At 51.8% G+C, this 72089-nt stretch overlaps 1 protein-coding gene across 3 annotated transcripts; it reads right to left on the reverse strand.

Annotated features, from left to right (window-relative positions):
- Positions 1-24192: 24192 nt before the first annotated feature.
- On the reverse strand, positions 24193-53014 carry SRF (serum response factor). 3 transcript variants are annotated; one of them, XM_077281889.1, is made up of 7 exons: positions 52339-53014; positions 48024-48290; positions 26046-26274; positions 25858-25974; positions 25197-25379; positions 25035-25111; positions 24193-24952 (listed from the first exon to the last, which is right to left on the reverse strand). In XM_077281889.1, exons 1-7 carry the CDS (start codon positions 52777-52779, stop codon positions 24857-24859), a joined length of 1410 nt encoding a protein of 469 aa, XP_077138004.1. In that variant the 5' UTR covers positions 52780-53014; the 3' UTR covers positions 24193-24856. The 3 variants fall into 3 exon arrangements, with proteins under 3 accessions (XP_077138004.1, XP_077138003.1, XP_077138005.1); XM_077281888.1 differs by having other exon boundaries at positions 24194-24952; positions 25858-25977; positions 52339-53013; XM_077281890.1 differs by lacking the exon at positions 52339-53014 and adding an exon at positions 50788-50808 and having other exon boundaries at positions 24194-24952; positions 25858-25977.
- Between the last annotated feature and the right edge of the window lie 19075 nt (positions 53015-72089).

Below are 72089 nucleotides of genomic sequence, written 5' to 3' on the forward strand. Positions count from 1 at the left end.
TAACATAACAGCGCAGGCTACGGGACAGAATCAAACAACGCTGAGGAGGCAGCGCACGGCACCAAGGGGGTAGTAATGACAGCTGTGCTGCGTCCCATTACGAAGGAAAGTCCCACCTCCGGGACGGTCTCACGGTATCAGGGGACACATTTTATAAGTGTTTAGTTCTGTGTTTGCAAGGAGCATAATGAAAAGAGGCACCTTTTCCTTTTGCATCCTTTGTGCTGCACAAGCTGGCTCTTTCAGCTACAAACACCTTGGGGGGGGGGTTAAAGGTTCCTTTTCAACTTGCTCCAATCAGGCTTCGGCCTACACTGTGTTCCTCTGCTCCTCCTGCTGTCCCTGGGCTCTAACACCGCTAGTTGGTGCCTGGAAGTGCTGGCTGCACAGTTAACACTTGCTGCCGTGTTATTGGGTTTCAGTAACGTCAGCTGATTCCCAGCTGTGTATCTGGCAAAACAAATCTGCTCCTTCTGCTGTCCCTGGGCTCTAACACCGCTAGTTGGTGCCTGGAAGTGCTGTCCGCATAGTCAACAGTCGCTCCTCTGTTATTGGGGTTCAGTAACGTCAGCTGTTCCCCAGCTGTGTGTGCGGCAATACCTCCAATCTGCTCCTCCTGCTGTCCCTGGGCTCTAACACCGCTAGTTGGTGCCTAGAAGTGCTGTCCGCACAGTCAACAGTCGCTCCTCTGTTATTGGGGTTCAGTAACGTCTGCTGTTCCCCAGCTGTGTGTGCGGCAATACCTCCAATCTGCTCCTCCTGCTGTCCCTGGGCTCTAACACCGCCAGTTGGTGCCTGGAAGTGCTGTCCGCACACTCAACAGTCGCTCCTCTGTTATTGGGGTTCAGTAACGTCAGCTGCTCCCCAGCTGTGTATCCGGCAACGTGTCATGCGACCGCCACGCTGGCACAACTAAAATTTAAGGGAACCTGAAAGGCGTTTGATACTGAAAGAGCCACCTTGTGCAGCAGTAATGCTGCACAAGGAAAAGGTGCCTCTTTTCGTTGTGCTCCTTGCACACGCTGAACCTAACACTTATGAAATGTGTCTCCTCACACCGTAAAACCGTCCCGGAGGTGGGACTTTCCTTTGTAATGTGACGCTGCACAGCCGTCATTCCTACCCCCTTGGTGCCCTGCGCCGCCTCCTCAGCGTTGTTTGATTCTGTCACGGAGCCTGCGCTGCAATGTTATCCCTTGGCCAGGCGCACTTAGCGCTGCCCGTCTTCTGACATCATTTGTTGTCAGGCTGGCTGCGCCTGTGCGGACGCGCTGCCCGAGATCCCGCCTCGCAGTGTCTTCTGATTTAATCACACTGCGGGCCTGGGATCCATGGGCATGCGCAGTGCATATCTTCACCTCCGCCTCTCACTCACCTCCCTTCGCCTTCTTCAGACTTTGCACCGTCAACTGATCCCTAATAGCATGCCACGGCCGTGACGCCGCACAGTCTGAAGAAGACGGAGGGAGGGGAGTGAGAAGCGAGGATATGCACTGCGCATGCCCATGGATCCCAGGCCCGCAGTGGGATTACATTAGACGACACTGCGAGGCGGGATCTCGGGCAGCGCGGCCGCACAGGCGCAGCCAGTCTGACACCAAATGATGTCAGAAGACGGGCAGCACAAAATGCGCCTGGCCAAGGGATAACATAACAGCGCAGGCTCCGGGACAGAATCAAACAACGCTGAGGAGGCGGCGCACGGCGCCAAGGGGGTAAGAATGACGGCTGTGCTGCGTCACATTACGAAGGAAAGTCCCACCTCCGGGACGGTTTTACGGTGTGAGGGGACACATTGCAGAAGTGTCTAGTTCAGCGTTTGCAAGGAGCATAATTAAAAGAGCCAGCTTTTCCTTTTGCAGCATTAGTGCTGTACAAGATGGCTCTTTCAGCAACAAACGCCTGGGGGGGGGGTTAAAGGTTCCCTTTCAACTTGCTCCAGTGCAGGCTTCGGCCTACACTCTGCTCCTCCTGCTGACCCTGGGCTCTAACACCGCCAGTTGGTGCCCAGAAGTGCTGGCTGCACAGAGAAAAACACCCGCCAATGTGTCAGTGGGGTTCAGCAACGTCAGCTGTTCCCCTGCTGTGTAGCCGGCAACGTTTCCTGCAAACACCACGCAGACACAACAGACCTAAAACTGCCTCCAGTGCAGGCTTCGGCCTACACTCTGCTCCTCCTGCTGACCCCGGGGTCTAACACCGCCAGTTGGGGCCCAGAAGTGCTGGCTGCACAGAGAAAAACACCCGCCAATGTGTCAGTGGGGTTCAGCAACGCCAGCTGTTCCCCTGCTGTGTAGCCGGCATCGTGTCATGCTAACTCCACGCAGACACAACTGAAATTGAAGGGAACCTGTCCCCCCCCCCCAGGCGTTTGTATGTATAACAGCCACCTTGTACAGCAGTAATGCTGCATTTGTACAAGGTGGCTCATTAAGTTAAACAGCTTTAAGATCAAACAAGCGTCTAAATAATTATCAATAAATAACCTACAATTTCTTATTCCAGATACCAGAGGATAAAATACAGTATTTATTTATATAACTCTAAAAGCCATGAAACAGCCACAAACAGATATACACAAAAATACCACACAACCGTGCACTCTAAAGTACCCCTAAATCTAGATGTCCTATAATGATTTCTACCTGTCAGTGGAGGTTGGCACCCTACACATTGATACGAGAATGGCGCCCCCACTCACCGTCGGCTTGCCCTGTGGCTCCTCAAGTCAGCCCTAATTATAGTGTTTCAGACAGGCCGGCATCTATACATGACAGGAAATTGTATAGGACAAAAAAAGGATTCAGACCTTAGTTGAAGGGCCAAATTAAGGGTGCTGTACACGGACATAAACAATGGTGCAATAAAACCATGCATAAAAGTGCATATGAAAAAAACTAAATGTGACAATGCTAATGCTGTCCACTGCTGATAATCACCTGCCGGCTTTTAGAGTTATATAAATAAATACTGTATTTTATCCTCTGGTATCTGGAATAAGAAATTGTAGGTTATTTATTGATAATTATTTAGTCCCCTGAGACCATTAAAACGTCCCTGAGGTGTGACTTTCCTTTGTAATGACACGCAGCAACCCCCTTGGTAGCGCTGCCCGTCTTCTCACATCATTGTTTGGCTGGCTGCGCCTCTACGGCCGCCCTGCCCGACAACGCCCCTCGGTGTCTTATTTATGTAGACTGCGAGGGTGTGATTGACGGGCATGAGCAGTGCATATCTTCGCCTGTCACTCATCTCCTTCCGCCTTCTTCAGACTGTGCGGCTTCATGGCCGTGGCATGCCATAAGGGATCAGCTGACGCCGCACAGTCTGCAGCAGGTGTAAGGACACGAGTGAGAGGCGAACATATGTACTGCGCCAGGCCATGAATCCCAGCGCCGCAGTGTGAAACACTGTAAAGACACTGCGGGACTGGGATTCATGGTCATCGCGAACCGCACCGGCCGACATGAAATGATGTCGGAAGACGGGCAGCGCTAACAGCGCATGGCCAAGGGATAACACGACAGCGCAGACTCCTGTACAGCAAAATGCGACACTCAGGAGGCCGCTCCAAGCACCAAGGTGGTTTTTTTCACAGCTGTGCTGCGTCTCATTAAGTAGGAAACTCCCGCCTCCAAGACAGTTTGACTGTATAAAGGGCTAAATGTTATACGTGTTTCATTCAGCGTGTGCAAGGTGCAAAATTAAAAGAGCAACCTTTGACTTGTGCAGCATTACTGCTGCACAACGTGGCTCTTCTAGTTTGTAACACCTGAGGGGGGAGGGGTTAAAGGTTACCTTTAAAATTGGTTCAATTAGGCTTCAGCCTACACTCTGCTCCTCCTGCAGACCCTGGGCTCTAACACCGCCAGTTGGTGCCCGGAAGTGCTAGCTGCACAGAGAAAAACACCCGCCAATGTTTCAGTGGGGTTCAGCAACGCCAGCTGTTCCCCTGCTGTGTAGCCGGCATCGTGTCCTGCAAAAGCCACGCAGACACAAAGCTGCCGCCAGTGCAGGCTTCGGCCTACACTCTGCTCCTCTGCTCCTCCTGCTGACCCTGGGCTCTAACACCGCCAGTTGGTGCCCGGAAGTGCTGGCTGCACAGGGAAAAACACCCGCCAATGTGTCAGTGGGGTTCAGCTATGCCAGCTGTTCCCCCGCTGTGTAGCCGGCAACGTGTCCTGCAAACGCCACGCAGACACAAAGCTGCCGCCAGTGCAGGCTTCGGCCTACACTCTGCTCTTCTGCTCCTCCTGTTGACCCTGGGCTCTAACACCACCAGTTGGTGCCCGGAGGTGCTGGCTGCACAGAGAAAAACACCCGCCAATGTGTCAGTGGGGTTCAGCAACGCCAGCTGTTCCCCTGCTGTGTAGCCGGCATCGTGTCCTGCAAACGCCACGCAGACACAACTGACCTCCAAATGCCTCCAGTGCAGGCTTCGGCCTACACTCTTCTCCCCCTGCTGACCCTTTGCTCCAACACCGCTAGTTGGGGCTCTAGGAAGACAATCTTGAATAGGTCCCCATCCTGGTTCCAGTACCATCAGCTGGTTCCTGGTACAGCCTTTGGCTAAGGTGCCTCCTTCTGGGTATCCGAGTTCCACCAACGTCAGGTGGTCCTTGGTAGTGCTTTCAGGCACGGGTACCTCCTGCTTAGTAACCGGGTTCCAGTAACGTCAGCTGGTCCTCGGTAGTTCCATTGGCTCTTGGACCTTCGGCTACCCATCCGGGTTCCAGTACCGTCAGCTGGTTCTCGGCAGTGTCTTTTGCTCTTGTACCTTCTGCTCCCCATCCTGGTTCCAGTACCGTTAGCTGGTTCCAGGTAGAGCCTTTGGCTAAGGTGCCTCCTTCTGGTTATCTGAGTTCCACCAACGTCAGGTGGTCCTTGGTAGTGCTTTCAGGCACGGGTACCTCCTGCTTAGTAACCGGGTTCCAGTAACGTCAGCTGGTCCTCGGTAGTTCCATTGGCTCTTGGACATTCGGCTACCCATCCGGGTTCCAGTACCGTCAGCTGGTTCTCGGCAGTGTCTTTTGCTCTTGTACCTTCTGCTCCCCATCCTGGTTCCAGTACCGTTAGCTGGTTCCGGGTAGAGCCTTTGGCTAAGGTGCCTCCTTCTGGGTATCCGAGTTCCACCAACGTCAGGTGGTCCTTGGTAGTGCTTTCTGGCACGGGTACCTCCTGCTTAGTTACCGGGTTCCAGTAACGTCAGCTGGTCCTCGTAGTTCCATTGGCTCTTGGACCTTCAGGTAGCCATCCGAGTTCCAGTTCCATCAGCTGGTTCTCGGCATTTTCTCAGCCTTCTTGTACCTTCTGCTACATTTCCAAGTTCAAGACCCTAAAGACGACGACCCGGAAGACCACCCCTAAGATGACGACGACACCAGAGACTACAACCACTGAGATGACGACGACCCCGGAGACGACGACATGGAAGACCGAGAAGCAGAAGAACAAGAGGCTGCAGAACAAAGAGCAGAAGAACATTAAGCATAACACTAAATATCAGAGCAAAAGATATTATCTAAATTATAAGTAGAAGAAGACTAAGCAGTGTATGGGGGTGAGTCCGTTCCTCCTCGTGGTGCCCCTGGATAAAGCCTGATGCTGCTAGCCAAACTGAACACGGACAAATGTAACTGTTTTGTGACAGGCAGAACGGAAGGTGTAATCTTCAAACTTTTATAGATAACAACTACGGGAATGCCTGTCACAAATAAGAATATGATGAAGAAGTAGAATATGAAGAAGATAATAGTTGAATAAAAAGAATATGAAGAATGTAACAAAAAAAAAATAGGTAGAAGATGAAGAAGATGATGAATAAGGTGAAGAAGAAGTTGATGTCAAAGATGCTGATGATGATGAAGACGAAAGTGTGGGAGAAGTAAAAAAAAAGGTGAAGGGCGTGGAAGTAGTGACACATCAATATCTGACAAAATAAAAAAATTCTTAACATAGTCAATATCTTGGTAACTCCGAACATCTTAAAAAAAAATAAAATTCCTGCTATTCTATTTGATTGGGCTAAACCTCTATGCCTTTAATGTCTCTGCCACCTCCCCCAATACATCCTACATTATTCTTAGTTGTTTTCCTTCATGTAGAATGAACCTACAAGGAAAGAAAGGGTTTATTTTAATTCCGATATTTTCGTCCCATTGACTTGCATTGGTATCGGGTATCGGTATCGGCGAGATCCGATATTTTGCCGGTATCGGCCGATACTTTCCGATACCGATACTTTTCGATATCAGAAGGTATCGCTCAACACTAGTTAGGTTGTATTTCCTGATCAGGGCCTCTTTTATGGCCTCATTGTTCCCATCTAGCTCTGGTGGGAGGCTAGCAAAAACTTCCAGGGCTTTGCCTCTCAACCCTGGGGTTATATCCTGTGCCCACTGCTCACGAGGTAGATGGTACTGCCTGCAGGTTTTTTCAAACCCCGAAGGAAAGTATGCAAGTCCGTATCCTTCTCCATCACAGGGAAGTTTTCCAGACGTGGTCTCCTTGGTTTTATGTCCTGGGAGGGAGTTATCTGAGGACTGACACCCCGCTCTATTTGAGCCATCAGAACCTGGAAAGCTCTGTCCTCCCAGCGTTCTGCAGCCTCTCTCCTCCAGGTCCTGGCGTTCTGCAGCCTCTCTCTCAGCCCGGTTCCGGCGTTCTGCAGCCTCTCTCTCAGTCTGTCGGTCCTGTAGAATAAGCCGCATGTGCAGATTCGGATCACTTGTTCCCAGCCATTGTAAGTCCATTTGTAAAGTACAGTCCATAGGCTCCTCAGCACTGGCATTTCCATCAGTCATCTCCGGTGCAAGAGCTGGCATTGCTGGGTCTCTCTGAGGTGAACTATCTCCTTGCCCAGATGCTCCAGCACTTTGCTCTATGTCCTGCTCGACCAAGGCGCGTATCAGCAGCTCCCTGGATCTGTCGGCCGTCTCTATTCCTCTCTGCTCACAGAAGCCGGTCAGAGACTCTTTGCTTTGATTCTTGTACTGGGCTGCCATATCGATGAACAGCCTTTGCCAAATAAAATATAGAAAAACGGGGAGGGGAAACTTTGCAAGTATGTCTAAGTAAGCACTGAGTTGAACCTTGTAGAACTGGTGCACTCCTCGCAAGGATACCAAGTTGAACCTTGTAGAACTGGTGCACTCCTCGCAAGGATACCAATTCTTTAGTACAGGGAATAATTGCTTAAACCATGCACTAATGCCCTAATAGAAATAATTCTATCCCATCGCTCTGCCAATTGTCACGGATCCCTCCTCCGTGGTGTAACTAATTCGTCACGTAACCACTCTCAGCACGTGACTTGGGTTGTGCCTGCTAGGGTTAATCTATCTCCCCACTCTCAGTCCAGCATTCAGCCTCTGTCCTATGCTGTAATGGGAGCATAAATCACACACCGACCCAGGCCACACACCCGCTCATACACGCTGCCACCACTCACCGAATACACGGGCGATGAGTCCCGGAAATATTAATACTAATAATGTCTACCACTCATACGGCTCACATACCTTAGGCTATGGATTCTTTTAGAACATTCAAGGTTCAACATGTTAAACTTTTATGCTTTAATACAAGAAAGGTTCAGTGCTTACAGTAAGAAAAAGTTATAAAAATATGATAATAAAAAGAGATACAACTTATGCAAAACAGTATAAAATAAAGAGGAGAAACTTACAGAAATTATCTAACTGGTAGGTTCTTTCTGCTCCCTGAGGGTAGGATGAATGTAGATTGGATCACACCAGCTCGGCTGCCATTATGTGAACACGTTTCTCTGTATACAGGTCTAATTTATAGTTTTGGTCTGGAGGTCAGGTTTCTAGACCAGCCCCTCAGGTTAATATAATTGCTTGGTTTTTTGATTGGACCACAGCCGCACCCCCAATGAATATATTATTTTCTCTTGAGATCCTTTGTGTAAAAGCTCCCACAGAGATACTATCAGGCCGTAATTAACGTCTCTCTTCTAAGAGCTAGGAGGTGACAAATGTTAACTTTCTTCTAGGCTTCCAGCAGGACCCCCAGGCGAGATTGTTGACAGAAATTTTACTTGTCCCAGGAAAATACATATTAACACCTGGGTGCGAACCTTGTTGTGAATTCCGTTCTCGGCCTCCCTCCTGTGGTCATGAGTGGTACTTTGTGAGTTCTGTTCTTGGGCTCCCTCTGGTGGCTTTGAGTGCTACGGCTGGTCTGTAGCTGGACTCCAGCTGCCTCGTTTCCTGCTAGGCTTGCTGCCTATTTAACTCCACTTGGACCTTTACTTGTTGCCTGCTGTCGTTGTATTCAGTACTGGTTCAGATCTCTCTGGGACTTCCCTTGTGACCTGTCTCCTCGTGGAGAAGCTAAGTTCATGCTAGTCTATTTTTGCTCATTGCTATTTGAAAATGTTTCTCAGTATATGATGAGTTCAGTCCAGCTTGCTTATATGCTATTCGATTGCTAGCTGGAAGCTCTGGGGTGCGGAGTTGTGCCCCTCACATCGTGAGTCGGTGTGGGGGTCTTTTTGTATTCTCTGCATGGATAATTTTTGTAGTATTTTATACTGACCGCACAGATTCCTTGCTATCTTCTGACTATTTAGTTATTAACGGGCCTCATTTGCTAAAACCTGTTTTCATTTCTATGTTTGTGTTTTCCTCTTAACTCACCGTTATTATTTGTGGGGGCTGCTCTCACTTTGGGGAAAATTTATCTGAGGCAAGTGAGGCTTTGTTTCTCTCTAGGAGTAGCTAGTTTCTCAGGCTGTGCAGAGGCGTCTAGGCCGAGTTAGGAATGCTCCACGGCTGCCTATAGTGTGTTTTGATAGAATCCCCAGAGCTTGTCCTATGTTTTGGTTTACCTATCAGGTCAGTTCATGTGTTCCTACCACCAGGACCATAACAGTACAGCAGGCCCGTAAAGTGTTAATGCATCGCAAAAGAGGGATAAGAGAAGCTCTGAGTTTTTTTTTTTTCCTCTGCAGTGTGTTTAGCCTCTCTCCTCCCCTTAATCTCTGGGTGGTTCAGGACTCAGCTGCAGATATGGACATTCAAGGTCTGTCCTCTTGTGTGGATCAGCTCGCTACAAGGATACAAAGCATTCAGGATTATGTAATTCACAGTCCTATGTCAGAACCTAAAATACCAATTCCTGAGCTGTTCTCTGGAGATAGGTCTAGGTTTTTGAATTTTAAAAATAATTGCAAATTGTTTCTTTCTCTGAGACCTCGTTCCTCTGGTGACCCTGCTCAGCAAGTTAAAATTATTATTTCTTTGTTACGTGGTGACCCTCAGGATTGGGCATTCTCCCTGGCGCCAGGAGATCCTGCATTGCTAAATGTGGATGCGTTTTTTCTGGCGCTTGGATTGCTTTATGAGGAACCTAATCTAGTGGACCAGGCAGAAAAGATTTTGCTGGCTCTCTCTCAGGGTCAGGATGAAGCAGAGGTTTACTGTCAGAAGTTTAGGAAGCGGTCTGTGCTCACTCAGTGGAATGAGTGTGCCCTGGCAGCGATTTTCAGAAAGGGTCTTTCTGAAGTCCTTAAGGATGTTATGGTGGGGTTCCCCATGCCTGCGGGTCTGAATAAGTCAATGTCTATGGCCATTCAGATTGATCGGCGTTTGCGGGAGCGCAAACCTGTGCACCATCTGGCGGTGTTTTCTGAACAGAAGCCTGAGTCTATGCAATGTGACAGGATTCTGACCAGAATTGAATGGCAAAATCACAGACGTCAGAATGGGTTGTGCTTTTACTGTGGTGACTCCACTCATGTTATCTCTGACTGTTCTAAGCACACAAAAAGGTTCGCTAAGTCTGTCACCATTGGTACTGTACAGCCTAAATTCATTTTGTCTGTTACTTTGATTTGCTCTCTATCATCCTACTCTGTTATGGCTTTTGTGGATTCAGGCGCTGCCCTGAATTTGATGGATTTGTCATTTGCCAGGCGCTGTGGTTTTATCTTGGAGCCATTGCAATTCCCTATTCCACTAAATGAATTGATGCTACGCCATTGGCCAAGAATAAGCCTCAGTACTGGACTCAAGTGACTATGTGCATGACTCCTGCACATCAGGAGGTTATTCGCTTTCTGGTGTTACATAATTTGCATGATGTTGTCGTGTTGGGTCTGCCATGGCTGTAGGTTCATAATCCAGTCCTGGATTGGAAAGCAATGTCTGTGTCAAGTTGGGGTTGTCAAGGGGTACATGGCGATGTTCCTTTGGTGTCAATTGCTTCATCCACTCCTTCTGAAGTCCCTGAATTTTTGTCGGATTACCAGGATGTATTTGTGAGCCCAAATCCAGTGCCCTACCTCCTCATAGGGATTGTGATTGTGCTATAAATTTGATTCCTGGTAGTAAGTTCCCTAAGGGTCGACTTTTTAATTTATCTGTACCAGAACATACCGCTATGCGGACTTATATAAAGGAGTCTTTGGAGAAAGGGCATATTCGTCCGTCCTCGTCACCTTTGGGTGCAGGGTTCTTTTTTGTGGCCAAGAAGGATGGTTCTCTGAGACCCTGTATAGATTATCGCCTTCTAAATAAAATCACGGTCAAATTTCAGTACCCTTTGCCTCTGCTGTCCGATCTGTTTGCTCAGATTAGGGGGGCTAGTTGGTTCACCAAGATAGATCTTCGAGGAGCTTATAATCTTGTGCGTATAAAGCAGGGCGATGAATGGAAAACAGCATTTAATACGCCCGAAGGTCATTTTGAGTACTTGGTGATGCCTTTTGGGCTTTCTAATGCCCCTTCCGTGTTTCAGTCCTTCATGCACGACATCTTCCGAGAGTATCTGGATAGATTTATGATTGTGTACCTGGATGATATTTTGGTCTTTTCTGATGATTGGGAGTCTCATGTGAAGCAGGTCAGGATGGTGTTTCAGGTCCTGCGTGCCAATGCCTTGTTTGTGAAGGGCTCTAAATGTCTTTTTGGAGTCCAGAAGGTTTCCTTTTTGGGCTTTATTTTTTCCCCTTCTACTATCGAGATGGATCCAGTTAAAGTCCAGTCCATCTATGACTGGACTCAACCTACATCGGTGAAGAGTCTTCAGAAGTTCTTGGGCTTTGCTAATTTTTACCGTCGCTTCATCACTAATTTTTCTAGTGTGGTTAAACCTTTGACGGATTTGACTAGAAAGGGTGCTGATGTGACGAATTGGTCTTCTGCGGCCGTTGAGGCCTTTCAGGAGCTGAAACGTCGGTTTTCTTCGGCTCCTGTCTTGCGTCAGCCTGATGTCTCTCTTCCCTTTCAGGTCGAGGTTAATGCTTCTGAGATTGGAGCAGGGGCTGTCTTGTCACAGAGAAGCTCTGATGGCTCGGTGATGAGACCATGTGCTTTCTTTTCTAGAAAGTTTTCGCCTGCCGAGCGGAATTATGATGTTGGTAATCGGGAGTTGTTGGCAATGAAGTGGGCATTCGAGGAGTGGCGACATTGGCTTGAGGGAGCCAAGCATCGCGTGGTGGTCTTGACGGATCACAAGAATTTGATTTATCTCGAGTCTGCCAAGCGGTTAAAACCTAGACAAGCTCGTTGGTCGCTGTTTTTCTCCCGTTTTGATTTCGTGGTTTCGTACCTTCCGGGCTCAAAGAATGTGAAGGCTGATGCCCTTTCTAGGAGTTTTGTGCCTGACTCTCCGGGAGTTTCTGAGCCGGCTGGTATCCTCAGAGAGGGGGTGATTTTGTCTGCCATCTCCCCTGATTTGCGGCAGGTGCTGCAGGAATTTCAGGCCGATAGACCTGACCGTTGTCCACCGGAGAGACTGTTTGTCCCGGATAGATGGACCAGTAGAGTTATTTCCGAGGTTCATTCTTCTGTGTTGGCGGGTCATCCTGGGATTTTTGGTACCAGGGATCTGGTGGCCAGGTCCTTTTGGTGGCCTTCCTTGTCGCGGGATGTGCGTTCCTTTGTGCAGTCCCGTGGGATTTGTGCTCGGGCCAAGCCTTGCTGTTCTCGTGCCAGTGGATTGCTTTTGCCTTTGCCTGTCCCGAAGAGGCCTTGGACGCATATTTCCATGGATTTTATTTCGGATCTTCCAGTCTCTCAGAGGATGTCTGTCATCTGGGTGGTTTGTGATCGTTTTTCTAAAATGGTCCATTTGGTGCCCTTGCCTAAGTTGCCCTCCTCCTCTGATTTGGTTCCGCTGTTTTTTTTCAGAATGTGGTTCGTTTGCATGGTATTCCGGAGAACATTGTGTCTGACAGAGGATCCCAGTTTGTGTCCAGATTTTGGCGGTCCTTTTGTGCTAAGATGGGCATTGATTTGTCTTTTTCTTCGGCCTTCCATCCTCAGACAAATGGCCAAACCGAACGAACTAATCAGACCTTGGAAGCTTATCTGAGATGTTTTGTTTCTGCTGATCAGGATGATTGGGTGACTTTTTTGCCATTGGCTGAGTTCGCCATCAATAATCGGGCTAGTTCTGCTACTTTGGTTTCGCCTTTTTTTTGTAATTCTGGTTTTCATCCCCGTTTTTCCTCGGGTCAGGTTGAGCCTTCTGACTGTCCTGGGGTGGATTCTGTGGTGGATACGTTGCAGCAGATTTGGAACCACGTAGTGGACAATTTGACGTTGTCACAGGAGAAGGCTCAGCGCTTTGCTAATCGCCGTCGCTGTGTGGGTCACCGACTTCGTGTGGGGGATTTGGTATGGTTGTCATCTCGTTACGTTCCTATGAAGGTTTCCTCTCCTAAGTTTAAACCTCGTTTCATCGGTCCTTATAAGATTTCAGAAATCCTCAATCCTGTGTCATTTCGTTTGGACCTCCCAGCATCTTTTGCCATTCATAATGTGCTCCATAGGTCATTGTTGCGGAGGTATGTGGTGCCTGTGGTTCCTTCTGTTGATCCTCCTGCTCCGGTGTTGGTCGAGGGAGAATTGGAGTATGTGGTGGAGAAGATCTTGGATTCTCGTATTTCGAGACGGAAGCTTCAGTACTTGGTTAAATGGAAGGGCTATGGTCAGGAGGATAATTCCTGGGTTGTTGCCTCTGATGTCCATGCTGCCGATTTGGTTCGTGCCTTTCATTTGGCTCATCCTGATCGGCCTGGGGGCTCTGGTGAGGGTTCGGTGACCCCTCCTCAAGGGGGGGGGGTACTGTTGTGAATTCCGTTCTCGGGCTCCCTCCTGTGGTCATGAGTGGTACTTTGTGAGTTCTGTTCTTGGGCTCCCTCTGGTGGCTTTGAGTGCTATGGCTGGTCTGTAGCTGGACTCCAGCTGCCTCGTTTCCTGCTAGGCTTGCTGCCTATTTAACTCCACTTGGACCTTTACTTGTTGCCTGCTGTCGTTGTATTCAGTACTGGTTCAGATCTCTCTGGGACTTCCCTTGTGACCTGTCTCCTCGTGGAGAAGCTAAGTTCATGCTAGTCTATTTTTGCTCATTGCTATTTGAAAATGTTTCTCAGTATATGATGAGTTCAGTCCAGCTTGCTTATATGCTATTCGATTGCTAGCTGGAAGCTCTGGGGTGCGGAGTTGCGCCCCTCACATTGTGAGTCGGTGTGGGGGTCTTTTTGTATTCTCTGCGTGGATAATTTTTGTAGTATTTTATACTGACCGCACAGATTCCTTGCTATCTTCTGACTATTTAGTTATTAGCGGGCCTCATTTGCTAAAACCTGTTTTCATTTCTATGTTTGTGTTTTCCTCTTAACTCACCGTTATTATTTGTGGGGGCTGCTCTCACTTTGGGGAAAATTTCTCTGAGGCAAGTGAGGCTTTGTTTCTCTCTAGGGGTAGCTAGTTTCTCAGGCTGTGCAGAGGCGTCTAGGCCGAGTTAGGAACGCTCCACGGCTGCCTATAGTGTGTTTTGATAGAATCAGGATTGCGGTCAGTAAAGTTCCCACATCCCCAGAGCTTGTCCTATGTTTTGGTTTACCTATCAGGTCAGTTCATGTGTTCCTACCACCAGGACCATAACAGAACCTGCAGCCTTCAGGACAGATGTTCCTAGCCACACAATACCTATACATAAGGTCACTGCACACACATATATATATATATATATATATACGTATTTCACCACATCGTGCGAGGGAGTGTCCCAATGCACAGTACATATAGGATGCGCCCCCACTCCCTGTACAGAGACCGACACACCACCAATTCCTATAGAGCCTATAGAGACCGACGCGCCCCCACTCTATACAGAGGCCGACACGCCCCCATTTTCTATAGACCCCTCTTCATAGAGATCGATACGCCCTACTCTCTAGAGACTGATGTACCCCCCTCTTCAGAGACTGATGTGCCCCCACTCTCTCTAGAGACCGATGTTCCCCCAACTCTTCATAGACTCTTCCTATAGAGATTGCTGCGCCCAAACTCTTCAGAGACTGATGTGCCCCCACTTCCTAGAGATTGAGGCGCCCCCACTTCAGCAGAGTAATCATCCTGCTGAGCCCTATAATCTCATCCTGCGTGATACCCTCTCATCTGTGAAGGGTCATATACGAGGGCCGGTATGTGCCCAGCAGGATGCGCATAGAGCCAGACTGAACCCTCTGGAGAGCGCAGTGATGACAGCTGCGGTTATATTGCAGAATTAAAGAGAGTGTGGACTAGGTTAAACTTTTTGACCAAGTCAGATTTTAGGAAACCAGACATGGACTCTTATTTTTGGAGCCCTATAGGATTGGTAGTGGGGCGGATCTCACCCTCCACTCCGGGTTTTGTGAGTCTCATGTCCACGATTCTCACGTGAACTGTTTAGGTTTGGGTAGGTCAGGATTTTATTTGAAAGCATCGGAGCAGGATCTCTGAGCAGGACATGTCTGAACACCGGCCAGAGAAGGCCACACCGTTGATGCACCCACGAGTGATATGGTGGGGCAGTCGTCCACAGGTTTGATACGGGCTGTTATGGACGGACCCGGCTGTGGAGGATGTTTGCCTTTATATTGTGAATTTTGAAAATAAAGATGTTTAAGTTGTTCTTGGGTCAGTACGTCATGGACACGGAATCCCTGCCTTACACATCGCAGAGAGAGATACAGTCCACATCTCTAATCCTATCATGTGACTCTGTGCTGCCGTCCGTCCTCGGTGCCAGCATCTCCGCATCTCTCTGCACTCACTAATGTTGGTTCTGCTCTGCGATCCGACACATAATCCAAATGCCCAGAAGGGGAGGAGCCATAAAACTCCAAGGATCCCACCCAGATTTACTGCAGTTGTAAGGCGAGCTGGCAGGTATTTCTGGCAAATGTCAGCAGCTGCTCCCCCTGTTGTTTACAAGTGGAAAATGGCAAAAGTTTTTAACCGACTTTACACATTTTAACCCCTTCCCGACCTGTGACACAGCGTATGCATCATGAAAGTCGGTGCCAATCCGACCTGTGACGCATATGCTGTCACAGAATGATTGCGACCCTGCAGATCGGGTGAATGGGTTAACTCCAATTTCACCCGACCTGCAGGGACAGGGGGAGTGGTACTACAGCCCAGGGGGGGTGGCTTCGCCCCCCCCGTGGCTATGATCGCTCTGATTGGCTGTTGAAAGTGAAACAGCCAATCAGAGCAATCTGTAATATTTCACCTATGAAAATTGGTGAAATATTACAATCCAGCCATGGCCGATGCTGCAATAGCATCGGCCATGGCTGGAGACCCCGATCTGGTCCCCCCACCGACTGACGGCAGCGATCTGCAGCCGTCATCATTGTTCCCTACCCCTCCATCCTGTCCTAAGCGCCTTCCTCTCCCCTCCGACCCTCCCCCGTCCTCCCCTCCGCCCCCCCCACTGTCCGATCGCACCCCCCATACTTACCTAGTCCCGGTGTCCTCGGTCTTCTCGCATGGGCGCCGCCATCTTGGAAAATGGCGGGCGCATGCGCAGTGCGCCTGCCGAATCTGCCAGCCGGCAGATTCATTCCCTGTACATTTGGATCGCTGTGATAGGTTCTATCACAGCGATCAAAATAAAAAAAATAGTAAATAAACCCCCCCCTTTTTCACCCCCATAGGTAGGGATAATAATAAAATACAGAAAATATATTTATTTTTGTTTTTCCGTTAGGGTTAGGGTTAGGGTTGCATTTAGGGTTAGGGTTGCACTTAGGGTTAGGGTTGCACTTAGGGTTAGGGTTGCCCTTAGGGTTGCATTTAGGGTTAGGGTTGCACTTAGGGATAGGGTTGCACTTAGGGATAGGGTTGCACTTAGGGATAGGGCTAGAATTAGGGTTAGGGTTAGAATTAGGGTTAGGGTTAGCATTAGGGCTAGGGTTGGAATTAGGGTTAGAATTAGGCTATGTGCACACGTTGTGGATTTGGCTGCGGATCCGCAGTGAATAGGTCGCTGCGGATTTATAGCAGTTTTCCATCACGTTTACAGTACCACGTAAACCTATGGAAAACCAAATCCGCTGTGCCCATGGTGCAGAAAATACAGCACGGAAACGCTGCGTTGTATTTTCCGCAGCATGTCAATTCTTTGTGCGGATTCCGCAGCGTTTTACACCTGCTCCATAATAGGAATCCGCAGGTGAAATCCACACAAAAAACACTGGAAATCCGCTGTAAATCCACAGGTAAAGCGCAGTGCGTTTTACCTGCAGAATTTTCAAAAACGGTGCGGAAAAATCCGCACAGAAATCCGCAACGTGGGCACATAACCCTAATTCCAACCCTAACCCTAAGGCTATGTGCCCACGTTGCGGATTTCTGTGCAGATTTTTGCACACCGAATAGGTTGCTGCGGATCCGCAGCCTAATCCGCAACGTGTGCACATAGCCTAATTCTAACCCTAATTCCAACCCTAGCCCTAATTCTAACCCTAACCCTAATTCTAACCCTAATTGCAACCCTAACCCTAATTCTAACCCTAACCCTAATTCCAACCCTAACCCTAAGGCTAAGACTAGGGTTAGGGGTGTGTTGCGGTTAGGGTTGGGATTAGGGTTAGGGGTGTGTTGGGGTTAGTGTTGGAGTTAGAATTGAGGGGTTTCCACTGTTTAGGCACATCAGGGGGTCTCCAAACGCGACATGGCGCCACCATTGATTCCAGCCAATCTTGCGTTGAAAATGTCAAATGGTGCTCTCTCCCTTCCGAGCCCCGACGTGTGCCCAAACAGTGGTTTACCCCCACATATGGGGTACGAGAGTACTCAGGAGAAACTGGACAACAACTTTTGGGGTTAAATTTCTCCTGTTACCCTTGGGAAAATAACAAATTCTGGGCTAAAAAATTATTTTTGAGGAAAGAAAACGTATTTTTTTGTTTTCACGGCTCTGCGTTATAAACTTCTGTGAAGCACTTGGGGGTTCAAAGTGCTCACCACACATCTAGATAAGTTCCTTGGGGGGTCTAGTTTCCAAAATGGGGTCACTTGTGGGGGGTTTCTACTGTTTAGGCATATTAGGGGCTCTGCAAACGCAATGTGACGCCCGCAGAGCATTCCATCAAAGTCTGCATTTCAAAACGTCACTACTTTACTTCCGAGCCCCGGCATGTGCCCAAACAGTGGTTTACCCCCACATATGGGGTATCAGCGTACTCAGGAGAAACTGGATAACAACTTTTGGGGTCAAATTTCTCCTGTTACCATTGGGAAAATAAAAAATTCTGGGCTAAAAAATTATTGTTGAGGAAAGAAAACGTATTATTTTCATGGCTCTGCGTTATAAACTTCTGTGAAGCACTTGGGGGTTCAAAGTGCTCACCACACATCTAGATTAGTTCCTTGGGAGGTCTAGTTTCCAAAATGGGGTCACTTGTGGGGGAGCTCCAATGTTTAGGCACACAGGGGCTCTCCAAACGCGACATAGTGTCCGCTAATGATTGGAGCTAATTTTCTATTCAAAAAGCCAAATGGCGTGCCTTCCCTTCCGAGCCCTGCTGTGCACCCAAACAGTGGTTTACCCCCACATATGGGGTATCAGCGTACTCAGGACAAACTGGACAACATTTGGGGTCCAATTTCTCCTGTTACCCTTGGGAAAATAAAAAATTCCGGGCTAAAAAATTATTTTTGAGGAAAGAAAAATTATTATCCACTAATGATTGGAGCTAATTTACCATTCACAAAGTAAAATGGCACGCCTTCCCTTCCGAGCCTTACCATGTGCCCAAACAGTGGTTTACCCCCACATATGAGGTATCGGTGTACTCAGGAGAAATTTCTCAACAAATTTTAGGATCCATTTTATCCTGTTGCCCATGTGAAAATGAAAAAATTGAGGCCAAAAGAATTTTTTTGTGAAAAAAAGTACTTTTTCATTTTTACGGATCAATTTGTGAAGCATCTGGATAAGTTCCTTGGGGCGTCTAGTTTCCAAAATGGGGTCACTTGTGGGGGAGCTCCAATGTTTAGGCACACGGAGGCTCTCCAAACTCTACATGGTGTCCGCTAAAAATTGGAGCCAAATTTTCATTCAAAAAGTCAAATGGCGCTCCTTCCCTTCTGAGCCCTGCCGTGCGCCCAAACAGTGGTTTACCCCCACATATGAGGTATCAGCGTACTCAGGACAAATTGGAAAACAACTTTCGTGGTCCAGTTTCTCCTTTTACCCTTGGGAAAATAAAAAAATTGTTGCTAAATATAATTTTTGTGACTAAAAAGTTAAATGTTCATTTTTTCCTTCCATGTTGCTTCTGCTGCTGTGAAACACCTGAAGGGTTAACAAACTTCTTGAATGTGGTTTTGAGCACCTTGAGGGGTGCAGTTTTTAGAATGGTGTCACTTTTTGGTATTTACAGCTATATAGAACCCTCAAACTGACTTCAAATGTGAGGTGGTCCCTAAAAAAAATGGTTTTGTAAATTTTGTTGTAAAAATGAGAAATCACTGGTCAAATTTTAACCCTTATAACTTCCTAGCAAAAAAAAAAATTTTGTTTCCAAAATTGTGCTGATGTAAAGTAGACATGTGGGAAATGTTATTTATTAACTATTTTGTGTCACATAACTCTGATTTAACAGAATAAAAATTAAAAATGTGAAAATTGCAAAATTTTCGCCAAATTTCCGTTTTTTTTCACAAATAAACGCAGAATTTATCAACCTAAATTTACCTCTAACATGAAGCCCAATATGTCACGAAAAAACAATCTCAGAATCGCTAGGATCCGTTGAAGCGTTGCTGAGTTATTACCTCATAAAGGGACACTGGTCAGAATTGCAAAAAATGGCCAGGTCATTAAGGTCAAAATAGGCTGGGTCATGAAGGGGTTAAACTAGTAAAAAAAAAAAAAAACATTGATTATTTACATTTTATCAATTGTTGAAAAAAGTTTGATGGCCTTTTCCCTTAATTGGTCTTTTTCCTCATCTCTCACTATCCTTTCTTTACTCCTTGTGAATCGCTGCTCTGTGCAAGTATGAATCTGGATACCTCAATATAACACAACCTGTAAATGAGTACACCCCTGGTGTCTGGGCGGTCTTGGCCCAGGCATCGGCGGCACAGAGCTGACGAGAGACAAGAAATGTGCACAAAATGATACATTTATTTATGGAAAGGTTTTTTTTGTTTTTGTTTATTTTCTATAAAAGGATTTTTCTCATTCCTCCTATGTACAATCTTGTGTTTTACTCCACAAACTTCTCCCAGAAAAATAAACCGCACACAAGCACAACAAAAAGAGAAACTCAGAGTAATAACCGAGAAGCCGGAGAAGTGAAGACACAATGTTGCGCCCCCCACAAGGGACCTGCAGCAGCAAAAATACCACTACCCTCCCTCCCCTGAAGATGCCGGGTGTACTGCCGACAACCATGGGTACCTACAATCCTAATAACCTCCTGCCCCAGAGCCGAGCCCCACAGGAAGTGCAGGGACCCCACAACCAGAGCCGAGCCCCACAGCCAGAGCCGAACCCCGCAGTCAGAGCCAAACCCCGCAGCCAGAGCCGAACCCCGCAGTCAGAGCCAAACCCCGCAGCCAGAGCCAAACCCAGCAGCCAGAGCCAAACCCAGCAGCCAGAGCCAAACCCAGCAGCCAGAGCCAAACCCCGCAGCCAGAGCCAGGCCCCGCCGCCAGAGCCGACCCCTACAGCTGGTCTACTTAGCAAGGGCTGGGTCCCATCCCAATGTCAGACACATTCCTAATGATTGATCAGGGACCTGTAGGACGCCACCTCCGCTCTCCCCTTTACTTGAAACGCACCTGGGCTCAGGCGGACCCTTGTAATGTAGAGACCCGGGCGGGCAGCAACTACAGGGAGATAAAGGGAGAAATTGGCGGAGCTCCCATTCAGCTTCACCAGGAGACCTGCCATGATCGCAAGGGGCAATCGCCATGTGAGAAAGACAGAAGCCAAAAAGGAAACCATCTTTGCTATTCTGTAACCGCATGCGCTGATTATGGCCTCCCTAGACCGTGGGCCCCTCTCTAGGCTATGATCCCAGGGGTCCGGTCCAGGCTGATTCTGATAATGACCTGAGTTTTAACATTTTCATAACCAAAAATCGTCCAAAACAGGAGTAAAGACACTAAACTCTGCATGTCACCCACCAATGACCACAGCGCTGCAGTAGCCACCATTGAGGCTGCATGCAAAACTTAAGTGCACTTATCAGGTGCCCGAGCATCACGTCCACTGCCACGTTCCCTGCTTTCACCCAATGGACCGGGATTAAATAGACCTTGGTACTTAGGCCAGTGCTTACACTCTGCTTACTCCATGTCCTGCTCTCAGCATGGCCGAGGACCCGACGCTGCTGAACACCTTCGTGTGACTGAGGACCCGACGCTGCCGAAGGCCTCCGTGTGGCTGAGGACCCGACGCTGCCGAAGGCCTCCGTGTGGCTGAGGACCCGACGATGCAGAGCCTCCGTGTGGCCGAGGACCCGACGCTGCCGAGAGCCTCCGTGTGGCCGAGGACCCGACGCTGCCGAGAGCCTCCGTGTGGCCGAGGACCCGACGCTGCCGAGAGCCTCCGTGTGGCCGAGGACCCGACGCTGCCGAGAGCCTCCGTGTGGCCGAGGACCCGACGCTGCCGAGAGTCTCCATGTGGCCGAGAGCCTCCATCCCATCCCTTCTATGCTGGTGTTCCAAGTCTCCGATATTCTCATCAAACTTGGCAAAAGTGGGGACCTGTTGGAGCCCACAGTGTAAAGTGTGGCCCACCCACACCAGAGCCAGGTTTACCAGTGCTCGCTCTACCTTAAGATCAACTGCTATCACCTCAAATGAGGTGGAAAACAAAGAAAGTGATCGCTGGACCCTAAACAGAAATGCAGAATAATCAGGAGCGCATAGAACAATGAGACGCTTCAGCCGCCACTGAGGATCTGTAGACCACACGCTACAGGTGCAGAAGTCTAGAGCTACAACAGCCCCTGCCCACCCACCTCCGCCCGCTCGCTGCTACACCGTGCCCGCTCTCACTGCAGCCTGGCGATGTCACCATAGTTATGGGTAACAGCAGCGCCGTGAACGACACAATGAGGAAAAACGGGCAGTGGCACATGGATGCATGAATGCGGCCATTGAAGACCCCCGCCCTGGACTCTCAGATTCAATCTCCAAGTCAGATCACGACTGAAGTTTGCGGAGGAGGCAGAAAACCTTCACACTTCCCCCTCAGCACTAGACGTACGCAGGGCCCACGTCAGACGCACCGACACTGCCACGTGCAGCAGGACTGGGCGGCCACAATCATACAATACAGATCTACAGCACATCAACACCGGCTGGAGAAGCAGGGGCCCCGCACTACACAGCCCACACCTCACAACCCACTACAGGGCAGGGGCCCCGCACCACACAGCCCACACCTCACAATCCACTACACAGCCCACACCTCACTACCCACTACAGGGCAGGGGCCCCGCACCACACAACCCACACCTCACTACAGGGCAGGGGCCCTGCACCACACAGCCCACACCTCACTACAGGGCAGGGGCCTCGCACCACACAGCCCACACCTCACTACAGGGCAGGGGCCCCGCACTACACAGCCCACACCTCACAACCCACTACAGGGCAGGGGCCCCGCACCACACAGCCCACACCTCACAATCCACTACACAGCCCACACCTCACTACCCACTACAGGGCAGGGGCCCCGCACCACACAACCCACACCTCACTACAGGGCAGGGGCCCCGCACCACACAGCCCACACCTCACTACAGGGCAGGGGCCCCGCACCACACAACCCACACCTCACTACAGGGCAGGGGCCTCGCACCACACAGCCCACACCTCACTACAGGGCAGGGGCCCCGCACCACACAGCCCACACCTCACTACTGGGCAGGGGCCCCGCACCACACAACCCACACCTCACTACAGGGCAGGGGCCCCGCACCACACAACCCACACCTCACTACAGGGCAGGGGCCCCGCACCACACCTCACTACAGGGCAGGGGCCCCGCACCACACAGCCCACACCTCACTACAGGGCAGGGGCCCCGCACCACACAGCCCACACCTCACTACAGGGCAGGGGCCCCGCACCACACAGCCCACACCTCACTACAGGGCAGGGGCCCCGCACCACACCTCACTACAGGGCAGGGGCCCCGCACCACAGCCCACACCTCACTACTGGGCAGGGGCCCTGCACCACACAGCCCACACCTCACTACAGGGCAGGGGCCCCGCACCACACAGCCCACACCTCACTACAGGGCAGGGGCCCCGCACCACAAAACCCACACCTCACTACAGGGCAGGGGCCCCGCACCACACAGCCCACACCTCACTACAGGGCAGGGGCCCTGCACCACACAACCCACACCTCACTACTCACGAGGGAAATCTGCTGCAGATGAAATAAAACCAGCAGAACCATGAACACGGCGGCTCCGAGCCGACACCTCAAGGAGGTCACAGTTGGACGACCGCACCATCTGCACGCGTAGAAGCCCCGGCCTCCTGGCAGCTCCAGCTCCCGAGATGGAGGGGCGACCAGGGCCCACATGGACAGGCTGCTGGAAAGAGCTGACTGAGGACCCCACCTGGCAGTGCCCAGAATTACAGTACACGTGATCAGAAAGGCTAAGAAATACTGATGGGTGCTAGAACGCAACTCCTGCCGTGCCACAACCTCAGAGAAGGGTTAACCCGCTCCAGCACCGCTCGGCTGGCACCGGGGGGGCTGCTGCTCTGGGAAGGGTTAAAATTTCACCGATCACACATTTTATATATATTTTTTCTTTTGATATAAAAGCAGATACAAACTATCCCACGAGCGCCAGCCAGAGACATCCACCAGCCAGCACCCAAGTCCCCTGCCCTCCGCACACAGGCCGGACGCCGAACCGCCCCTGACCGCAGGCCCCCACGTGTCCCCTGCCCTCCGCACACAGGCCGGACCCCGAACCGCCCCCGAGCGCAGGCCCCCCACGTGTCCCCTGCCCTCCGCACACAGGCCGGACCCCGAACCGCCCCCAAGCGCAGGCCCCCCACGTGTCCCCTGCCCTCCGCACACAGGCCGGACCCCGAACCGCCCCCGAGCGCAGGCCCCCACGTGTCCCCTGCCCTCCGCACACAGGCCGGACGCCGAACCGCCCCTGACCGCAGGCCCCCACGTGTCCCCTGCCCTCCGCACACAGGCCGGACGCCGAACCGCCCCTGACCGCAGGCCCCCACGTGTCCCCTGCCCTCCGCACACAGGCCGGACCCCGAACCGCCCCCGAGCGCAGGCCCCCCACGTGTCCCCTGCCCTCCGCACACAGGCCGGACCCCGAACCGCCCCCAAGCGCAGGCCCCCCACGTGTCCCCTGCCCTCCGCACACAGGCCGGACCCCGAACCGCCCCCGAGCGCAGGCCCCCACGTGTCCCCTGCCCTCCGCACACAGGCCGGACGCCGAACCGCCCCTGACCGCAGGCCCCCACGTGTCCCCTGCCCTCCGCACACAGGCCGGACCCCGAACCGCCCCCGAGCGCAGGCCCCCCACGTGTCCCCTGCCCTCCGCACACAGGCCGGACCCCGAACCGCAGGCCCCCACGTGTCCCCTGCCCTCCGCACACAGGCCGGACCCCGAACCGCCCCCGAGCGCAGGCCCCCCACGTGTCCCCTGCCCTCCGCACACAGGCCGGACCCCGAACCGCAGGCCCCGTGTCCCCTGCCCTCCGCACACAGGCCGGACCCCGAACCGCCCCCGAGCGCAGGCCCCCCACCTGTCCCCTGCCCTCCGCACACAGGCCGGACCCCGAACCGCAGGCCCCCACCTGTCCCCTACCCTCCACACACAGGCCGGACCCCGAACCGCCCCCGACCGCAGGCCCCCCACATGTCCCCTGCCCTCCGCACACAGGCCGGACCCCGAACCGCCCCCGACCGCAGGCCCCCACGTGTCCCCTGCCCTCCGCACACAGACACATGGACACCCCTGCCCACACATCCTTTACCCTCCGCAGAGGCCGGACCCCACACTGCCTTCTTTAGCCTCTGAGCGCAGGCCAGACACCATAAAATACTGAGGATTTAGGAAAATAAAACAATGTCTTCATTCCCTTGATAAAATTCTTTGTCTTTGGCCGGTGGGAGACGGACCCCCGCCCCTGTATAACAGCATCAGAGTGAGCCTGTCCTCCCATCACATGAAGTGCAAATCTCTCTCAACCAAGGGGTCACAACATGGGCCCCAGATCTGAGGAGGAACACACTGCACCCTGGTCCAGAACACAAAAGTCGTCCGTGGGGGAAAAAAACGATATCAAACAACAAGTGAAAGGCATCAATAATAAATAAGTGGTGCAGTCTCCTGTGCAGCAGTCTGTCGGGCGGCAGACCCCTGTGCAGCAGTCTGTCGGGCAGCAGTCTCCTGTGCAGCAGTCTGTCGGGCAGCAGTCTCCTGTGCAGCAGTCTGTCGGGCAGCAGTCTCCTGTGCAGCAGTCTCCTGTGCAGCAGTCTGTCGGGCAGCAGTCTCCTGTGCAGCAGTCTGTCGGCAGCGGCCATCACTCGTTCTTGCTGTTGTGCGACGTCTCCAGATTCACCACTTGGAGCTCGGTCAGGTTACTGCTGCTGCCGGACTGCTGCCCAATCAACGCCATCTGGTGGACAAAACAGAAACTACAGGTCAGACGCAGCACTCAGCAAGCGGCTCTAGGAGGCAGCACAAGGCAGCAGACCAACCTGATGAAGCGACACGGCAGAGACGGGAATCTGGACAGTGCCGGACGGCGCGGTGAGGAAAACCTGCTGTACGCCACCTATGGAGAAAGGAGTCAGGGGCACACATGCACAGCAAGACCCAGCAGAGCGGGCAACACCCATCACATGGTCAGTCCACCTTACCCTGGTCCTGCGAGTGGGACACCTGCATCGGGGGGCCCGAGGAGAAGGCATTGAGCACTGCCAGGCTCCCATCTGCCAATCCCTGAGTGGGAGCATACATGACGGCGTGCGGGCTGGGGTACATCATGTGGCCGCCGACGGTGGTGGGCACAGAGGAGGTCATGATAGCAGCAGGGAGGGTCACTGATGGAGGAGAAGTGGCGTGAGATCAGAGGCCATGGTGTCGCCCACAGACCACCACCCGCCCACCATCCACAGACCACTCATCCAGACCACCACCCGCCCACCATCCACAGACCACTGCCTGCCTACCATCCATAGACTACCACTCATCCAGACCACCACCCTCCCACCATCCACAGACCACTCATCCAGACCACCACCCGCCCACCATGCACAGACCACTGCCTGCCTACCATCCATAGACTACCACTCGTCCACAGACCACTACCCATCCATCATACAGACCACCACCCGCCCACCGACAACCCGCCCACCACTCGTCCACAGACCACCACCCGCCCACCATACAGACCACTGCCTGCCTACCATCCACAGACCACCACCCATCATACACAGATCACCACCCGCCTACAGACCACCACAGAACACACATCCACTGCCCCCCCCCCCACCATATAGACCACGACCCGCTGTTCACCTGTCCCACTGGATGACGTCTGCACCAGGTCAGAGCCGCTGTCGCTGGACGGGGACGCCTGGGTGGCGGGGTGCACCTGGATGGCCTGCACCGGCACCTGCTGAGCGACGGCGCCCCCTGCTGGAGAGGAGAGTTCATCACCTGATGACCCCGATTACAGGGTTAGGGGGTGAAGGCAGAAGACTTACCAGACATCAGTGTGAAGCCGGTGGGGAGCTGCATGAGACCCCCGGAGCTCATGGCCCCACCCTCCGTCTTCAGGATTGTCCCGTTGGCGCTGGTGACAGGTGCCAGGTAGTTGGTGATGGGGAAGGAGTGGCCGCTGGTGACCTGCATGGAGGTGGAGGTGGTGGGGGCCGTCTGGATGCTGGAAGTGCCGGGAAGGTTGGACACGGTGAACGCCGGCTTCAGAGAGTCCTGGGGGAGAGAAGCAGGATTGTAAGCACTATCCTGTGCAGAGGAGGCAAGCTGTGCCATCTATTACAGTGCAGAGGAGGCAAGCTGTGCCATCTATTACTGTGCAGAGAAGGCGAGCTGTGCCATCTATTACAGTGCAGGGGAGGCGAGCTGTGCCATCTATTACTGTGCAGGGGAGGCGAGCTGTGCCATCTATTACTGTGCAGAAGAGGTGAGCTGTGCCATCTATTACTGTGCAGGGGAGGTGAGCTGTGCCATCTATTACTGTGTAGAGGAGGTGAGCTGTGCCATGTATTATTGTGCAGGAGACGAACTGTGCAATATATAACTGTGCAGAGAGAAGGCGCTCTGTGACCTCTAATACTGTGCAGAGGAGGTGAACCGTGTCATTTATAACTACAGAGAGGAGGTGAGCTGTGCCATCCATTACTGAGCAGAGGTCACTGTGCAGGGGGTGAGCTGTCATATGTTGCCCAGAAGGCACTGTGCAGGGAGGGGATGAGCTTTGACATCCATTGTGCAGAGGTCACTGCGCAGGAGGGTGAGCTGTGACATCTATTATAGTGCAGAGGTCACTGTGCGGAGGGAGGGGGAGCTGTGACATCTATTACTGTGCAGAGGTGAGCTGTGCCATCTATAACTGCAGGGGAGGTGAGCTGTGCCATCTATTACTGTGCAGGGGAGGTGAGCTGTGCCATCTATTATTGTGCAGAAGAGGTGAGCTGTGTCATCTATTACTGTGTAGAGGAGGTGAGCTGTGCCATCTATTACTGTGCAGAAGAGGTGAGCTGTGCCATCTATTACTGTGCAGGGGAGGTGAGCTGTGCCATATATTACTGTGCAGCGGAGGTGAGCTGTGCCATCTATTACTGTGCAGAAGAGGTGAGCTGTGCCATCTATTACTGTGCAGAAGAGGTGAGCTGTGCCATCTATTATTGTGCAGGAGATGAACTGTGCCATCTATAACTGTGCAGAGAGAAGGCGCTCTGTGACATCTAATACTGTGCAGAGGAGGTGAACCGTGTCATTTATAACTACAGAGAGGTGAGCTGTGCCATCTATTACTGTGCAGAGGTCACTGTGCAGGGGGTGAGCTGTCATCTGTTGCCCAGAAGTCACTGTGCAGGGAGGGGATGAGCTGTGACATCTATTGTGCAGAGGTCACGGAGCAGGGGGGGTGAACCTTGACATTATAGTGCAGAGGTCACTGGGCGGGGGGGAGCTGTGACATGTATTATGGTGCACACACCATGTGTGTACATTTATACAATTACGGATTTATATATGTGCCTTCACCCTATTGTTTAATTCCACCATATGATCTTTTTGAAGAGGACGGTCCTTTCCTACTGTGCCCCCGATTCGATCTTTTGGGATCGTGTGTGGTCATTAACAATTGAAGTTACGTGACAGGCCCATCTTCTGGAGGGTAGATTACTTTTCCATGGTCTATCTGGATCTCTCGATCTCACTACTCGCACATCCTCGCTCTCCTTATGCCTCATTGTGAAGTATTTGTGGAATGAGATCCGCTCCGACTGCTTGTACGACGTAACAAATCAAACAACGTCCAAATAAACTAAATGGCACAAGCACTAAACAAGTAGCCAAACTATTGTAAAAAGTTCACCCAAACGCTCCCCCTGCCCCTGTGACTTTTGCACTATAATATATGACCTTCTGGGGGGCATGAAGAAGCTCAGGGTGAAACGCGCGTCGCGTAAGGGGGAACTTCCGGGCTACCAACCATCACTACCTCTGTGGTCCTCGAGTCAACGTATTGTAACCTTTCATTGTTTAAGCTGCACCATATTTACGCTGTTGGCGGGGGTCAGTTTGGCCTATCTATAGAAGGGATGCTAGAGGCACTCTCTCACTTTATTTACCTTTTTACGTTGTTCTCTGGGCAACACTTATATAGTTACATAGTTATTAAGGTTGAAGGAAGACTGTAAGTCCATCTAGTCCAACCCATAGCCTAACCTAACATGCCCTAACATGTTGATCCAGGGGAAGGCAAAAAAACCCCATGTGGCAAAGAGTAACTCCACCATGGGGAAAAAAATTCCTTCCCGACCCCACATACGGCAATCAGACTAGTTCCCTGGATCAACGCCTTATCAAGGAATCTAGTGTATATACCCTGTAACATTATACTTTTCCAGAAAGGTATCCAGTCCCCTCTTAAATTTAATTAATGAATCACTCATTACAACATCATACGGCAGAGAGTTCCATAGTCTCACTGCTCTTACAGTAAAGAACCCGCGTCTGTTATTATGCTTAAACCTTCTTTCCTCCAGACGTAGAGGATGCCCCCTTGTCCCTGTCTCAGGTCTATGATTAAAAAGATCATCAGAAAGGTCTTTGTACTGTCCCCTCATATATTTATACATTAACATAAGATCACCCCTTAGCCTTCGTTTTTCCAAGTGTAATAACCTATCTTGGTATGGCAGACCCCCCAGTCCTCTAATAACCTTGGTCGCTCTTCTCTGCACCCGCTCCAGTTCAGCTATGTCTTTCTTATACACCGGAGACCAGAACTGTGCACAGTATTCTAAGTGTGGTCGCACTAGTGACTTGTATAGAGGTAGAATTATGTTCTCCTCATGATCATCTATGCCTCCTTTACTGCATCCCATTATTTTATTTGCCTTTGTAGCAGCTGCCTGACACTGGCCACTGAATATGAGTTTGTCATCCACCCATACACCCAGGTCTTTTTCATTGACGGTTTTGCCCAGAGTTTTAGAATTAAGCACATAGTTATACATCTTATTACTTCTACCCAAGTGCATGACCTTACATTTATCCCCATTAAAGCTCATTTGCCATTTATCAGCCCAAGCTTCTAGTTTACATAAATCATCCTGTAATATAAAATTGTCCTCCCCTGTATTGATTACCCTACAGAGTTTAGTGTCATCTGCAAATATTGAAATTCTACTCTGAATGCCCCCTACAAGGTCATTAATAAATATGTTAAAAAGAGGGCCCAATACTGACCCCTGTGGTACCCCACTGCTAACCGCGACCCAGTCCGAGTGTGCTCCATTAATAACCACCCTTTGTTTCCTATCCCTGAGCCAACTCTCAACCCACTTACACATATTTTCCCCTATCCCCATTATTCTCATTTTATGTATCAACCTTTTGTGTGGCACCGTATCAAAAGCTTTGGAAAAGTCCATATACACTACTGGGTTCCCTTGGTCCAGTCCGGAACTTACCTCTTCATAGAAGCTGATCAGATTAGTCTGACATGACCGGTCCCTAGTAAACCCGTGCTGATACTGGGTCATAAGGTTATTCCTCTTCAGATACTCCAGTATAGTATCCCTTAGAATGCCCTCCAGGATTTTACCCACAGTAGAGGTTAAACTTACTGGCCTATAATTACCGAGTTCAGTTTTTGTCCCCTTTTTGAATATTGGCCCCACATTTGCTATACGCCAGTCCTGTGGTACAGACCCTGTTATTATGGACTCTTTAAAGATTAATAATAATGGTCTATCAATGACTGTACTTAGTTCCTGCAGTACTCGGGGGTGTATCCCATCCGGGCCCGGAGATTTGTAAATTTTAGTGATTTTTAGACACCGCCGTACTTCCTGCTGGGTTAAGCAGGTAACATTAAATTGGGAATTATTATCACTAGTCATATTGGCTGCCATGGGATTTTCTTTTGTAAATACTGATGAAAAAAAGTCATTTAGCATATTGGCTTTTTCCTCATCATCATCCTCCATTTCACCCAGACTATTTTTAACGGGCCAACACTTTCATTTTTTAGTTTCTTACTATTTATGTAGAATATTTTGGGGTTATTTTTACTCTCTCTGGCAATGAGTCTCTCTGTCTCAATCTTTGCTGCCTTGATTTGCTTTTTACAGAATTTATTTAATTTTCTGTATTTATTTAATGACTCATCACTACCTATTTCCTTTAATTCTCTAAATGCTTTCTTTTTGTCCCTTATTGCGCCCCTTACAGCTCTATTTAGCCATATTGGTTTCCTCCTATTTCTAGTATGTTTATTCCCATACGGTATATACTGTGCACAGGTCCTATCCAGGATGCTAATAAACGTCTCCCATTTTCTTTGTGTATTTTTATGTCTCAGGATATCGTCCCAGTTAATTGCACCAAGATCCTCTCTCATCCGTTGGAAATTTGCCCTCCTGAAGTTTAGTGTCCTTGTCACCCCCCTACTACACATCTTATTAAAGGAGACCTGAAAACTTATTATTTTGTGATCACTATTCCCCAAGTGACCCCCAACCCTTATATTTGATATGCGGTCTGGCCTGTTGGTTAATATTAGGTCTAGCAGTGCCCCCCTCCTTGTTGGGTCCTGAACCAGTTGTCAGAGGTAATTGTCTCTCATAGTTGTCAGACCCCGATTACCTTTGCTGGAACTGCAGGTTTCTGTTCCCCAATCTATTTCAGGGTAGTTGAAGTCCCCCATAATAATGACTTCTCCTTGAGTCGCAGCTTCATCTATTTGCTTTACGAGGATATTCTCCATTGCTTCCATTACTTTTGGAGATTTATAACAAACCCCTATCAGTAATTTATTATTTTTTCCCCCTCCCCTTATCTCCACCCACAGGGACTCTACATTTTCATTAGATTCGCCTATATTATCACGCAGGATGGGTTTTAAGGTCGATTTTACATACAGACACACCCCACCCCCTCGCTTATCTGTACGGTCATTTCTGAACAGGCTATAGCCCTGCAAGTTAACAGCCCAGTCATGGCTCTCATCCAGCCACGTCTCAGATATCCCCACCATGTCATAATTATGCTCCAACAACATTAGTTCTAATTCATCCATTTTGTTGGCGAGGCTTCTGGCATTAGTATACATGCACTTGATGTTCCTCTCTGTACCTCTATTCTTTCTTAAATTACTAACTGTTCTAACCCCACCCCCCATGCCACCGCCACCCCCAACTTCCTTATTTGTGCCCAGGTCTCTATCTGCCCTATCTTCCCCTCCTATAAATTGAATACCCTCCCCCCCAATCCCTAGTTTAAATACTCCTCCAACCTTCTAGCCATTTTCTCCCCCAGCACAGCTGCATCTTCCCCATTGAGGTCCAGCCCGTCCCTAGCGTAGAGCCTGTAGCCCACTGAGAAGTCGGCCCAGTTCTGCAGGAACCCAAACCCCACTTCCTACACCAATTCTTGAGCCACTTATTAACCTCCCTAATCTCCCGTTGCCTCTCTGGCGTGGCACGTGGTACAGGCAGTATTTCGGAAAATACCACGTTGGAGGTCCTTGCTTTCAGCTTGCAGCCTAATTCCCTGAAATCATCTTTAAGGACCTTCCACCTACCTGTAACTTTGTCATTTGTGCCAATGTGCACCATGACCACTGGGTCCTCACCAGCCCCTCCCAATAATCTGTCAACCCGATCAGCGATGTGTCAGACTCGAGCGCCAGGTAGGCAGCACACCGTCCGACAATCCCTGTCTTTGTGACAGATTGCCCTATCTGTTCCCCTAATAATGGAGTCCTGTTGTGAATTCTGTTCTCGAACTCCCTCCTGTGGTTATGAATGGTACTTCGGCGAGTTCTGTCCATGGACTCCCTCTGGTGGCTGTGAGTGGAGCTGCTGGTTCTGAGGTTCCTTCTCCAGCTGATCTCGTTTAGGCCTTGGCTGGCTGCTCTATTTAACTCCAGTCAGATTGTTACCTGATGCCAGCTGTCAATGTCCTAGTACTGGTTCAGTTCTCTTGGATCTTTCAGATGACCTGTCTACTTCAGCAAAAGCTAAGTCCCTGCTAGCTTATTTGTTACCACTGTGTTTTTGTCCAGCTTGCTATTATGATTTTGTCTTGTTAGCTGGAAGCTCTGGGATACAGAGTGGCACCACCGCGCCGTGAGTCGGTGCGGTACTCTCTTTTGCACACTCTGCGTGTTTTTTTGTTAGTTTTTTATGCTGACCGCAAAGATACCTTTTCTATCCTCAGTCTATTTAGTTAAGTCTGGCCTCGTTTGCTGAAACCTATTTCATTCCTGTGTTTGTGACTTCCATCTTAACTCACAGTCAATATATGTGGGGGGCTGCCTATTTCTTTGAGGAATTTCTCTGAGGCAAGTTAGGCTGTATTTTCTATCTTTAGGGGTAGTTAGCTCTTAGGCTGTGAAGAGGCGTCTAGGCAGAGTCAGGTACGCTCCACGGCTATTTCTAGTTGTTGTGATAGGATTAGGGGTTGCGGTCAGCAGAGCTCCCACTTCCCAGAGCTCGTCCTGTATTACTAGTTTGCTCATCTGGTCATTTCTAGTGCTCCTAACCACCAGTTCAATCATAACAGAGTCCCCCACTACCAGCACCTGTCTGGCCTGCCCTGCTCTCCTATTTCCCTCCTTACTGGAGCAGTCACTCCTCCGGCTTTCAGAGGACATGCCTGGCTGCAGCAGTGCTACCCCTGTACTGGCACCCCCCTCATCTGCCAACTTAGCAAACTTATTGGGGTGTGCCAGATCAGGACTAGCCTCCCTGGCACTCTTCCCTCTACCCGCCTTCTGTCACCCAGCTAACTGCCACACTGTCCTGCAGCTCCATCCTACCATCCCCCTCCTCATCTATCCCATTGAGCGTCTGCTCTGTGAGCAGAAGACTCCTCTCCATATTGTTTCACACCTTATTTCACAGTGCACTTGTCCCGGCACAGCTTTTTTCACTATGTATTATTTTGATACCCGTACGTACTATTCTTATTCAGGACATCCACACCATTTAGGGCTTTTTATGCATGTTCTTCACGTAGTTTTTATTATTTCATTGGTTGCATAGTGCTAACATCTCCCCTGCTAGGTATTTTGTGTATGACTCATCTGTGTCTTATATTTTATTGAATATTGCATATAAAATATTAACATTTTATCTAGGGCTGTGGAGTTGGTAGGCTAAATCTCCGACTCCAACTCCTAAAATCCCATGACTCCGACTCCACCTCTCTCTTACATGGCTCATGTTTAAGTGATAAATTTACTGTAGTAAAATGGTAACATCAGGCTTTTAATCATCATTATGACACAATAATCAAGCCATTTAGATAGGACATAAAATATATTTATTGCACAACTTTAGAGCAAAAAAACTTTCGTATTTACGATTATACACTCTGCAGTAAGTGGAAAAAAAAAAAAAAAAAAAAACAGTTTTCAACAAAAACGTACTGAATAACATTTGCGCAGTCTGAGTTTGTTCTGAGAAATAGTATCACCTCCATCAGATTCTCCTCCATAGATGACCTCACATCTGACCGAATTATTTTAAGGCTAGAGAACAGCCTCTCTACACTAACTTGAGTTGGTGACAAAGCAGTAACCACATGGGCGACATCGCTAACAATTTCAGGGTGTAAAGGAATTGCCTCGTGCACAGTCAGTTGTGATGAACGATTGATCTCTTCTACTTTTTTGAGAGTAAGTGAAAAATGTTGCTGAAATCTGGTTAATCTGTTTTCTATGGGAGTGGAACCTTTCCCTGCTGTAACGCTTTGTCTGCTCCATGTCGTCCAAATACTTGTCGAAATCAAACTCCTCATCTGATGAAGATGAAGGAACGGCAGCAGCAGCACTGGCAGGACCCGAGTCCTCTTGCTCATGGCCGTCGTGTAGCCACTCATCCTAACTGCTACCTCAAGCTGAACTTCTTTTCCTTTAATAAGCTGATGATCATCCAGCAATATACGATGACTCGGGTCCACAAACAGCTGCCAGAAGAATTTTATTTTCTAATAGCAGTGTCTCCATTTCATTGAAGCAGCAATGCCATCTGTGATTAAACCTCTTCTCTGGGACAGGGAAAACATCAAGCTCTTCCACTAAAAATGCCAGGAGTTAAATCCTCAGCTTGTAACTTTAGTCACTATAAATGAGTGATGAAGAAATTCCTTCAATTCAGCCACCTGTGTCCATTGGTCTTCATGTAGTGTTACCTGAGGCCATATCTACAAGGAAGGGTTTCACCTCAAGCAATCGCTCAATCATTAAGTAGATGCTGCCCCACCGGGGGGCTTCATCCACAATTGCCCCTTTTCCAGCATGTCTCCAAGATGGAACCAATTTTAGGGGTTCTGGCAGTAATAGCCAAGTTCCTCACTTTGCTAATCAGAGTTCCAGCATGTCCCTCATGCAGACTCGCTTATTGCCAGCTGCAGCGTGTGCACAACACAGCGCATGTGATGAATAGGAAAGAGGTGTGAAGCAGCTTCAACAAGATCATCTAATTGTAAAGAATCATTTTGCTGCTCTTCTGTAGTAATATCTGTTTGTTCGTCCGTTATGGGAACAGGACTGTGGCCTTCCATCTCCAACATACTGAATGTGAAATGTTCTTCTAGCTGCTGTTCACCTTCATTATTCTCATTCATCAGTTTAATTGTACTTATGTATGAAGCATTATCAGTTACAATAGCAAGAACCTGTTTTTTTTTTTTTAGTTCATAATATTGCAGAACTTTTTCCACTAATGTCTGGAGAAACTGGCTGCTGTGAAGAGCTTTAGTAGCTTTTACTGCCAGCATCTTTGCAACAATTTTTTGTTGTTGTCACAAACATATCGAACGTTGATCGCAAAATAGTTCACTCTGATGTGTGCAGGCTTCCATTTTAAAAAACACAAAGCATCTCGAGAGTCTTTTTAAGATCTTCCTTTTGGTTAAGGGCTTCTTCAATCACTGATTTTCTACTACTTTCTCTTTCCAGAGAAACACCAAGTTTGTGGGCCATTTCTCCATTAAGAGTTGTAAAAGCTTGTCGTGCAAATAATGATTATGGTACACAGTCCTTCACAACAAGCTCCATGAGCTGTCTTTTAAACATCTTCTGTCATTGTTACAGTAACTTTGTCACTTACAAAATATCTTGTAAATGACGTTTGAGACGCTCTTTCCTCCTCCTTTGCCTGGCAGAAAGTGCTGGTCTCTGGTTTCTTGGTGCTGCTGTGATCTTTTTCAATCACAGCTTTGTAAACTTCTGGGTGGAAGCGTTGTAATTGTCTACTTAGATTGGAATCTCTTGAAGGAGCATTTTTATCACTGCCTGAGTATGCACTGATTTTGGCATCACAGCATTTGTTTTCATCTGGGTCACTTATACACTGACACAAAATGTTTATTATCTTGAGTCACTGTGAAAAGCTAAAATACAGAGGACTTCATAAGATGCTTCTTAGACATTTTGTAATTATGTAAATTCGCTCTCAAAATAATTTTGTCCTGTAAAGAAAAAAAATATATTGTAATTCTTGCAATAGGGAATCATGCACTGTATAATTTGGGATATAAATAAAAAATCTTTGCATAAATCAATAGGACAGATGATAAGTATAAAGCTTGTAAAATATGTTAGATAGCTTTATGCTGAACCTTCAATGTCAGGCTTGTCTCAGGGTACAGCTCACTAAATGCTTCACATCATATTTCTTCACAGTCTATGAAGAGGGGAGGAGGGAGGGAGCATGTTCGTGCTGAATCATATTGTAGAACACACAAATATCTATGTTCTCATCAATCCTGTTACTGTATTTCTGAATTTGAGATGTTAGACAACAGTTTTTCTCCTTATATTCTATGTATAGTGTATATAAGTCTTCAGAGCAGCTAATTTCTCCAAACATGAGCTAAGAGGAAAAACAAACTAAAACATCAAGCATCCATAGACAACATATACTGGACTATTGATTTATGCACAGTTTTTTGAAAGTTTAGATATGCTTTAGGAAGTACTTACCTTCTTTAATCCTGCTTTCCTGTTCACTCCAGAAGTTCTGAGATGAATGCAGGCATTCCTTCCCTGTGTGTTTGTTTTTTCCCCTTTATCTGTAGAGGAGGAGCTTCACTACTTATGAACATAAACTGCAGCAGATTCATCTCAGCTAAAAGTCTAGACCTTAGATCAGGAATAGGACAGACAAATGTTATAGGACATTTCATAACTTTCTTAAATTCTTATGATAAAAATGTTCCCCACAAACTTCATTGAACTATCGTACCCAATTTATTATATATTTTAGGAGTTGGAGTTGGTCCATTTTATACTGACTCCAACTCCACAGTCGTGGTTTTATCTATGGATCTCTTTCTTGGGCCAACTTTTAACAATGGTTTGTCTACTTGCTGCTTTACGACTTGCTGGTCCATGGGGTGCACGATCCTGCCCTGGTCGGGCGGTAATTGCCCTCTGTCCATATACAATCTGTATAGGACTCCTACGCCCCTCTGGACTGTTTCTATTACTATGTATCCTCCCAAATAGTTTACTAACAGTATGGTCGATATTCTGCCTATGCACAGCATCCTAGATTTGGGCCACTATTCCTTTGGGTTGTCTCTGGGTCTCACAAAAAGTTGGTAACTGCTCACGCTCATGGACTTCTCATTCATCACCATTAACCCTAGATGCTACTGGAACCTCCTCCCTGTCCATTCACACCAGCGGATCACATCGGACTCTCTGCTCCGCTGCGATCGTGGTCCATGCTCAGATTGTGAGGCATCAGAGAATCGCAGCGCATCTGCGGAGAAGACCAAAGTTTGTATTTCTCCATCTCCGTTGCCGTCGTCCGAGGGAATCACACTGCAGTCGGGTGACAGAGTGCACTGCAAGGTTTACGGGCCCACAGATTTACATGGAGCCTGCAATACGATTTACAGATTCACAAGCAGAAATACAGATCGCAGCATAATCGTTATGAGAAAATAATGGCGGATGTGAGCGGCCCCAGAGGTAACATTCAGCCGAGTGCAATATTATCGGATTGTAATAGTCCGCTTACATTGTAAGTGATCGAGCCCTCGCCCTGACGGCATGTGCCGTACACCATCTACCACACGATCTTGGTGCCCTATATACCCACAGCAGCTATAATGGCGTCTCCAATTATAATAATTATTGGATCTCTTCCCCCTTTCCATCTACAGTGTCAATCTCGCCTCCAGCCACCATATCGTCATCGTTGTGCTCACCTATATCATCTATAATATCGCCTCCAGCCACCACGTAGTCATCGTTGTGCTCACCTATACCATCTATTATCTCGCCTCCAGCCACCATGTAGTCATCGTTGTGCTCATCTATATCGCCTCCAGCCACCATATCGTCATCGTTGTGCTCACCTATACCATCTATAATATCGCCTCCAGCCACCATGTAGTCATCGTTGTGCTCACCTATACCACCTATATCACCTCCAGCCACCATATCGTCATCGTTGTGCTCACCTATACCACCTATATCGCCTCCAGCCACCATATCGTCATCGTTGTGCTCACCTATACCATATATCGTCTCCAGCCACCATATCGTCATCGTTGTGCTCACCTATACCATCTATAAAATCACCTCCAGCCACCATGTAGTCATCGTTGTGCTCACCTATACCACCTATAATATCGCCTCCAGCCACCATGTAGTCATCGTTGTGCTCACCTATACCATCTATAATATCGCCTCCAGCCACCAAATAGTCATCGTTGTGCTCACCTATACCATCTATAATATCGCCTCCAGCCACCAAATAGTCATCGTTGTGCTCACCTATACCACCTATATCGCCTCCAGCCACCATATCGTCGTTGTGCTCACCTATACCATCTATAATATCGCCTCCAGCCACCATGTAGTCATCGTTGTGCTCACCTATACTATCTATAATATCGCCTCCAGCCACCATGTAGTCATCGTTGTGCTCACCTATACCATCTATAATATCGCCTCCAGCCACCATATCGTCATCGTTGTGCTCACCTATACCATCTATAATATCGCCTCCAGCCACCATGTAGTCATCGTTGTGCTCACCTATACCACCTATATCACCTCCAGCCACCATATCGTCATCGTTGTGCTCACCTATACCACCTATATCGCCTCCAGCCACCATATCGTCATCGTTGTGCTCACCTATACCATATATCGTCTCCAGCCACCATATCGTCATCGTTGTGCTCACCTATACCATCTATAAAATCACCTCCAGCCACCATGTAGTCATCGTTGTGCTCACCTATACCACCTATAATATCGCCTCCAGCCACCATGTAGTCATCGTTGTGCTCACCTATACCACCTATATCGCCTCCAGCCACCATATCGTCATCGTTGTGCTCACCTATACCATCTATATCGCCTCCAGCCACCATATCGTCATCGTTGTGCTCACCTATACCATCTATATCGCCTCCAGCCACCATATCGTCATCGTTGTGCTCACCTATACCATATATCGTCTCCAGCCACCATATCGTCATCGTTGTGCTCACCTATACCATATATCGTCTCCAGCCACCATATCGTCATCGTTGTGCTCACCTATACCATCTATAATATCGCCTCCAGCCACCATATCGTCATCGTTGTGCTCACCTATACCATCTATAAAATCACCTCCAGCCACCATGTAGTCATCGTTGTGCTCACCTATACCACCTATAATATCGCCTCCAGCCACCATGTAGTCATCGTTGTGCTCACCTATACCATCTATAATATCGCCTCCAGCCACCATATCGTCATCGTTGTGCTCACCTATACCATCTATAATATCGCCTCCAGCCACCATGTAGTCATCGTTGTGCTCACCTATACCATCTATATCGCCTCCAGCCACCATATCGTCATCGTTGTGCTCACCTATACCATCTATATCGCCTCCAGCCACCATATCGTCATCGTTGTGCTCACCTATACCATCTATATCGCCTCCAGCCACCATATCGTCATCGTTGTGCTCACCTATACCATCTATATCGCCTCCAGCCACCATATCGTCATCGTTGTGCTCACCTATACCATATATCGTCTCCAGCCACCATATCGTCATCGTTGTGCTCACCTATACCATATATCGTCTCCAGCCACCATATCGTCATCGTTGTGCTCACCTATACCATCTATAAAATCACCTCCAGCCACCATGTAGTCATCGTTGTGCTCACCTATACCACCTATAATATCGCCTCCAGCCACCATGTAGTCATCGTTGTGCTCACCTATACCACCTATATCGCCTCCAGCCACCATGTAGTCATCGTTGTGCTCACCTATACCATCTATAATATCGCCTCCAGCCACCATGTAGTCATCGTTGTGCTCACCTATACCATCTATATCGCCTCCAGCCACCATATCGTCATCGTTGTGCTCACCTATACCATCTATAATATCGCCTCCAGCCACCATATCGTCATCGTTGTGCTCACCTATACCATCTATAATATCGCCTCCAGCCACCATGTAGTCATCGTTGTGCTCACCTATACCACCTATATCGCCTCCAGCCACCAAATAGTCATCGTTGTGCTCACCTATACCATCTATAAAATCACCTCCAGCCACCATGTAGTCATCGTTGTGCTCACCTATACCATCTATAATATCGCCTCCAGCCACCAAATAGTCATCGTTGTGCTCACCTATACTATCTATAATATCGCCTCCAGCCACCATGTAGTCATCGTTGTGCTCACCTATACCATCTATAATATCGCCTCCAGCCACCATGTAGTCATCGTTGTGCTCACCTATACCACCTATATCGCCTCCAGCCACCATATCGTCATCGTTGTGCTCACCTATACCATATATCGTCTCCAGCCACCATATCGTCATCGTTGTGCTCACCTATACCATCTATAAAATCACCTCCAGCCACCATGTAGTCATCGTTGTGCTCACCTATACCACCTATAATATCGCCTCCAGCCACCATGTAGTCATCGTTGTGCTCACCTATACCACCTATATCGCCTCCAGCCACCATATCGTCGTTGTGCTCACCTATACCATCTATAATATCGCCTCCAGCCACCAAATAGTCATCGTTGTGCTCACCTATACTATCTATAATATCGCCTCCAGCCACCATGTAGTCATCGTTGTGCTCACCTATACCATCTATATCGCCTCCAGCCACCATATCGTCATCGTTGTGCTCACCTATACTATCTATAATATCGCCTCCAGCCACCATATCGTCATCGTTGTGCTCACCTATACCATCTATATCGCCTCCAGCCACCATATCGTCATCGTTGTGCTCACCTATACCATCTATATCGCCTCCAGCCACCATATCGTCATCGTTGTGCTCACCTATACCATCTATATCGCCTCCAGCCACCATATCGTCATCGTTGTGCTCACCTATACCATCTATCGCCTCCAGCCACCATATCGTCATCGTTGTGCTCACCTATACCATATATCGTCTCCAGCCACCATATCGTCATCGTTGTGCTCACCTATACCATATATCGTCTCCAGCCACCATATCGTCATCGTTGTGCTCACCTATACCATCTATAAAATCACCTCCAGCCACCATGTAGTCATCGTTGTGCTCACCTATACCACCTATAATATCGCCTCCAGCCACCATGTAGTCATCGTTGTGCTCACCTATACCATCTATAATATCGCCTCCAGCCACCATATCGTCATCGTTGTGCTCACCTATACCATCTATAATATCGCCTCCAGCCACCATATCGTCATCGTTGTGCTCACCTATACCATCTATAATATCGCCTCCAGCCACCATGTAGTCATCGTTGTGCTCACCTATACCATCTATAATATCGCCTCCAGCCACCATGTAGTCATCGTTGTGCTCACCTATACCATCTATATCGCCTCCAGCCACCATATCGTCATCGTTGTGCTCACCTATACCATCTATAATATCGCCTCCAGCCACCATGTAGTCATCGTTGTGCTCACCTATACCACCTATATCGCCTCCAGCCACCAAATAGTCATCGTTGTGCTCACCTATACCATCTATAAAATCACCTCCAGCCACCATGTAGTCATCGTTGTGCTCACCTATACCATCTATATCGCCTCCAGCCACCATATCGTCATCGTTGTGCTCACCTATACTATCTATAATATCGCCTCCAGCCACCATATCGTCATCGTTGTGCTCACCTATACCATCTATATCGCCTCCAGCCACCATATCGTCATCGTTGTGCTCACCTATACCATCTATATCGCCTCCAGCCACCATATCGTCATCGTTGTGCTCACCTATACCATCTATATCGCCTCCAGCCACCATATCGTCATCGTTGTGCTCACCTATACCATCTATCGCCTCCAGCCACCATATCGTCATCGTTGTGCTCACCTATACCATATATCGTCTCCAGCCACCATATCGTCATCGTTGTGCTCACCTATACCATCTATAAAATCACCTCCAGCCACCATGTAGTCATCGTTGTGCTCACCTATACCACCTATAATATCGCCTCCAGCCACCATGTAGTCATCGTTGTGCTCACCTATACCATCTATAATATCGCCTCCAGCCACCATATCGTCATCGTTGTGCTCACCTATACCATCTATAATATCGCCTCCAGCCACCATATCGTCATCGTTGTGCTCACCTATACCATCTATAATATCGCCTCCAGCCACCATGTAGTCATCGTTGTGCTCACCTATACCATCTATAATATCGCCTCCAGCCACCATGTAGTCATCGTTGTGCTCACCTATACCATCTATATCGCCTCCAGCCACCATATCGTCATCGTTGTGCTCACCTATACCATCTATAATATCGCCTCCAGCCACCATGTAGTCATCGTTGTGCTCACCTATACCATCTATATCGCCTCCAGCCACCATATCGTCATCGTTGTGCTCACCTATACTATCTATAATATCGCCTCCAGCCACCATATCGTCATCGTTGTGCTCACCTATACCATCTATATCGCCTCCAGCCACCATATCGTCATCGTTGTGCTCACCTATACCATCTATATCGCCTCCAGCCACCATATCGTCATCGTTGTGCTCACCTATACCATCTATATCGCCTCCAGCCACCATATCGTCATCGTTGTGCTCACCTATACCATCTATCGCCTCCAGCCACCATATCGTCATCGTTGTGCTCACCTATACCATATATCGTCTCCAGCCACCATATCGTCATCGTTGTGCTCACCTATACCATCTATAAAATCACCTCCAGCCACCATGTAGTCATCGTTGTGCTCACCTATACCACCTATAATATCGCCTCCAGCCACCATGTAGTCATCGTTGTGCTCACCTATACCATCTATAATATCGCCTCCAGCCACCATATCGTCATCGTTGTGCTCACCTATACCATCTATAATATCGCCTCCAGCCACCATATCGTCATCGTTGTGCTCACCTATACCATCTATAATATCGCCTCCAGCCACCATGTAGTCATCGTTGTGCTCACCTATACCATCTATAATATCGCCTCCAGCCACCATGTAGTCATCGTTGTGCTCACCTATACCATCTATATCGCCTCCAGCCACCATATCGTCATCGTTGTGCTCACCTATACCATCTATAATATCGCCTCCAGCCACCATGTAGTCATCGTTGTGCTCACCTATACCATCTATAATATCGCCTCCAGCCACCAAATAGTCATCGTTGTGCTCACCTATACCATCTATAATATCGCCTCCAGCCACCATATCGTCATCGTTGTGCTCACCTATACCATCTATAATATCGCCTCCAGCCACCATATCGTCATCGTTGTGCTCACCTATACCATCTATAATATCGCCTCCAGCCACCATATCGTCATCGTTGTGCTCACCTATACCATCTATAATATCGCCTCCAGCCACCATATCGTCATCGTTGTGCTCACCTATACCATCTATAATATCGCCTCCAGCCACCATGTAGTCATCGTTGTGCTCACCTATACCATCTATAATATCGCCTCCAGCCACCATATCGTCATCGTTGTGCTCACCTATACCATCTATATCGCCTCCAGCCACCATATCATCGTTGTGCTCACCTATACCATCTATAATATCGCCTCCAGCCACCATGTAGTCATCGTTGTGCTCACCTATACCATCTATAATATCGCCTCCAGCCACCATATCATCATCGTTGTGCTCACCTATACCATCTATAATATCGCCTCCAGCCACCATGTTGTTGTCGTTGCGCTCACCTATGGCGTCTATAATATCACCTCTAGTCACGTAAGTGTAGTGTCCTCCACGGAGATCTGGGTTAGGTGGAATCGGTGTGCAGAAGCTGGAGTTCGTAGTTGCTGCTGCAGATTGTAGTCTGTCGTTTTTGAGTGTATGCTTTCTCCATTATCCTATTCCAATTGGGTTAGTATATTCCTATCCTTCCCTTTATTCTGCTCTACACTTTGTATTTTATATACAAGTTGCTTTGTTATTCTTTATGTCTGATCTCTCCCGGCACCTTAAGGTCTTTCCCGTATTCCCCCATGACCCCACTCCCCCATGATCTCCCTCGGCACCTTATATGCGTGGGGTCTTTTCCGTACTTCCCAATAATCTCCCTCGGCACCTTATATGCGTGGGGTCTTTTCCGTACTTCCCAATAATCTCCCTCGGCACCTTATATGCGTGGGGTCTTTCCCGTACTCCCCAATGATCCCCCTCGGCACCTTATATGCGTGGGGTCTTTTCCGTACTCCCCAATGATCCCCCTCGGCACCTTATACGCGTGGGGTCTTTCCCGTACTCCCCAATGATCCCCCTCGGCACCTTATATGCGTGGGGTCTTTTCCGTACTCCCCAATGATCCCCCTCGGCACCTTATACGCGTGGGGTCTTTCCCGTACTCCCCAATGATCTCCCTCGGCACCTTATACACATGGGGTCTTTCCCGTACTCCCCAATGATCTCCCTCGGCACCTTATACACATGGGGTCTTTCCTGTACTCCCCCATGATCCCCCTCAGAACCTTTCTGGGTGCCAGTAGGTATTGACCGATATTTATGCCATGGACTACGCTCACTCTCCACCTCCTGATCCTTGTGGTACATCGCCACCTCCTCTTCACACGCTCTAGGCGGATATCGCACCTCTGTGATGAGAGGCAGGGCACACTGTACCAGGAGAATAATCGGTGATGTATGAACGCGGCCGCTGTGCCGCCATTCACAAGACCTGTTTCCCATTACGGCTGGCTCCGCAATCATTGGCGCATCGTTACACTATTACTGTGTGTTTGGCATTGGCTTTAGATGTTGATGTTTCTCAATAAACCTTTTGTACGTTACTCACACTGGCGCTCGGTCGGGTCTTTCTCTACACCTTTTGCCGTCTGGTTTTCTACAAGATGCAGCACCCCATTACTGACACTTAACTAATGGGGCGCCTGCTTCTTTATATACGAGAAGGGGTGAGCTGCCAGGAGGAGGGGATGAGACAGGCGCACTGGGAGAGAGAATGCCGACAGTGCAGGGACGGCGTCAGCACAGGGGTAAGCCTAGGCTTTATTACTTTATCGGTACTGAACATTTTGATCAAGAATACTCCACAGCCAGGACAAACCCTTAAAAACAAAAAAACCCACAACATTGAAAAACTGGAGCGAGTTCAGAGAAGAGCGACCAGTATGGTGAGCGGACTGCAGAGTATGTCCTACGAGCAACGGGAACAGGATCTGGGAATGTTTAGCTTGTAATAAAGAAGGCCAAGAGGAGGCTTAATAGCTGTCTACACATATCTGAGGGTCTGTCACAGTGTAGAGGGATCATTATTCTCATTTACTCGTGGAAACAGGAGAAGCAATGGAAGGAAACTGAAAGGGAGAAGATACAGATTAGATATTAGAAGGGTGACTGAGGGCGATCAATGAGTGGAACAGGCGGCCACGAGAGGTGGCGAGTTCTCCTTCAATGGAAGTCTTCAGAGGCTGGACAGACATCTGTCCGAGCTGATATAAATAATAATAATAACAATAATAATAACAACAACAACAATAATTTAGTGACTCCTGCATTGAGCCGGGGGTTGGACTCTATGACCCTGGAGGTCCCTTCCAACTCTAACAAAAAAAAAAAACCCTGCCCTAAAGTGCACAGCCACACACACACACACACACACACACACACACACACACACACACACACACACACACACGTGTATGGCTACAAACCCAGTAAGAGCCAGGGAAGGACCCCACAATGATGGGTGTGATGGCAGGAGAGGACCACGACCAGCTCTCACCTGAAAAAGCCAGAAGGAGCAGCGAGAGGACTGAACAGGACCCCGGGCAGCGAGGCTGGAGCCCCCCAGGGAAGACAAGCAGCGTGTGGAGGAGAACACCCATCAGGAACACACAGCAGGTTTTGACTATTGCTGCCCCAATCTCTCGGAGCCGCAGACATTTTGATTTTGGGCACTTCCAACAGCTGGAGGTGTGGGGCCTTTGTTTGATTAGGCTGCTTTCACACTAGCATCGGCACGGGGCCGTCACTATGCGTCGGCCCGACGTGCGTTGTGAAAGTGATGCCTGACGTTGGCAGCGGAAGCAGTCTTATGATGCTTCCGCTGCCCCATTGTAAGGTACGGAGAGGAGGCGGAGGAGTTTCAGCCACGCATGCGCAGTCAAAAATGGTGGACTAGACGTGCAAAAAAAAAGTTACATGTAACGTTTTTTGTGCCGACGGTCCGCCAAAACACGACGCAACCGTTGCACGACAGTTGTGACGTGTGGCCATACGTTGCAATACGTCGCTAATGTAAATCTATGGGGAAAAAAACGCATCCTGCAAACAACTTTACAGGATGCGTTTTTTCTCCTAAACGACGCATTGCGACATACAGCAAACAACGCTAGTGTGAAAGTAGCCTCAGTGCCCAGGAAGCCCACCACAGCCCACCCTCACCAGTCACATGATCCAACAAGGTCACACGTCTAGCACAAACTAAAAATAGAGGAGCAAAGCAGCAGCAGGAATACGGGGGACGCACGTCGTCCGGGCAAGGGGGGCACAAGAGCTAATCGAGTGGGGGGGGACTTAATGCTAGGTCGGCTGGACACTGGGGGAGGGGCCATCCCTGCAGGCTCCTCCCACAATCTGGGTACACACATTCATACCCTTCCTAACAAGAGGATGATACCAGAGAACAGTCGCACCATTCTCCAGTGATTTAATAGGGAATACACACAGCGCCCCCCGCTGCAACACAGCATCTGGGGGGGGGGTAAAGTCAGGGCATCAGCAGGAACCACCTGACTCCCCACACCAGCATACGTACCCCCCACAGCCCTGCCCTTGGCCCCCAGGCTCAGTGGTGGCAGCGTGGTGCTCAGGGTGGGCAGTGGATGCGGGGGGTGGGGTGCTCAGGGTGGGCAGTGGATGCGGGGGGTTGCAGTGCTCAAGGTGGGCAGTGTGTGTGGTGCTCAGGGTGGGCAGTGGATGTGATGCAGGGGGGGTGCGCAGTGGATGCGGGGGGGTGTATATGGTGCTCGGGGTGGGCAGTGGATGTGATGCAGGGGAGTGTGTGGTGCTCGAGGTGCGCAGTGGATACGGGGGGGGCGGGGGTGCTCAAGGTGGGCAGTGGATGTGATGCAGGGGGGGTGCGTAGTGGATGCGGGGGGGTGTATATGGTGCTCGGGGTGGGCAGTGGATGTGATGCAGGGGGGTGTGTGGTGCGCAGTGGATACGGGGGGGGGGTGCTCGGGGTGGGCAGTGGATGTGATGCAGGGGGGGTGTATAAGGTGCTCGGGGTGGGCAGTGGATGCGGGGTGCGCAGTGGATGTGATGCAGGGGGGTGTGTGGTGCTCGGGGTGTGCAGTGGATGTAATGTAGGGGGGTGCTCCTCGGGGAGGGCAGCAGTGCGTGTTTGCGGACAGCCTGCAGACCCTCCCCCTCCCATACAGAGACAGCTGCGTCTTATAAGGAATGCGGGGGTCCTGCCAGCAGCGCTCGGCCGCTCCTTATAAGGCCACGAGGAAGAATCACAATTTTATCAATGAGAAGTGAGAGAGACGGAGCGCAGCTGTGCCCGACAGGACGGGGAGGACAGGAGGACCACCTGTCCCTTGTCTGTCCCTGCACCATTCTTCACCAGTCACATGGAGGGGGAGGGGAGGCCGCTGACCACCGGACGTCCCTCATTACTCACAACTTCCTGGGCAGACCTCACTAAACCTTGTCTACATTATGGCTAAGCACATGCCTGTCCTCTCTGTTATCAGCCGGCCTGGAGGAAGCTACAGGGTCATCTCAGGTCACCAATGAATACCTATTTCTGAAGACTCCCAGTGATAATGCACATCCCACCACCTGGAACCACAGAGTGCTGCCCCCCCACCCACAGGTCACATGATCAGACCCTGCCCCGCAGCGAGGGGCTATTATTGCACGGACACTGCCCAGTGGGCGAATCAGATGATCGGGACGTCAGCTCCTGCAGCCGGCACACGGAGGCCAGACCCATGACAGAGGCATCTGCGCTGGTCACCTGTGAGGTCAGGGGACCCTGAGGAACGCAAAATGGACCTCCAGAAGAGTCGCTGCCAAGACGACAGACCAGGTGCCGCAGGAGATCCCGAGGAAGAGCTGGGCCCGACCCTAAACTGAGACCGGAGGACAAAGGAGCCCAATTTACACAGTAGCAATTATGCTAGGGAACGAGAGAGCAACCGCCAAACCAGGGGCCAACGACAGGACCGAGGGAGCGGCAGCCAAACCGGGGGCCCAACGACACGACCAAGGGAGCGGCAGCCAAACCGGGGAACGAGGGAGCAGCGCAAATCAAAGCAGTAACAAGGCCAGACTGCAGCAAGTCACATGGCAGCGGCCCACCGACAGGCCTCGCCACACGGCAGGGGTACAACATTCTCCCCCTCCAAATAACGGGTGGCATGCAGGGACCGCCTCCATCAGGCCGACTGATGCGTCATGTGAGCACTTACCTTAGTTTCTCCGCTGCTGTCGGATTCAGACACCTGGTAGGTGAGGTCGGTCTCTTCGAACCCTGTGGCGCTCATCCGTTGGTCAGTGGAGGGGTCCGAGCGAGGGGGGGAGTCCGGAGAGTTCAGACAAGTCTGTATTAATGCTTTCCCCGTCTCGCTGGTTATCATTGGCTGGAGCTTTCTTGTAGCAAAGGTGTAGACGTGTCCGGTCTCACTGGCCACCAGCAGCAGGACCTGCGTCCCAGTCAGTGTGGACAACTCATACGCCTGCAGGGAGAAGGAATGGGTTAATGAAGGACCATACACCCAGCTGCCTGGGAGAGGACTGAACTGCCCCCTCTACCCACACCAAAAACTGCACACCCTGAGGGCTATTTGCTCCAAAAAGTAAGTGGAAAACAAATAATGACCCATCTCAGCACCTGCAGTCAGGCTGACCAGCTCAGGACATGGGCTTCCAGCTCCTCCACCCAGCTGTTCTCACCTTACAGCTGCATCTGTTTCTCATCTCAGGGGTCTCCTCTCCCCCAGGAGACCAGCCACCGAAAACACAGTAATTAAAGGGACAAGAAACCTCAGTGTGGAGGTTATAAAAGGTCAGCAGACCTATGGGTGCCAAGCACAGACCCCCACAGGACAGCGGCCCACTACAGGGATCCCCCGTCACCATCCGGGACAGACTCTCACTACCCGGATCCCCCCCGCCTACGTCCGAGTCGCTGCGGCTCCACGTCTCACGCTGTTCCACTGCACATGCAGGGATGGCCTACTGCACGCTAGCTCATCACTAAGGCTACTTTCACACTAGCGTCGGTACAGGTCCGTCGCTAAGCGTCGGCGCTCTGTACCGACGCACGTTGTGAAAATAAAGGCACAACGTGGGCAGCGGATGCATTTTTTCATTCTAAAGTCAGGGGAGGAGGGGGCGGAGTTCCAGCCGTGCATGCGCATTCAGAAATGGTGGATCCGACGTACGAAAAAACGTTGCCTTTAACGTTTTTTTGGGCCGACAGTCCGCCAAAACACGGCGGATCCAGTGCACGACGGACGCGACGTATGTCCATACGTCGTGATCCGTCGGCAATACAAGTCTATGGGGAAAAAAACGCATCCTGCGAGCACATTTGCAGGATCCGTTTTTTCCCAAAAAGACAGATTGCGACGGAGGAGCCACGACTCAAGTGTGAAAGAGGCCTAATCTGCATAATTACTTGAGACCAAACGGACAGCTTAAGGTACCTTCACACGAAGCGACGCTGCAGCGATAGCGACAACGATGCCGATCGCTGCAGCGTCGCTGTTTGATCGCTGGAGAGCTGTCACACAGACCGCTCTCCAGCGACCAACGATGCCGAAGTCCCCGGGTAACCAGGGTAAACATCTGGTTGCTAAGCGCAGGGCCGCGCTTAGTAACCCGATGTTTACCCTGGTTACCAGCGTAAAAGTAAAAAAAACAAACAGTACATGCTCACCTGCGCGTCCCCCAGCGTCCGCTTCCTGACACTGACTGAGCTCCGGCCCTAACAGCAGAGCGGTGACGTCACCGCTGTGCTTTCACTTTCACTTTAGGGCCGGCGCTCAGTAAGTGTCAGGAAGCAGACGCTGGGGGACGCGCAGGTGAGCATGTACTGTTTGTTTTTTTACTTTTACGCTGGTAACCAGGGTAAACATCGGGTTACTAAGCGCGGCCCTGCGCTTGGTAACCCGATGTTTACCCTACCCTGGTTACCAGTGTAAAACATCGCTGGTATCGTTGCTTTTGCTTTCAAACACAACGATACACGGCGATCGGAAGACCAAATAAAGTTCTGGACTTTATTCAGCGACCAGCGACATCACAGCAGGATCCTGATTGCTGCTGCGTGTCAAACGAAACGATATCGCTAGCGAGGACGCTGCAACGTCACGGATCGCTAGCGATGTCGTTTCGTGTGAAGGTACCTTTAGAAAACCGTCACCTAGAGGACAGGCCTAGAATGGAGGTCACCAGTCAGGGCCTCTCCAAGAAGGTCGCTTGGAGGACAGGTCACTCTGCATTTGTTTGGATTTAGGCTCCATATACCAGGAAGACCCTTGTAGTCGGAATAGTGTTGTCTCGGCCACAGAGAGGCCATCCCTGCGCTCAGCCCGACGACTCTCACTAGTCACGGTTCCCATGGTGTTGTACAGGAGTTTGTGGATTAAGTCCGCGCTGCCACAACGACATCGATTCAAATAGAATGAAAAACTCTGGTGGTTTATTCAACGCGTTTCAAGGTCTATCTGACCCCTTCATCAGGAAAATACCAAAGACAACTTGTTGGATTTAATCCACAAACGATCCGTTACATCGTCTCTGAGAAGCATGTGCGTATCGGCCCGTGGATCTGCAGCAGCCAATACGCACATGCTTTTGGTTCATGCCATCAGGTCAGCAGCTCCCTGTTAAAAAAACGCATGTAATGTGAAGAGAAGACCCTATAAGCGCTTTATCTCTCCCTAATTTACTAACGGTTCTGACGGTAGGAGACATTCTTGTGGACCGAACCGGTACGCTGCCGTCATCATGGGGGTCCTCATTGTATTCACTTTCTGAAGCCACAACGTGTCACATGACCAAAAGTGTCTGGAGTCCTAGCTGTGCCGGCAAGACCCTGCGCCCAAAATACAGAGCTGGATAGGGTCATGCCCCCCGAAACCCAAAGCCAAGCAGATACACCAAATCCCCAATCCAGAGCTGCTGCCCATTGGGAACAAAGTGGACGTCTCCCCAACCTCCCCTCACCTTCTTCATGATGCCAGTCTTCCTCTTACTGAACGACGTGTACCTCCGCCGCCCCCTCCCGGCCCCCCCTAGGACCCTCCACCAACCCCCCACCCCCGGTCGCTCCACCGCCCCCTCCCGGACCCCCTGTCCCCCTCGGACCCACCGCCGCCCCCTCCCGGACCCCCGGTCACCCCTCGGACCCTTTGTCGCCCCCTCCCTGACCTCCGGTCACCCCTCGGACCCTCCACCGCCCCCTCCCGGACCCCGGGTCACCCCTCGGACACTCCGCCCCCTCCCGGACCCCCCGTCGCCCCCTCCCGGACCCCCGGTTACCCCCTCGGACCCTCCGCCGCCCCCTCCCGGACCCCCGATCACCCCTCGGACCCTCACCTTCTTCATGATGCCAGTCTTCCTCTTGCTGAACGTCGTGTACCTCCACCGCCCCCTCCGGGATCCCCGGTCACCCCTCGGACCCTCCGTCGCCCCCTCCCGGACCCCCGGTCACCCCTCGGACCCTCCGCCGCCCCCTCCCGGACCCCCGGTCACTCCTCGGACCCTCCGCCGCCCCCTCCCGGACCCCCGGTCACTCCTCGGACCCTCCGCCGCCCCCTCCCGGACCCCCGGTCGCCCCTCCGTCGCCCCCTCCCGGACCCCCGGTCACCCCTCGGACCCCCGGTCACCCCTCGGACCCCCGGTCACCCCTCGGACCCCCGGTCACCCCTCCGTCGCCCCCTCCCGGACCCCCGGTCACCCCTCGGACCCCCGGTCGCCCCTCCGTCGCCCCCTCCCGGACCCCCGGTCACCCCTCGGACCCTCCGTCGCCCCCTCCCGGACCCCCGGTCACCCCTCGGACCCTCCGTCACCCCCTCCCGGACCCCCAGTCACCCCTCGGACCCTCCGTCGCCCCCTCCCGGACCCCCAGTCACCCCTCGGACCCTCCGTCGCCCCCTCCCGGACCCCCCTTGGACCCTCCGTCGCCCCTCCCGGACCCCCGGTCACCCCCTCCCGGACCCCCAGTCACCCTTCGGACCCTCCGCCACCCCCTCCCAGACCCCCGGTCACCCCTCGGACCCTCCGCCGCCCCCTTCCGGACCCCCTGTCACCCCTCGGACCCTCCGCCGCCCCCTCCCAGACCCCCGGTCACCCCTCGGACCCTCCGCCGCCCCCTTCCGGACCCCCTGTCACCCCTCGGACCCTCCGCCGCCCTCTCCCAGACCCCCGGTCACCCCTCGGACCCTCCGTCGCCCCCTCCCAGACCCCCGGTCACCCCTCGGACCCTCCGTCACCCCCTCCCGGACCCCCGGTCACCCCTCGGACCCTCCGTCACCCCCTCCCGGACCCCCAGTCACCCCTCGGACCCTCCGTCGCCCCCTCCCAGACCCCCGGTCACCCCTCGGACCCTCCGTCGCCCCCTCCCGGACCCCCAGTCACCCCTCGGACCCTCCGTCGCCCCCTCCCGGACCCCCGGTCACCCCTCGGACCCTCCGTCGCCCCCTCCCGGACCCCCAGTCACCCCTCGGACCCTCCGTCACCCCCTCCCGGACCCCCGGTCACCCCTCGGACCCTCACCTTCTTCATGATGCCCGTCTTCCTCTTGCTGAACGTCGTGTACCTCCGCAGCTTGTTATCGATGAACTCCATCTTGATCTTGACGCGGCCCCGGGTCTTCTTGCCCGGTTTGGCCCCGGACACACCTCCGCTGGCCCCCGGGTACCCTCCAGTCGCTGCCCCGGGGCCCCCCGGCTCCGGGACCCCCAGCTCCAGCTCCGTCCGTCCGCGCTTCATGCCCATGGACACAGCCGGAGCCTCGTCGTCCTCCCCGGAGTCGGAGGTTGCCTCACTGCCGCTGTACACGGCGCCGCCCGAGGCCACCTCATAGCGCGGAGCCCCCTGCGGCCTCCCCCGGCCCGGAGAGCCTCCGTTCCCGGCCCTGCGCGGCAGAGCCATCCCGGGGCTTCGGCCTAGAGTGGAGCCGTTCCCCGGGGAGACCCCGGCCTGGCTGGGCAGCATGTCCCGCTCACCGACAGCAGCGGCCGGTGCCTGCGCCCATCAACGCCAGGAGAGCGCGGCCGCGGTGGTTCAGGCGCCTCCGCCGTCCCGGGCTCTGCAGCTCCCGGCTTCCCCGCGAAACCGCGCCGCGACCAATCACAGGCGGCGCCACACACTGACAGCAGATCCCTGCGCCGCGCCCGGGACTATTTCCCCTTGCAATAGAGCAGCGGCCGCGGCGCATGAATTCCAAGCCGAATAGCAGAACTATTTTCAGCCATATAAAGCGAATCGATGTTTCCTTTTATGGAAAAGCATTTCCTTATATGGTGAGTCACCGCGCGGAACCCTGATTGGCTGGAGAACGGACACAGCAGGCTATTGATTGGATGACGGACAGATGGGGGCGGGCACATAGATGTCAGACATGACGTCAGAGAACAGCGGGCGACAGGGGTCCGACCCGAGGAGGAAATGTCACAGGGGTCCGACCCGAGGGGGAAAATGTCACAGGGGTCCGACCCGAGGAGGAAATGTCACAGGGGTCCGACCCGAGGGGAAAAACATCACAGGGGTCCGACCCGAGGGGGAAAATGTCACAGGGGTCCGACCCGAGGGGGGAAATGTCACAGGGGTCCGACCCGAGGGGGAAAATGTCACAGGGGTCCGACCCGAGGGGGAAACCGTCACAGGGGTCCGACCCGAGGGGAAAATGTCACAGGGGTCCGACCCGAGGGGGAAACCGTCACAGGGGTCCGACCAGAGGGGGAAACCGTCACAGGGGTCCGACCCGAGGGGGAAAATGTCACAGGGGTCCGACCCGAGGGGGAAAATGTCACAGGGGTCCGACCCGAGGAGGAAATGTCACAGGGGTCCGACCCGAGGGGAAAAACATCACAGGGGTCCGACCCGAGGGGGAAAATGTCACAGGGGTCCGACCCGAGGGGGAAAATGTCACAGGGGTCCGACCCGAGGGGGAAAATGTCACAGGGGTCCGACCCGAGGGGGAAACCGTCACAGGGGTCCGACCCGAGGGGGAAAATGTCACAGGGGTCCGACCCGAGGGGGAAACCGTCACAGGGGTCCGACCCGAGGGGAAAATGTCACAGGGGTCCGACCCGAGGGGGAAACCGTCACAGGGGTCCGACCCGAGGGGGAAAATGTCACAGGGGTCCGACCCGAGGGGGAAAATGTCACAGGGGTCCGACCCGAGGGGGAAAATGTCACAGGGGTCCGACCAGAGGGGAAAAACGTCACAGGGGTCCGACCCGAGGGGGAAACCGTCACAGGGGTCCGACCCGAGGGGGAAAAACATCACAGGGGTCCGACCCGAGGGGAAACCGTCACAGGGGTCCGACCCGAGGGGGAAAATGTCACAGGGGTCCGACCCGAGGGGAAAAACATCACAGGGGTCCGACCCGAGGGGGAAAATGTCACAGGGGTCCGACCCGAGGGGGAAAATGTCACAGGGGTCCGACCCGAAGGGAAAAACATCACAGGGGTCCGACCCGAGGGGGAAACCGTCACAGGGGTCCGACCCGAGGGGGAAAATGTCACAGGGGTCCGACCCGAGGGGGAAAATGTCACAGGGGTCCGACCCGAGGGGGAAAATGTCACAGGGGTCCGACCCGAGGGGGAAACCGTCACAGGGGTCCGACCCGAGGGGGAAACCGTCACAGGGGTCCGACCCGAGGGGAAAAACATCACAGGGGTCCGACCCGAGGGGGAAACCGTCACAGGGGTCCGACCCGAGGGGGAAACCGTCACAGGGGTCCGACCCGAGGGGAAAAACGTCACAGGGGTCCGACCCGAGGGGAAAAACGTCACAGGGGTCCGACCCGAGGGGGAAACCGTCACAGGGGTCCGACCCGAGGGGAAAAACGTCACAGGGGTCCGACCCGAAGGGAAAAACATCACAGGGGTCCGACCCGAGGGGGAAACCGTCACAGGGGTCCGACCCGAGGGGGAAAATGTCACAGGGGTCCGACCCGAGGGGGAAACCGTCACAGGGGTCCGACCCGAGGGGGAAAATGTCACAGGGGTCCGACCCGAGGGGGAAAATGTCACAGGGGTCCGACCCGAGGGGGAAAATGTCACAGGGGTCCGACCCGAGGGGGAAACCGTCACAGGGGTCCGACCCGAGGGGAAAAACGTCACAGGGGTCCGACCCGAGGGGGAAAATGTCACAGGGGTCCGACCCGAAGGGAAAAACATCACAGGGGTCCGACCCGAGGGGGAAACCGTCACAGGGGTCCGACCCGAGGGGGAAAATGTCACAGGGGTCCGACCCGAGGGGGAAACCGTCACAGGGGTCCGACCCGAGGGGGAAAATGTCACAGGGGTCCGACCCGAGGGGGAAAATGTCACAGGGGTCCGACCCGAGGGGGAAAATGTCACAGGGGTCCGACCCGAGGGGGAAACCGTCACAGGGGTCCGACCCGAGGGGAAAAACGTCACAGGGGTCCGACCCGAGGGGAAAAACATCACAGGGGTCCGACCCGAGGGGAAAAACATCACAGGGGTCCGACCCGAGGGGGAAATGTCACAGGGGTCCGACCCGAAGGGAAAAACATCACAGGGGTCCGACCCGAGGGGGAAACCGTCACAGGGGTCCGACCAGAGGGGAAAAACGTCACAGGGGTCCGACCCGAGGGGGAAAATGTCACAGGGGTCCGACCCGAGGGGGAAAATGTCACAGGGGTCCGACCCGAGGGGGAAACCGTCACAGGGGTCCGACCCGAGGGGGAAAATGTCACAGGGGTCCGACCCGAGGGGAAAAACATCACAGGGGTCCGACCCGAGGGGAAAAACATCACAGGGGTCCGACCCGAGGGGAAAAACGTCACAGGGGTCCGACCCGAGGGGAAAAACATCACAGGGGTCCGACCCGAGGGGGAAACCGTCACAGGGGTCCGACCCGAGGGGGAAAATGTCACAGGGGTCCGACCCGAGGGGGAAAATGTCACAGGGGTCCGACCCGAGGGGGAAACCGTCACAGGGGTCCGACCCGAGGGGGAAAATGTCACAGGGGTCCGACCCGAGGAGAAAAACATCACAGGGGTCCGACCCGAGGGGAAAAACATCACAGGGGTCCGACCCGAGGGGAAAAACGTCACAGGGGTCCGACCCGAGGGGAAAAACATCACAGGGGTCCGACCCGAGGGGGAAACCGTCACAGGGGTCCGACCCGAGGGGGAAAATGTCACAGGGGTCCGACCCGAGGGGGAAACCGTCACAGGGGTCCGACCCGAGGGGGAAAATGTCACAGGGGTCCGACCCGAGGGGGAAACGTCACAGGGGTCCGACCCGAGGGGAAAAACGTCACAGGGGTCCGACCAGAGGGGGAAAATGTCACAGGGGTCCGACCCGAGGGGAAAAACGTCACAGGAGTCCGACCCGAGGAGGAAATGTCACAGGGGTCCGACCCGAGGGGGAAACGTCACAGGGGTCTGACCCGAGGGGGAAAATGTCACAGGGGTCCGACCAGAGGGGGAAAATGTCACATGGGTCCGACCAGAGGGGAAAAACGTCACAGCAGTCCGACCCAAGGGGAAAAACGTCACAGGAGTCCGACCCGAGGAGGAACTGTCACAGGGGTCCGACCCGAGGGGGAAACGTCACAGGGGTCCGACCCGAGGGGGAAAATGTCACAGGGGTCCGACCAGAGGGGGAAAATGTCACAGGGGTCCGACCCGAGGGGGAAACGTCACAGGGGTCCGACCCGAGGGGGAAAATGTCACAGGGGTCCGACCAGAGGGGGAAAATGTCACAGGGGTCCGACCCGAGGGGGAAACATCACAGGGGTCCGACCCGAGGGGGAAAAACATCACAGGGGTCCGACCCGAGGGGAAAAACGTCACAGGAGTCCGACCCGAGGGGAAAAACGTCACAGGAGTCCGACCCGAGGGGAAAAACGTCACAGGGGTCCGACCCGAGGGGGAAACGTCACAGGGGTCCGACCCGAGGGGAAAAACGTCACGGGTCCGACCCGAGGGGGAAAAACATCACAGGGGTCCGACCCGAGGGGAAAAACGTCACAGGGGTCCGACCCGAGGGGAAAAACGTCACAGGGGTCCGACCCGAGGGGGAAAATGTCACAGGGGTCCGACCCGAGGGGGAAAAACATCACAGGGGTCCGACCTGAGGGGAGAAACATCACAGGGGTCCGACCCGAGGGGAAAAACGTCACAGGGGTCCGACCCGAGGGGGAAAATGTCACGGGTCCGACCCGAGGGGAAAAACGTCACAGGGGTCCGACCCGAGGGGGAAACCGTCACAGGGGTCCGACCCGAGGGGGAAAATGTCACAGGGGTCCGACCCGAGGAGAAAAACATCACAGGGGTCCGACCCGAGGGGAAAAACATCACAGGGGTCCGACCCGAGGGGAAAAACGTCACAGGGGTCCGACCCGAGGGGAAAAACATCACAGGGGTCCGACCCGAGGGGGAAACCGTCACAGGGGTCCGACCCGAGGGGGAAAATGTCACAGGGGTCCGACCCGAGGGGGAAACCGTCACAGGGGTCCGACCCGAGGGGGAAAATGTCACAGGGGTCCGACCCGAGGGGGAAACGTTACAGGGGTCCGACCCGAGGGGAAAAACGTCACAGGGGTCCGACCAGAGGGGGAAAATGTCACAGGGGTCCGACCCGAGGGGAAAAACGTCACAGGAGTCCGACCCGAGGAGGAAATGTCACAGGGGTCCGACCCGAGGGGGAAACGTCACAGGGGTCTGACCCGAGGGGGAAAATGTCACAGGGGTCCGACCAGAGGGGGAAAATGTCACATGGGTCCGACCAGAGGGGAAAAACGTCACAGCAGTCCGACCCAAGGGGAAAAACGTCACAGGAGTCCGACCCGAGGAGGAACTGTCACAGGGGTCCGACCCGAGGGGGAAACGTCACAGGGGTCCGACCCGAGGGGGAAAATGTCACAGGGGTCCGACCAGAGGGGGAAAATGTCACAGGGGTCCGACCCGAGGGGGAAACGTCACAGGGGTCCGACCCGAGGGGGAAAATGTCACAGGGGTCCGACCAGAAGGGGAAAATGTCACAGGGGTCCGACCCGAGGGGGAAACATCACAGGGGTCCGACCCGAGGGGGAAAAACATCACAGGGGTCCGACCCGAGGGGAAAAACGTCACAGGAGTCCGACCCGAGGGGAAAAACGTCACAGGAGTCCGACCCGAGGGGAAAAACGTCACAGGGGTCCGACCCGAGGGGGAAACGTCACAGGGGTCCGACCCGAGGGGAAAAACGTCACGGGTCCGACCCGAGGGGGAAAAACATCACAGGGGTCCGACCCGAGGGGAAAAACGTCACAGGGGTCCGACCCGAGGGGAAAAACGTCACAGGGGTCCGACCCGAGGGGGAAAATGTCACAGGGGTCCGACCCGAGGGGGAAAAACATCACAGGGGTCCGACCTGAGGGGAAAAACATCACAGGGGTCCGACCCGAGGGGAAAAACGTCACAGGGGTCCGACCCGAGGGGAAAAACGTCACAGGGGTCCGACCCGAGGGGGAAAATGTCACAGGGGTCCGACCCGAGGGGGAAACGTCACAGGGGTCCGACCCGAGGGGAAAAACGTCACAGGGGTCCGACCCGAGGGGAAAAACGTCACAGGAGTCCGACCCGAGGGGAAAAACGTCACAGGAGTCCGACCCGAGGGGAAAAACGTCACAGGGGTCCGACCCAAGGGGGAAACGTCACAGGGGTCCGACCCGAGGGGAAAAACGTCACAGGGGTCCGACCCGAGGGGGAAAAACATCACAGGGGTCCGACCCGAGGGGAAAAACGTCACAGGGGTCCGACCCGAGGGGAAAAACGTCACAGGGGTCCGACCCGAGGGGGAAAACATCACAGGGGTCCAACCTGAGGGGGAAACGTCACAGGGGTCCGACCTGAGGGGGAAACGTCACAGGAGTCCGACCCGAGGGGAAAAACGTCACAGGGGTCCGACCCGAGGGGGAAACGTCACAGGGGTCCGACCCGAGGGGAAAAACGTCACGGGTCCGACCCGAGGGGGAAAAACATCACAGGGGTCCGACCCGAGGGGAAAAACGTCACAGGGGTCCGACCCGAGGGGAAAAACGTCACAGGGGTCCGACCCGAGGGGGAAAATGTCACAGGGGTCCGACCCGAGGGGGAAAAACATCACAGGGGTCCGACCTGAGGGGAAAAACATCACAGGGGTCCGACCCGAGGGGAAAAACGTCACAGGGGTCCGACCCGAGGGGGAAAATGTCACGGGTCCGACCCGAGGGGAAAAACGTCACAGGGGTCCGACCCGAGGGGGAAACCGTCACAGGGGTCCGACCCGAGGGGGAAAATGTCACAGGGGTCCGACCCGAGGAGAAAAACATCACAGGGGTCCGACCCGAGGGGAAAAACATCACAGGGGTCCGACCCGAGGGGAAAAACGTCACAGGGGTCCGACCCGAGGGGAAAAACATCACAGGGGTCCGACCCGAGGGGGAAACCGTCACAGGGGTCCGACCCGAGGGGGAAAATGTCACAGGGGTCCGACCCGAGGGGGAAACCGTCACAGGGGTCCGACCCGAGGGGGAAAATGTCACAGGGGTCCGACCCGAGGGGGAAACGTCACAGGGGTCCGACCCGAGGGGAAAAACGTCACAGGGGTCCGACCAGAGGGGGAAAATGTCACAGGGGTCCGACCCGAGGGGAAAAACGTCACAGGAGTCCGACCCGAGGAGGAAATGTCACAGGGGTCCGACCCGAGGGGGAAACGTCACAGGGGTCTGACCCGAGGGGGAAAATGTCACAGGGGTCCGACCAGAGGGGGAAAATGTCACATGGGTCCGACCAGAGGGGAAAAACGTCACAGCAGTCCGACCCAAGGGGAAAAACGTCACAGGAGTCCGACCCGAGGAGGAACTGTCACAGGGGTCCGACCCGAGGGGGAAACGTCACAGGGGTCCGACCCGAGGGGGAAAATGTCACAGGGGTCCGACCAGAGGGGGAAAATGTCACAGGGGTCCGACCCGAGGGGGAAACGTCACAGGGGTCCGACCCGAGGGGGAAAATGTCACAGGGGTCCGACCAGAGGGGGAAAATGTCACAGGGGTCCGACCCGAGGGGGAAACATCACAGGGGTCCGACCCGAGGGGGAAAAACATCACAGGGGTCCGACCCGAGGGGAAAAACGTCACAGGAGTCCGACCCGAGGGGAAAAACGTCACAGGAGTCCGACCCGAGGGGAAAAACGTCACAGGGGTCCGACCCGAGGGGGAAACGTCACAGGGGTCCGACCCGAGGGGAAAAACGTCACGGGTCCGACCCGAGGGGGAAAAACATCACAGGGGTCCGACCCGAGGGGAAAAACGTCACAGGGGTCCGACCCGAGGGGAAAAACGTCACAGGGGTCCGACCCGAGGGGGAAAATGTCACAGGGGTCCGACCCGAGGGGGAAAAACATCACAGGGGTCCGACCTGAGGGGAAAAACATCACAGGGGTCCGACCCGAGGGGAAAAACGTCACAGGGGTCCGACCCGAGGGGAAAAACGTCACAGGGGTCCGACCCGAGGGGGAAAATGTCACAGGGGTCCGACCCGAGGGGGAAACGTCACAGGGGTCCGACCCGAGGGGAAAAACGTCACAGGGGTCCGACCCGAGGGGAAAAACGTCACAGGAGTCCGACCCGAGGGGAAAAACGTCACAGGAGTCCGACCCGAGGGGAAAAACGTCACAGGGGTCCGACCCAAGGGGGAAACGTCACAGGGGTCCGACCCGAGGGGAAAAACGTCACAGGGGTCCGACCCGAGGGGGAAAAACATCACAGGGGTCCGACCCGAGGGGAAAAACGTCACAGGGGTCCGACCCGAGGGGAAAAACGTCACAGGGGTCCGACCCGAGGGGGAAAACATCACAGGGGTCCAACCTGAGGGGGAAACGTCACAGGGGTCCGACCTGAGGGGGAAACGTCACAGGGGTCCGACCTGAGGGGGAAACGTCACAGGAGTCCGACCCGAGGGGAAAAACGTCACAGGAGTCCGACCCGAGGGGAAAAACGTCACAGGAGTCCGACCCGAGGGGAAAAACGTCACAGGGGTCCAACCCGAGGGGAAAAACGTCACATGGGTCCGACCCGAGGGGAAAAACGTCACAGGGGTCCGACCCGAGGGGAAAAACGTCACAGGGGTCCGACCCAAAGGGAGAAACGTCACAGGGGTCCAACCCGAGGGGGGAAAAGTCACAGGGGTCCGACCCAAGGGGAAAATTATCACAGGGGTCCGACCCGAGGGGGAAACGTCACAGGAGTCCGACCCGAAGGGAAAAACGTCACAGGGGTCCGACCCAAGGGGAAAAACGTCACAGGAGTCCGACCCGAGGGGAAAAACGTCACAGGGGTCCGACCCGAGGGGAAAAACGTCACAGGGGTCCGACCCAAAGGGAGAAACGTCACAGGGGTCCGACCCGAGGGGGGAAAAGTCACAGGGGTCCGACCCAAGGGGAAAATTATCACAGGGGTCCGACCCGAGGGGGAAACGTCACAGGGCTCCGACCCGAAGGGAGAAACGTCACAGGGGTCCGACCCGAGGGGGGAAAAGTCACAGGGGTCCGACCCAAGGGGAAAATTATCACAGGGGTCCGACCCGAGGGGGAAACGTCACAGGGGTCCGACCCGAAGGGAAAATTATCACAGGGGTCCGACCCGAGGAGGAAACGTCACAGGAGTCCGACCCGAGGGGGAAACGTCACAGGGGTCCGACCTGAGGGGGGAAACATCACAGGGGTCCGACCCGAAGGGAAAAACGTCACAGGGGTCTGACCCAAGGAGGAAACGTCACAGGGGTCCGACCCGAGGAGGAAACATCACAGGGGACCGACCCGAGGGGAAAACGTCACAGGGGTCCGACCCGAAGGGAGAAACGTCACAAGGGTCCGACCTGAGGGGGAAACGTCACAGGGGTCCGACCCGAGGAGGAAACGTCACAGAAGTCCGACCCGAAGGGAAAAACGTCACAGGGGTCCGACCCAAGGGGGAAACGTCACAGGAGTCCGACCCGAGGGGAAAAACGTCACATGGGTCCGACCCGAGGAGGAAACGTCACAGGGGTCCGACCCGAGGGGAAAAACATCACAGGGGTCCGACCCAAAGGGAGAAACGTCACAGGGATCCGACCCGAGGGGGGAAAAGTCACAGGGGTCCGACCCAAGGGGAAAATTATCACAGGGGTCCAACCCGAGGGGGAAACGTCACAGGGCTCCGACCCGAAGGGAGAAACGTCACAGGGGTCCGACCCGAGGGGGAAACGTCACAGGGGTCCAACCCGAAGGGAAAATTATCACAGGGGTCCGACCCGAGGAGGAAACGTCACAGGAGTCCGACCCGAGGGGGAAACGTCACAGGGGTCCGACCTGAGGGGGGAAACATCACAGGGGTCCGACCCGAAGGGAAAAACGTCACAGGGGTCTGACCCGAGGAGGAAACGTCACAGGGGTCCGACCCGAGGAGGAAACATCACAGGGGACCGACCCGAGGGGAAAACGTCACAGGGGTCCGACCCGAAGGGAGAAACGTCACAAGGGTCCGACCTGAGGGGGAAACGTCACAGGGGTCCGACCCGAGGAGGAAACGTCACAGGGGTCCGACCCGAAGGGAAAAACGTCACAGGGGTCCGACCCAAGGGGGAAACGTCACAGGGGTCCGACCCGAGGGGGAAACGTCACAGGGGCCCGACCCGAAGGGAAAAATGTCACAGGGGTCCGACGCAAAGGAAAAAACGTCACGGGTCCGACCCGAGGAGGAAACGTCACAGGGGTCCGACCCGAGGAGGAAAACGTCACAGGGGTCCGACCCAAGGGGAAAAAACATCACAGGAGTCCGACCCGAGGGGAAAAACGTCACAGGGGTCCGACCCGAGGGGAAAAACGTCACAGGAATCCGACCTGAGGGGGGAAACATCACAGGGGTCCGACCTGCAGGGAAAACGTCACAGGGGTCCGACCCGAAGGGAGAAACGTCACAAGGGTCCGACCTGAGGGGGAAACGTCACAGGGGTCCGACCCGAGGAGAAAACGTCACAGGGGTCCGACCCGAAGGGAAAAACGTCACAGGGGTCCGTCCCAAGGGGGAAACGTCACAGGGGTCCGACCCAAGGGGGAAACGTCACAGGGGACCGACCCAAAGGGAAAAACGTCACAGGGGTCCGACCCGAGGAGGAAATGTCACAGGGGTCCGACCCGAGGAGGAAACGTCACAGGGGTCCGACCCGAAGGGAAAAACGTCACAGGGGTCCGACCCAAGGGGGAAACATCACAGGGGTCCGACCCGAGGGGGACACGTCACAGGGGCCCGACCCGAAGGGAAAAACGTCACAGGGGTCTGACGCAAAGGAAAAAACGTCACAGGGGTCCGACCCGAGGAGGAAACGTCACAGGGGTCCGACCCGAGGAGGAAAACGTCACAGGGGTCCGACCCAAGGGGAAAAACATCACAGGAGTCCGACCCGAGGGGAAAAACGTCACAGGGGTCCGACCCGAGGGGAAAAACGTCACAGGAATCCGACCTGAGGGGGGAAACATCACAGGGGTCCGACCTGAAGGGAAAACGTCACAGGGGTCCGACCCGAAGGGAGAAACGTCACAAGGGTCCGACCTGAGGGGGAAACGTCACAGGGGTCCGACCCGAGGAGAAAACGTCACAGGGGTCCGACCCGAAGGGAAAAACGTCACAGGGGTCCGTCCCAAGGGGGAAACGTCACAGGGGTCCGACCCAAGGGGGAAACGTCACAGGGGACCGACCCAAAGGGAAAAACGTCACAGGGGTCCGACCCGAGGAGGAAATGTCACAGGGGTCCGACCCGAGGAGGAAAACGTCACAGGGGTCTGACCCAAGGGGAAAAACGTCACAGGAGTCCGACCCAAATGGAAAAACGTCACAGGGGTCCGACCCGAGGAGGAAACGTCACAGGGGTCCGACCCGAGGGGAAACATCACAGGGGTCCGACCCGAAGGGAAAATTATCACAGGGGTCCGACCCGAGGAGGAAACGTCACAGGGGTCTGACCCGAGGAGGAAACGTCACAGGGGTCCGACCCGAGGAGGAAACATCACAGGGGTCTGACCCGAGGGGAAAACGTCACAGGGGTCCGACCCGAAGGGGGAAACGTCACAAGGGTCCGACCTGAGGGGGAAACGTCACAGGGGTCCGACCCGAAGGGGGAAACATCACAGGGGTCCGACCTGAGGGAGGAAACAAGTCTTACCCAAGGGGGAAAACTCCGCAGGGGTCCATACCAAGGGGGAAAATGTCAGGGTGTCCTAAATTGTCTTGGCTGTTCTGTGTTGGCTGCTCCCCTCTGATGTATATGCTCACCATTTGCACTTGGGAGTTGCCAGTGATAGTTTACCACTACCTTGTTTGAAGTTGAAGGAGAAGTTCAGTGTTTGGAGTAGGCGGTTGGAAAGTTTTTCAGGAGATTTCTGCATGGAATTGGTTTGTGTGTTTATCTCCATATCCTCTACCCATTTAGTTTGTCCCTCCTATTCCTCCCCTGTTTCCCTATCGGTTGTTTTGTGTGTGTATTTGTATGATTGTACTTTTTTTTTACCCTTGTCTGTCTGGTTGGTGTTATCCAATACACTTCTGTCCCATACCTCCCTGAGTGAGGGAGGAAACAGAAGAGTTTATATAGGAGCATAGCAAGGTAAGAGACCCCAGCATCTCCACCATCAGGGGTAGCCCAGGGTACAGGGATAGCCTAGGGTTCCCCTAGCTCATGGGACAGAGTAAGTGCCCATTGTCCCTTTAGGTGATAGTTGTTGTCACGTCCGTATAACGCCCACAGGGTGTGACAAGGTATAGTGGACTCACTAGACCACTGATGGTGCAGTGGCGGTTGTATACCCGATACTCAAAAGACGGGATAGTGGATCTCATAAACCAAAACATATTTATTAACAAGGTAAAAACAAAAAGAAAAAAGGTGTCAGAGGGAAAGAACCTCTTGATCACAACACTGTACCACGTAGTGGAGCACCGGGCAAGGTGAACCCCTATACAGGGATTCCCCGTCACAACACCAGGTGGCCTGAATGCCACGAATCCAGGACCACAGGATGACCCGTACTGACAAACTAGCAACACAATAGAATACTTGGGCCTGCTGGTGGAGAGAATCCCTGAAGCTCCAAGAAATCCAGCAAGGTTGATCCCACTGGTAGCAGGGTCTGGAGGGTTCCGTGAGGAGAGGCAAGACAACTTGGAGTGGGAACCGGAGAGACCAGAGGAGTCGGGGATGGGAATCGCCAGAAGAGGACTCTGTGAAAATAGAGGTATAAGTAAAGTGCAGAGCACAGCAGAGCGTGGCCTGAAGCTGAGGCAACAATCCAAAGAATGACCACATTGCCCAGGCACCTCCCTTAAGGGGAGGGTGCTTTTTATGCACAGAGCATCATAACACAGACAGCCCTAATAGCGATCAGGTGTCCTGCTGTTTCAAGTATGTGCAGGAAGCGGGGCGCGGCTCCTAAGAGCATTTCCAGGAGACCTGCCAAGAGGATGCAGGTTCTTAGCAGAGAAAGAAGCCGCTGATCGTCTGGAGCCACGGACAGGGTGAGTAAGGCTGTGTGATAGGCGCCAGTCTCCCTGCGCAGCGGAGACCGGACCTGCGGCTGAGTGCACGACAGTCCGTAGATACTCACCCGTCCGTCGCCTGCCCTCGGTGCATCTCCGATGGGCTGCCTCGCTGCTCTCCGTCTCTCTTCCTGGGGTCGCGGTGCAACAGCGCTTCACTCATGCGCAGTCGTGCTTCTCCCACCGCTAAGCCTCCTGGGAGGTCGTGACCCACTGGCTACGCCCCATCATGGTGGCGTCCATCTAGTATTTCTTATTGGCGTCAGCACAGATAAGACGCCTGGTTATCAATTGCTCTTACACTAGCATCTCTGCTGGTGTACTCTTTGGTCCCTGGCTCCGTTCTTCTATTGTACCTGTCAGGACTCTGAACATTTTTTACCTTTTGTGCATTACTGCCCTTTTCCAAGATGGCGTCTTTGGTCTCATGTGCACTGTGTCTTCCTGCTATAAAACTCCACCCCAGCCTTCAGTCTGTGTTAGAGTATTCTGCCTTGCATCCAGCTCCTGACCTCTGATTACTCCCTGGCTATATACCTGCTCCTGTGAACCTGTGTGGTGATCCTGCTACTCTGCTCTGAGTTCCTGCTGCATACACAAGTTTCCAGTAATCCTCCTTCATCTGCTGCTCGTGTTTACTTCCATCTCATTTGCTGGACATGTAAGCTGTTTCTGCTCTGCAAAAACCTGAGACTATTAACCAGGCCTCCCTGGTTGAGCTAAGATATTATTTGAACTGCCTTATAAGCTTATCTATCTGTGTTTGGACTAAGACAAGGATTTATTCGTGTCAAGTATCCTCAAGAATAATTGTGCTTCTTAGACTTTCTGCTTGATTGCATTTTCCTCTGAAGTTTCCTATAGACTGCTGAGCTGCATTTGATATTTACACCAAGTGTTGTGGACTTGAGTGTCTCTCTGCACCTGTTTGAATCACCGTGTGTTAATATAGACTTTACCACTTATAAAACTGTGTCCTGTAGTTGTCTTGTTCCACACAAAGAGTCTCCTGAGTTATCCCCTATAATTATTACAGGATACTCTAGCCATAAAAAAAGGAGACTGCTGGAACAATGACTGCAGAGAGCAGATTAGAGCAGGTGTTTTCCATAATTAGATCACTGCAGAAAGATGTGGAAGGTCTGCAAAAGAAGTTTGGAAGCTTTGAACACAATCAACAAGTGTTTGGACAAACTTTGCAGGACTTAAGCAATCGCATGGCAGCCCAGGAAAACAAACTTGCTGGCATAGAGTCCCAGTATGGACGGGCTTTTCAGGACATAAGCACGCAAATAGCTGCACAAGTGACTTTGCCCTCTGGGCAACCGCCACCATCTAGCCTACCTAAGTTGCCCCCATTCAGATTTAATGGTGATCGCGACAAATTTCGTGGCTTTGTGAATCAATGTATGCTATATTTTGATGTGCATGCTGACCGTTTTCCTACTGATAGATCCAAAGTATTGTGTGTAATAATGCTACTGACCTCACGAGCGCTCGCCTGGGCGAATGCGATGATTGAGTCTCGTGACCCACGGTTAAATAACTTGGATGATTTCTTGGCTGCTATGGCAATAATGTTTGATGACCCTAATCGCCGTGCAACCGCTGAATCTGCTTTGTTGTCTTTACGCCAGGCTAAACGTTCTGTTATTGAGTATGCCACTTAATTCAGGAGATTAGCGGTAGATACCAATAGGGACAGTTATGCACAATTGCCTATTTTTAAAAGGGGTCTGACTAGTATTATAAAAGATGAACTAGCTCGCTCTAAGTCACCACAAGACCTAGAGACATTTATACAGCATTGTGTGCGCATAGACATCGCCTTACTGAGCGTAGGCAGAAGAAATTTGCTGCATATAACCGTATTTCTAACTTTTCCCTTCCTTCCAAAGAGCCTGCAGGTAAAACCTCTCGGGAGGTGGAGGAGGTGCCTTGATTCCGTTCAGAGGCGCGAGATCAATGAGCGCCGGGAGCATCGCCTTCGTGAAAGTCTATGTTTCTGCTGCGGCCAGTCTGACCACTTCTTGATCAATTGTCCTAAATGTCCTATACGGCCTAACAAGGTGCTAGCAGCAGTAGGGGAGCATGACAACTGTGATGATGAATCTGACATCTCTGAATGTAGCCTGCCTTTAAACGCTGTAATCCATTCACTTCCTATGACTTCACCCCCCAAGGAGCTGAAAGAGAAGAACTCTCACTGTTCTCTCCCTATTAAGATCCTGTGTTCAGGACAGTGGATTTCCAGTGCAGTTATGATTGACTCAGGTGCAGGTGGCAATTTCATGGATATCGCATTTGCCAAGGAACATGGTATTGAAATTCAGCAAAGAGCCTCTCCAATTACCATGGAAACAGTGGATGGGTCACCTTTAATCTCTGGGCCTGTGGATCAGGAGACCGTGCCCCTTGAAATTTTGTTGAAGCCTAATCATCAGGAGCAACTTTCTTTCTTGCTAATTTCTTCTCATTTTCCTGTGATTTTAGGCATTCCTTTGTTGCGTTCTCAGAACCCAATTATCAACTGGGAGACCAAGGAGGTTATCTTTCCAACAAGGAGCAACTCAGCGTTAACAGAAGCTGTCCCTGAGTCCACGGCTACGGAACCACATGTACAGGTATTTTCTTTACCTCCAGCATATAAAGAGTTCTCTGACATCTGTGACAAGAAGAATGCAGATCAGCTTCCTCCACACAGGCATTATGACTGTCCCATTGTGCTGCTTCCTGGGGCAGCTTTTCCTTTTGGTAACGTATACCCTTTGGCGGCACCTGAGCTTCATGCCTTAAAGGAGTATATTGATGAAAATCTGGCCAAAGGCTTCATACGTCCTTCTTCCTCAGCAGCAGGGGCACCTATATTTTTTGTAAAAAAAGAAGGATGGGACCCTGAGACCCTGTGTTGACTATCGGGAACTCAATAAGGTAACCGTACGAAACCGTTACCCTTTGCCTCTGATTCCCGAATTACTGGAAAGAGTCCGCCATGTTAAGGTGTTCTCTAAACTGGATCTTCGTGGGGCTTATAATTTGGTGCATATTTGTCCAGGGGATGAGTGGAAGACAGCATTCCGATGCCTGTATGGACACTTTGATTATCTCGTGATGCCCTTTGGGCTTTGTAATGCCCCTGCAACGTTTCAACACCTTGCTAATGTCATTTTCAGAGATTTGTTGGACCAGTTTGTGGTGATCTATTTGGACGGTATTCTAATCTTTTCTGACTCTCTACAGGAACATGAAGAACATGTCAAAGCTGTTTTAAGACGTCTGAAAGAGAACCATCTGTATATCAAGCCGGAGAAATGCGAGTTCCATCGTTCTGAGATACAGTTCTTAGGTTATATCATCTCTCCCAAGGGGCTGAGCATGGAATCTGGTAAGATTCAGGCTATCCTTGACTGGCCGGTACCCAAGAACGTTAAGGAGGTCCAACGTTTTATTGGTTTTGCAAATTTCTACAGACGCTTCATTCGAAATTTTTCTGATATTGTCCGTCCCATTACTTCCTTGACAAAGAAGGAAAAACCCTTTAAGTGGTCATCACAGGCTCAAGAAGCTTTTGATCGGCTTAAGATCTGTTTCACATCAGCACCACTGTTGATACACCCAGATCCAACACTTTCTTTCATTGTGGAGGTGGACGCTTCTGATAACACTGGTCAACAGCATTTTTGGTGCCAAAGATATTTCATCGAATTTAGGGTATTTTTGGGGTGCTGATTCTGAATATGTCATCAGTTTTGCCAGATTGGCTCAAGTTTTTGAGATTTTTGGTATCTTATTTATAGCACTTGTTGGTAAATGTGACGCATCATCTCATTAATTTCTTTGGATTAGTACTTGAACTGAGCAGTTCTCAATATAGTTTTGTGTTAATTAGTGTTCTAAAAGTTTGTTCATAGCTTGATTTTTGCACTAACTTTATGTTGTTGTCTGTTTTCCAGTGAAAAGCATGAACTCATCAAGAAGAAGTTGTCTTAACGATCCAGACTCATTCTGTTACATTTGTGGTGAATACACACTGCCAAAACATAGAAGAAACATAACAGACTTCGTAAAAAAAGTGTATTTTGCCTATTTTGGGGTTATGCTTGGGGACCAAGACAAGTTTTGGGCACCACACATAGTGTATCTCACAGAACATCAATAAACGTGTCCTACTTATATCTGCTCACCGTATATGACACTATAACAAATGCTATAAATAACACCGATAAAACTTAACATTTACTGATTTAGATAATAATAAAATTTACAACATACACGACCTAAAAACATATATGACTGCTATCAAAGATACAAGGTGCACACGTTCCCTATGGGACCAACTATCTGTTTCCTACCTTGCAGCGGAGGTTGGCACCCTATAAGACCTGCGCATTGGCGCCCCCGCTCACCGTCGACTAACCCCAACTGACCCTGTTGGGCCCTATCGTGAGGAAAATACACAATCAGCAGACCTTACAGACAGACAAGACAAAACATAAATAGAAAAGTCACTCAGGGGAATATAGCACTCAATAAAGAGATACTATTGCACTTATGGTTCAGTGCAAAGGACGTGCAACGAGTACTGACTCGTATATCGTATTGCACAATCTGAGCCTAGGCTGCACCTATATATTCACCCTACCTGCCTGCGGGGGTTGGCACCCTACAATCCTGCGCAAATGGCGCCCCCGCTCTAGTCGTCTTTCCCTATTAAACCCTCAAATAGGTATTGGATTGTCATATAATGGCAGGCGGGATAAAGTGTAATAACACAGTGCAGGCAAAATAAAAGTGCAAAAAATAGTGCATATAAAGTGCAGCAATTGCCGTTAACCCCGTGACTTAAAGTATGACCAAGTATGTAAGAGCATTAAATTATGCCTAGCTTATAGCCTTGAGTATGCTTTGCTCGACGCGTTTCCCCTTTATAGGTTCATCAGGAGACATACCCATATCATAACTGAACAAAATAGTAACTTATCTGACTATGTTCTAAGGAGCGATAAAACCTCTCGCACAGTGGGGAGCAGTGGAAGGAAAAATAATAAACAAAAATGGGTAAGACAGGAACGCAGGGACTATATGATAACAAGAAATGGATACAGAAGGGAGGCATCACCATCGGGGGCACCCTCGTCCTCCTCTTCTGCCTTGTCTTTTTTAGAGAAAAGGTTACCTTTGGGGATAGATCCTCCGAAGGACAAAAACAAAAAGTAATGGATAAAAACAAAATTATTAATCTTTCCTCCTATCTCCTGAATGATACTGAGAAAAATGTGCTGTCTAAGGGCCTTTCATTTGTCCCTACCAACAAATTTGACGAATTTGGATGGGTCAAAGATCTCAACCTGTTTATAAGAAAAATAAGATGGAAAAAATTCTTTAAAACACATGATTATGCAGAATGTGTATCTTTGGGAATAAACGAAGAAGATCTATCAAATGTTAGAATCCTGACTGAACTGATGAGGGAAAACGAGAGACCTCTGGGCATGGGACCATTTACGGATCTAAGACCCAAAAGCAGAAGGATGCCCCCTCAAGATAGCCATGATAATATAGATGTATTTCTGAAACTGGTGGTGGAGGATTTGGGGAAGATTGGTGCCACGGGCGGTGGGCACCGTTCGAATTTGTCATTAGAAGAAAGAAATGTGCTGGATGGTTTGGCACAAAACAAAAATTATATTTTTAAACCCTCAGACAAAGGAGGTAATCTAGTGATGCTTGACATTTGCCAATACCAGAATATGTGTGAGGATATTTTAAAGGACAGACTTACATACAGACCATTGAAAAAAGATCCCACACAAGAATTTTTGGATGCTCTAAGGATTCTTTTGGTAGATGCTAAGGATGCTGGACTGGTATCCAGAAATGAGTATGATTTTATGTTGCCCACCTATCCTGTGGTACCAGTGTTCTATTCATTACCAAAGGTGCACAAGGGTCTTAATCCCCTTAAAGGCCGCCCAATCGTTGCTGGTATTGACTCTATAACTCAAAATACAAGTGTGTATGTCGATAGAGTTCTGAGAACGTTTGTTACTTCGTTACCCTCCTACATAAGAGATTCATCTGACCTCCTTCTCAAACTGGAGGATGTAACCCTCGGTGATGATGTTAATTTTGCCTCCATAGATGTCGAAGCTTTATACAGTAATATACCACATGAGAAGGGGTTACAGGGAGTCAGCTATTTTTTGAGATCTAGAGGTATACACCTGGCTCAACATAATCATTGTGTGCTGAGATGTTTAGAGTTTGTGTTAACACACAATTATTTCAAATTTGGGGGCGTTTTCTTCCACCAGCTCAGGGGCACAGCGATGGGGAGCCCTTGTGCCCCCACGTACGCGAACTTGTTCCTGGGCTGGTGGGAGGATCAGTCTGTATTTGGTGAGGATGATGACTTTTGGTGGAAACCCCTGATATTATTTTGGGGTAGATATATAGATGACGTTCTAATATTATGGTCAGGGGATGAGTCATCATTCTCAAGGTTTGTGGAGGAGCTGAACAACAATAGTATCGGACTAAAGCTCACTCATGAGTTTAGACATGAATACATTAACTTCTTGGATTTGAAAATCTCTAGGAGTGATAATGGCCGTATAGTGACTGAAACTTTTCATAAACCTACAGCCACAAATAATTTATTACGTTGGGAGAGTCATCACCCAAACAGTCTAAAGAGGGGCATACCGAAGGGACAGTACCTCCGCACTAGGAG

This window comes from Ranitomeya variabilis, chromosome 2, assembly GCF_051348905.1.
Source record: "Ranitomeya variabilis isolate aRanVar5 chromosome 2, aRanVar5.hap1, whole genome shotgun sequence".
NCBI lineage: Eukaryota > Metazoa > Chordata > Amphibia > Anura > Dendrobatidae > Ranitomeya > Ranitomeya variabilis.

What these genes read in the sequence shown, in the direction of transcription:
- SRF (XM_077281888.1), bottom strand. Translation starts at nt 52,779, where the DNA reads ATGCTGCCCAGCCAGGCCGGGGTCTCCCCGGGGAACGGCTCCACTCTA. An exon ending in ACAGCAGCGGAGAAACTAAG is followed by an intron (nt 26,275 to 48,023) that starts GTAAGTGCTCAC and finishes TCTCTCCCCCAG; the next exon opens with GACTCTCTGAAGCCGGCGTT. An exon ending in GACGTCATCCAGTGGGACAG is followed by an intron (nt 25,380 to 25,857) that starts GTGAACAGCGGG and finishes CTCCTCCATCAG; the next exon opens with TGACCCTCCCTGCTGCTATC.